Source organism: Theropithecus gelada, chromosome 1, assembly GCF_003255815.1.
Source record: "Theropithecus gelada isolate Dixy chromosome 1, Tgel_1.0, whole genome shotgun sequence".
Classification (NCBI taxonomy): Eukaryota; Metazoa; Chordata; class Mammalia; order Primates; family Cercopithecidae; genus Theropithecus; species Theropithecus gelada.
In genome coordinates, this window is record NC_037668.1 from 158,420,713 (window position 1) to 158,492,801 (window position 72,089).

At 38.1% G+C, this 72,089-nt stretch overlaps 2 protein-coding genes across 3 annotated transcripts in view; both read right to left on the reverse strand.

Moving 5' to 3' along the window:
* Positions 1-24,662: 24,662 nt before the first annotated feature.
* Positions 24,663-57,377, reverse strand: LOC112631192 (C4b-binding protein alpha chain-like). Its single transcript, XM_025395922.1, has 11 exons — positions 57,237-57,377; positions 49,614-49,812; positions 48,492-48,671; positions 41,397-41,426; positions 36,689-36,883; positions 34,968-35,150; positions 33,418-33,621; positions 29,472-29,672; positions 26,787-26,954; positions 25,606-25,781; positions 24,663-25,057 (listed from the first exon to the last, which is right to left on the reverse strand). Exons 1-11 carry the CDS (start codon positions 57,375-57,377, stop codon positions 24,809-24,811), a joined length of 1,926 nt encoding a protein of 641 aa, XP_025251707.1. The 3' UTR covers positions 24,663-24,808.
* Positions 57,378-67,600: 10,223 nt separating this feature from the next.
* Positions 67,601-72,089, reverse strand: part of C4BPA (complement component 4 binding protein alpha) — a 41,070-nt gene continuing 36,581 nt past the window's right edge. For both annotated transcript variants that reach the window (XM_025354944.1, XM_025354983.1), the window contains exons 10-12: positions 71,288-71,458; positions 68,578-68,753; positions 67,601-68,025 (exon numbers count right to left, since the gene is read on the reverse strand). In XM_025354944.1, the coding sequence (XP_025210729.1) occupies positions 67,852-68,025; positions 68,578-68,753; positions 71,288-71,458 (521 nt within the window). In that variant the 3' untranslated portion in view covers positions 67,601-67,851. The remainder of the gene's footprint in view (positions 68,026-68,577; positions 68,754-71,287; positions 71,459-72,089) is intronic.

The following is a 72,089-nucleotide window of genomic DNA, read 5'->3' on the forward strand; positions in this document are numbered from 1 at the left end:
GCTTCTGATGTGAAGAATTATCTTCCAAATACAGTTGCTTCCTTAATAAATCATGCTTTCCTCCTCAATGATCAAAAAAGCATGGCTTCCACCCTTTATACGATCTACCAGCTCTCAGAGGAGCACCCAGCTATTATTTTGGGGTCAAGATTTCCCTCCTAAACCATCCAAATCCTCCATTTTTGATGCCATGATAGCTGTTTCAGGGATTATGTTTATACATATTTTAACGTGTTATAAAAATTAGTTCTCTCAAGATAAGAAACAATGTTGGCTAGTGACAGAGAAAACTACAACTTTGCTAAAAGGACATTCTATTTAAATAATATAACAATCATTAATTTCCGTAACAACAGCTCTTCAACCAGTTCTGGCAAGCTCTCGCAATCTCATACATTTCTCATTCATTTGTGAAAAACTTCCCTATATTTGAATAACAATGTGTTACTGTTGCGGTAAACTGAGGAACGGAGAGACTTTTAGATGCTGCTTGACTTTGGAGAGTTCCCTATTCCCGCCACAACTCTGAGCTGTAGCGCGCTCCTATTAGCCATATGCAGATTGACACTAGTTTTAGTGGGCCCCACACTTTCTTGGAGCACACAGTTCACGCTAGGATCTGTGACTCCCCACTTCGAAACTGTTGAGGCTAATTAGGCCCCTCCATTCACACACTTTCACACACTTTCAGTTCCCATGTTTGTAATTGGGGTGGTGAGCCACTCTCGCCACCTCTGTTTCCTAGTTAGGGTGGTGAGCCACCTCCAGTTTCCTAGAGGACTTAGCGAGCCACGCCCTTGTCCTGTGTTGGCAGGGTGTGAGTTTCATCTGAATTGATGAGCCACTTCCAACGCCCCCAGCCCCTCTGGGTCAGACTATTCGGCACACTCCGGGAGGTGATCAGGCTCCCCTTCCATCCAAAGGAAAGGTCCTGCCTTGGGCCCCCAAAACTTTACCACGGTTCCTGAAGCGTGCTGTTTCAGAAATCGTCCTGTAGCTCCTTTCAGGTTCCGTTGCACTGCTGGGTAGGGGGCACCAGGTCACCGGAGAGCTGATCTCCCCTCCAAGCTGCAGTTCTCCCAGCGGAACCTGGGGTCACCGGTTTCCCAAGTCCCAGGCTCCACCCCCCAGAGGCAAAGGAGACAGTAAGCCTGCCGTCTCCAGTCCCTTTGTGGTTGCCAAAAACATTGTGGTAAAGTGAGGAACGGAGAGACCAATACGGAGTACAGGAGGATTTGTTTATTTTTAGGTACGTACAGGCTCAGAGGATTTATATGCAAAAAGCTGAGCATTGAACAAAGATAGAGCAGTGTTTTTATAAGCGGCCTTACCAAAGCAAAACAGAAGCAGTTAATTATACAGTGACAGGTCACGTAATTTATAGCATAACATAACTTGTGACCTTGCATAGCTTGTGACCTTGTAGCTGCATTGAAAGAAAAATAAAAACTGTCTAAATACAGACATTTGCAAAACATAATGATGCTTAAGAAGCCTGGGAAAAGAGTAACGGTAAAAGAATTTGTCTTTTTTTTTTTTTTCCTTTAACCTTATTCTAAAATGGAGTGGGGGTGTTTGGAGCCTATTCCTTTGGCCTTGGCTATTCAGACAGCATTATCTTATAACTATCCTTAAAATAAGCTGCTAGGCAAAGGAAAACTTTTTTTTTTTAAATCTTTGCCTTGCCACATTTTGGGCCTTAGCTTTCACTTTTTTTAAAGTAAATAAATGCAGTACTGATTATTATTATTATTTAAATTTCTGCCTTATTACATTTGTATAAGGCTTTATAGCTTACAAAGTGCTCTATATTTTACTTCAGCAAATTCACTCAGAATTTGTGATAACAGGCAATATATTGTGCTTTGTGGATGGAAATTTTTTCTGATCAATTAGTAACTGAGATTGTAGATGGTATAACTAACTTAATTGGAAAATAATTGTGTCTTAAGCATTTAGGAACATTTATTTAAATATAAGAAATTGATTTAAAAATTAAAGGTTATTCCTTTCTAAAGCAGCTCTGCAAAGATTTTTGCATATGAACACTTGTTTTAGACCTAATAACAGCCTCTATCTAAATTAGAACAATTTCCTTGACATTTTGAGATTCTTCATTTTTATTAATAACAGTCACTTTATTCTCTCAAAAATCTTGTGAACTACCACCATTTGACAATATTTGATTAATTGTTCATTATGAATTTTTCTCATACCTTGGAGAAACTGTCCTCTTTTACCCATAACCATTGTACTCACCACACAAGCCAGAAGGGCACCACAGTAGAGTCAAGACCCCAAAGAGGCCTAGTGCTGGGAAAATGCTCTGCAACTTGAGAGACATGGCACAGAGTCTCAGAGGGGCCACAGTGGGGCTCGGCCTTCTCCGATACCTTGAATCAAGATGAAGAAAAGTTCTCTAAGTAACAGTTGAAATATGCCTATGCCAAGAAGTTCAGCCTTGGCAAAGTCCCAACAATGGGTCACTGAAAGGGAGGGGCAAGGAGTGTGACTGGTAGACCGGATGCTGAGCACAGTTCCGACAGAGGGGAACTGATATGGCCCTTTCTTGGGGAGAAGATTCTGGGGCACCCTCTGAGATTCTATATGTATCTCCCTAAGACTTTATCACTGTTCAGGCAGAGACAGTGATGAGCCTCTTTCTGGGTATATGCACAATTCTTCTCTGAGGGAACAAGAGTAAAAGGCAAAAGGACTGCAGCTCCTGTCACACAGGGTAAGTGGTGGCTGTCCAGGAAGGAGAGGTCGCAGCATGAGAGAAAGGCCAGGCTGAGAAGCAGTTCCTGTCCACGAAGCGATATCCTCACTGAGGCAGATAAACCGCCCATAGAAGAATGAACTTTTTTTTTAAAGTTTGCAAAGTTAAACGTTTCTAAACAGCCCAGCCAGAACAAGTAAAACAAGTCTCTACATTTAAAAATACTCAAGAATCTAGTTCAAAACAATAATTAGTCTTACAAGAAATATACGTGAGTGGGAACTTCTATTTCCTACTTCCTGGAATTTCTGATGTACCTATGACACCAAAGATTCACTCTGTGAAACTATCTTACTCTGAAAACTAGTTTGTGTCTGCAGCACAGGAAAAGCTTGCCGTGAAATTTAAATACTTGAGGATGATAAATTGGGAAGAAAGGAAGATTTATTGTGACTTACAGAATATCTGAATGGTGCTTGTTCAGAGTGAAACCCAGCATTTTGCTGTAAGCAACAAAAGATATGTTTTTGAAGGGCACATTTGTTATTCTTCGTGGGAAGATAACCATAGGACAAAATTTCTCTTAGCTATCTGGCATTGCCTAGCTATTCACCCAGACCATTTCCTAAATTTAGTCTCCTAAAGTGAGACAGACAAAACCACCAATGTGAGTTGTATCTTTTGCCCACCAGCTGTGGGTTTCTGTTCCTGTAAGAGACAAAGATTGTTGGCTGAACAAGAGAGTAAACTCTGGAATTTGTCCTAAAGTGATCTTCATTACCCGGTTAAGCTGGAATGACTACTACATACCAATAATAGCCAAAATGCTTATCTCTCAAAAATAAATAGAAAGAATTACCAAATATAACTGAGTAAATGTCTTTGGAATATTGATGAAAGCACAGTTAAATCTCAACTTTCTAGAGAGAAAAGAAAACAAATCCACTAAGTGGTTGCTTCCTTTAGAAAGGGGAACACAATAAAGTAGTTTAGCTGGGTGCAGTGGCTCACGCCTGTATCCCAACACTTTGGGAGGCTGAGGCAGGCAGATCACTTGAGGCTAGGAGTCTGACACCAGCCTAGCCAACATGGAAAAACCTGGTCTATACTAAAAATACAAAAATTAGCTCGGCGTGGTGATGAGTCTGTAATTCCAGCTACTTGGGAGCCTGAGACATAAGAATTGCTTAAACCTGGGAGGAAGAGGTTACAGTAAGCTGAGATCACACCGCTGCACTTCAGCCCGGGCAACATAGCGAAACTCTGTCTCAAAAAAAAAAAAAAAAAAAAAAGTAATTTAAATGTTTAACCAGAAGGTTTGTTAACCTGGCTTTAATTTTTGAGCATGAGATGTACCAGAACTTTACATAAATTAACATAATTGATCTCAAACAGCCCTGTGACACAGCTCTAATCTTCCTCATTGCATAGATGAGGAGACAGATTCAGCTAGATTACATAAACTGCCCTAAATCTCTCAGATATTTTAGTGACTAAGCCAAATTCCGCCTAAGAATCATTCCAAAATCCAAGACTTTTCGTTATACCAAAATAATTTTCACTCATTGGCCAAAATGACTACCTGTGAGTTTACTGACTGGGCCACTTGGGAGTAAATGAACACAGTTGGGTTTTACTCAGTGATGCTCACCCTCCAGTTGCTGCTCATGCTGCAGTTAATGGGTTATACCTGTGACATTCTGCAGAGAATGCCTTGCTATAATAGGAGCCATGTAATCCTGATGTACCAAGGAAGTTATGCCCCACCCCCAAGAAGCAACCAATGTCGTACTGGTATTGGGGTACAAGAGCCCTGATCCCTTGACCCAAGTCTGGATGACCCTGTGATGCAATTTGTACTGAAGCCCCTGTTGATTTGGTGTAGGCTATGCGTTTCCTGTGAACATGTTCTTGCTCGGTTCTTTCCCCTCCCTATTTGGCTGCTTCATTTCTTTACAATTTTTTTTTCTTCCTGAAGGGCACAGTCTTAAAAATTCACATGCACCTGGAACTAGGAAACAGACTCTAAGGATGGGATTCTTGAATTGTATCACCCACCAGCCAACTGGCAATCAAGACCCCATCACTTGTAAAAGGTGGAGTACTGATAGCCCCGTTTGCTGTAGCAGGGCAACTATTTACATTTTCACCTGGTGAGCTGTCATGGAACACAGATGGGGAAGATGCACTGGCTCGTGCCATGTCGCTGGCATTTGAGAGGTAGGATGGAAATAGCAATAATAGGGATTGTGAAATTGGGTGGTTGAGAAGCACCCCTTAACTGAAAATGAAGGCACAAGGCAACCAATCACAATGCAAATACAAGGGTGAAAGCCAGAAGGCCTCCTTGTTACTATCTAAAGAAACTCTTACCTCAGGTAGCTGAGGGTTAATTATGCTGAGGACCAGGCTCAGGACCTTACCTAAAAAGAACAGCAGGACTTCAACAAAGGATGAATTCTTAGCCCTTCCAAGTCTCCTACTGAAACTCAGGGCCCTTATACACACTACATTGTTATTTACTATATTCACCAGACTGCAATATATTTCAAATGAAAACCTTATTCCTACTATCTAATTGATGGATAATTGGCCCATTTTCCCTTGTTATAAGATAGTGTCCCTTCCCCATGCTTATACACTATGCAGAGGATCAAATTAAGCAGGTGCCATATAAGGCCATAATTGCCCTCCTCATGATCTGTCCCCCACCTCATCACCAGTCACCAGGCCAATAGCTGGGGTCAAATCTCAGTGTGAACTGACTGAGAAAGTGCTGGCCCTGCTGAAAGAAGAAAGAAATTAAACCCAGAAGCCATGGGATCTAGCTAGCATGTGTTGCCAGGAATTGGGAGATTATCCCTGGGCATGGATCCTGAGGAACTGGGAGAGTATGCCTGGGAGTGGATCCTAAAGCTAAATAAGGCAGAGTTTATCAGCATAGGGACAACCTCCCATAACACAGGATTTAACACCTTGGCAAGTGCCCTGGAAGTCAGTTCTAATATGATGCTTAAGAAAAATGATGGTCAATATTAAATGGGATAGAGATGCCAGAACTGCCATGGCAAACTAAGTCGGAAGAAATCACAGGGTCAGAGAAGTAGATATGTTACAACTATCTATTTTATAAGGCCATAGATCCACCAGCTATTTTCTTCATGAGAACCCTGAGGATGTACCATTTAACAAGCCAACAAGGAATGCACCCATGACAGGGACCAACATCACTGCAAAACTCAGTAGTGACTGGCCCTCTATAGGCTGCGTCTTATGGTAGGATGGGCTATTATCAAATTTGGCTGCCCAATAGCAATGAGGATAACAGATTCCAGAGTAGCAGGGCTTATAGCAGTTAATCTTCAGAAGCAAAAGGTAGGTGAAAAATTCTGTTTTGGAAAACAGAGTCAGGACTGACATGATTCAAGAAATGTGCCTAGGATGCAAAACTTAAGAAGGCACTTGTTCTCAGGGTTGTGCAAGTACTGACTCGGCACTTGTATGACACTGTGAGTGAGTGCCTCCTTAAGAGTGAAGCATTTAGGGCAGCAAGGTGGGATTGCAGCCTGGGAAGGTGAGGATGTCCTGACCTGTAGGAGTCTTTGAAGAAGGCTACAGAGTACAGTGTTCCTAAGGGCAAGGGCCAGCCAGCCTGGTGATTGCTTAATGTAAAAAGAGATCAAGAATGGACAATCCAAAGACTGATGCTTGCCACTCTAGGCTCGTGATCTCTTAGAAGAGAAGATTCTAAGATCTCTTAGAAGAGAAAATCACGATCTCTTGTCTTTTACCTTGCTGATTGCCCTTTTTTTTCTGACGATTTCCTCAGCAGTAAGTGAGAACAGGTCCATATGAGGAAGCACTGTGCAACCCCATAGTAGGTATATATAGTAGTGATTCTCTAGTCCTTCCACAATGGGACCTTCAGTAACTGATTTAAGTAATTGGTCACTGTGCTTTTTAGAAACTTGTTGAATTTGAGCTACCTGTGGTACCTGGGAACAGAAAGTATGATAGTTAAAGTGGAAGCTACAGGGGCCAGGCAATAAAGGATTCATAGTTCATGTCCATCTCACAGTGATCCACTGTGTCTATGGCCCACCTGGTGGTCATTTCCATGGTTCCCAAATGTAGAGCAGTTGGTAGGACACTCACATTAATTCCCTGACCTTTAGAAAAAGAACTATTGAGGTAGGAAACCCTATGCAGAAAATCTACAAATAATATCACTTTATGCTGAAACACAGAATGTTTAAGATTAGGAACAAGGCTAGGATCTCTACTCTTATCATTCTTATTCAGTAATACATTTATTGGAATATATAGCCCATGCAGTAAAGCAGGAAAATAAATAAAAGACATGCAGTTTGGGAAAGTAGAAACAAAACCTTTTATTTGCAAACAACATGATCATTTATGTAGTAAATCCCAAAGAATTTATAGAAAACCTAATAGTACTTATGAGAAAATTTAATAAGGCCACAGATACATGATCGATATACAAAAATCAATTATATTCCTATACACTTGCAATGAACAATTGGAACTTGACATTTAAAAAACACTGCCATCTTAAGGGCAATATGCTGAGTGAAAATAACATTTCAAAAGGTCACATGCTGTGTGATTTCATTTGTAAAACATTGTCAAAAGGACAAAATGATAGAGAGGGAGAAGAGATTACGCATTGCCAGAGTTAGGAATGGTGGGCCAGGGGAGAGGGTCAGGTGTGATTTTAAAGTAGTAGCTCAAGGGGGAATCTCTGTGGTGAAGGAATAATTCTGTACTTTGATTGTTGTGGTAGTTACCTGAGTCTACGCATGTGATAAAATAGCATAGAACCATACGCATATATTAAACCAATGTCAATTTTCTAGTTTTGGTATCATATTATAGTTTCATAACATATAACCAAAGAGAGGAAACTGGGTGAAGGGTACATGGGATTTATCTGTATTTTATTTATATATATATATGTGTGTGTGAATGATTTCTCTATATTATTTTTATAACTTTCTATGAATCTATAATTATTTCAAAATAAGAAGTTTTTAAAAGGACATATATTAAAGCTTTATATGGTGCATGGCAGATGAAAACTCCAAAACATTCATGAAAAAAAATCAAAGAAAACAGAGTAATAAGCCATGTTCATGGATTGATATACAATGTTATTAAGAAGTCACTTCTCCCCAGATTGATCTACAGGTCAAAGCATTCTAATCCAAATCCCAGTAGATATTTATATAGAAACTGACAAGCTATTTCTAAAATGTACATGGATATGCCAAAGACCTAGAAAACCAAAACATTTTGGGAAAAAAAAAAAACCTGAGGAACTCACACTTCTGACTTGAAGGCTTATTATAAAGCCACAATAGTCAAGACATTTTGAAACTGGCATAGGAATGGACGTATAGATCAACGGAAAAAATAGACTAGAGAAATACACCAATAACTAAAAGGTTACTGGTTACAGACAAATTGCAATGGTAAGTCCATAAAAAAGGTAGTCTTTTCAACAAATGATGCCAGAACACTTGGATGTCCATATGAGGGGGAAAAAAGAATCTTGACTTATTTTTCACCACATACAAAAATTAATTCAAAATGGCTCATGGACATAAATGTAAAACTAGACAATTTTGGGACCTCTAGTTTAAGTGAGATACTATTCATTCATTGTTCTGTGTATTCCAGGGTCTATCTTCGTGATAAAATTAGATATCCATTATACATATGCCTGGATCTCAATAGCTGAATGTTTTGCAAAAATATAAATGCTGACAGATGCTTTACTATATCATCTCAGTTTTATGGGGAATTGATATATTTAGCTTTTTGAAGAACTTATCAACTGGAGTTAAAGGCATTATACATCATGTTATTCACTGTCCCTTGTAAAATAACTCATGCAAGAAAATTGCTTTCTATTTTCATAACAAGAAAAAATGTTTCTCCTGTAAGTAGAACTGATATGTTTATTTTTGCCAAACAAGGTGAATATGTGATACATTATATTTCCCATTTTAGTTTGACTCAAAATAAACTCAATTACAATTACTGTATAAATTTAAATTTAGGGAAATTCATCTCTCTTACATGACTTTGATTTTCCATTTTTATTTTAGCACATTTAATTTATACATATTGTTACAAACTAATATATTCTAACCTTTTTGAAATTATTAAGCTTCTACTGGGTACTGAGGTAGACATAAAAAATAGAAAAATAAAATTTGGAAAATGTTTTTTCAGTATAAATATCCATTATGGGTTATATATTAATATTTACAATGAGGAACAATTTATCATATCTTTTAACTTAAAATTATCAGTGTCTAGAAAATTGATAATTTGGTAAAAGTCATGTGAACATAGGACTGGTAGCTATTCACAGGGCTATTTCTGGATTGGAAAGCTTTATCCTTTTTCTGAACCTTAATTTCCCACATTACAAAATGGCAGTTCAACCCATAGTCACCATTCACATATAATTTTTCATCTGAAAGTCTCCAGTTAAGCAGCTTCCTTTTTCCTAGGCTCTTTTTTTAAGCCTGGAGAGAGACTGAATCACATACTTACAGTTTGTTTCCCTATAGTCAGAGAAGAATATTTGGCAGCAGAAATTTGTAATTGACCTTCTGCTGGACTATATTGGTACCAAGTTAGTATTTCACATAATTTCATGTACTGTTTGCCCATGATATAATTATTGAGCACATCCTGTATACACGCCTCTGAAGCAAATACAAGGATAAACTAGTCATAATAGAAGGAAAAACAGGTCACCTAAAACCAGTTGATGAATGCAATGACTCTGCCTTCTAGAAATAGGAACAATTGTTTCAAGAAAGAATGTAAATCCTTCAAGATGACAATACAAAAGTAATGTTGTAGCAGAAACAGCATGATAGGTGGAGGAAGAGGCAGAGTTCCGCAAGAAAATAGAAGCAGTAATCTTTGTTGCACGGTAGAAATTCAAGTTAATAAATAAGCAGGCAGGAGACTGGAGAGTCATTCTCTAGAGAAACTGGACAGCAACAGAAGAGATACAAGTAAACACTGATATTTGGGTATCCCTTTGAGTTTGTTAGGGCATAGGCTAAGCTGCTATAACAAATACACCTCAAACACAATGGCTGACCAGGCAGAAGTTTATCTCCTTTTCATACGACAGTCCAGAGATGGAAGTGCCTTCAGAACAGTCACGAGCTCTGACCCAGGTTGAGAAGGTCATCCAAGGGCCAAATGCTTTCCTTTTCGTTACTCTAGCGTCCCCAGGAGCTGTCCTCAGAATGGCAGAGGCTGCCTCACCAACACTCTTGACAGCACTTCAGCCCACAGCAGGGGGAAAGAGGAAGTGCAAAGTAAGTGACTTCTTTCCTAAGAAAATGACTAGGAAGTTGTGCACACTGGGAGGTTACTCCAAGGCAGCATCTAACAGCAGCAGGTGCCCTGCTGATATTTAAAGGGGTGAGGGTAGTTGTATTACCTAAACAAGTAGGAAAAATGGATACTGGGAAACAATCAGCAGTTTCTGCTACAACTGCCAATAAGAAAAAAATAGTTCACTGCCCAATCTCACAATATACATAGAACTTAAATAATCAGTGACATGGGTCTCACTCTTTGAAACGAATATATAACCTAGACCCATCATCAACAGAAATTTGCAGAGAGCAGAATAGAACTTCCATAGAAACTATTATTAATATCCTCTGAGAAATATAGGTAGGCACTGTATCCATAAAAAACAGAATATTGTTTTTAAATGAAGGGAATGTTTTTGAAAATGGTTAAAATACAAAATTAAGAAATGATCCCCAAAGAATGTGGGGAGGGGATGAGACGGAGATGATGCATGGGAAAAAGAGAGAAAGTTTAAGAAAATTAATAGATTGACAAAAAGGATCAATATCTGACCAGTAAGATTTCTCTAAAAATAAGAGAAAAATATAAAGAAGACAAAAAAATATACCAACAACATTTCTCAGAATAAAATATGAGTTTCCTTACAGAAAAACAAGGATAAAAACATCCTATAAGATCAAGAATTAAAATGGTTTCTGGCTTTTCAACTATAATATTGGAAACTGTAATACAAAAATGATACTGTTTAAAAGTTCTAAAAGATTTTACACTCAGCCAACTTATCAATCAAGTGTGAGAATAAAGACAGCTCCAAATATGTTGGAGCTCAAAATTTTACTTCCTGTGCATCATTTCTTAGGTGGCTCCTAGAGGGTGTGTTCCAGTACAATGAATGAATAAGTCAAGAAAAAGGAGAACTTGAATGCAAGAAGCAAAAACAGGGCAAGGAGGTGAGCCTACAGACTTGGGAACATCCATTGTATATTACAGTGTGTAGCAGACCCTGTAAGTGCCCTGTTAATATCATTAGGGCCCTGCCACTTCAGCACACTCGGGATAACTTCCAACTTCCCCAAATCTGCTGCATTCAGACCAGGCTCTTATCAGAACCATTGACAGTTACTCTGCCTTCTTACAGAGAAGGCCAGAAATGCTAAGATATTAACACCTCCCAGAAGCAGACCTCAAGTTCTGAGTGATGAAAGCTATTATATCAATTCATTTTTACAATTGTATTGGGGCAATGAAAAACATGTTTCAGGGATCTAGCAAAGGGAAGTGAGAGATATGAGTAGGGAGAGAGTGGAAGACTAGAATAACCTGTCAACAGATAGGACCACACAGAAAAGGCAACTGTAGAAGAGACCATCTTTTCCCTGCCTTTGTGCCTTTGGCCTACTCTGGAGGTTGCTATAGACAGCCCATTAGGAGCCACTGGCTACCCGTGTCTCTCTGCCTAACCATGATCCCGTCCTCTGAGCCTGCTCAACCAAACAACAGTGTGGATCCCTCATGTCTGGGAGCCATTGCTACTAGAGCAAGACTTCACCAGTGAGGGAATAGAATAGGTAGATATACACCCAGGTCTTCATCCTGAGGAGAACAACTCAGAGTTGTTAGTTGCTAGTTGCCTAGCAGTTCGATCTCAGACTTCTGTGCTAGCAGTGAGCAAGGCTACGTGGGCATGTGACCCACCAAACCAGGCACGGGAGAGAACCTCCTTGTCTGCCGGTTGCTAAGACCTTGGCAAAAGTGCAATATTTTGGCGGGAGCGTCCAGTTTTTCCAGCTAGTCTGTCATGGCTTCCCTTGGCTAGGAAAGGGAAATCCCCTGACCCCTTGTGCTTCCCGGGTGAGGTGACACCCCACCCTGCTTCAGCTCACCCTCCATGGGCTGCACCCACTGTCCAACCAGTCCCAATGAGATGAACCAGGTACCTCAGTTAGAAATGCAGAAATCACCTGTCTTCTGCATCAATCACGCTGGGAGCTGCAGACCGGAGCTGTTCCTATTCAGCCATCTTTGCCTGTTGCTCTCTTGCAACGTATCTTCATATCTTCATATTTTTTGTAATAAACCTGCCTTTCTTCACCTAAGACTGTCTTGGTAAGTTCGTTTACCACTGACAAGGCTGGCCCCAGCCAGTTGCAACCCACGACAATCTTCATCCCTATTTCAGAGTTCGTTCTCTGGAGTTGAAATGAGGAGGTCAGACAAAAATGAAAATCCCCTTCATGGAAGGCAGCAGTTGAGATGTGGCATGAATGAAAGAGGCAACAGGCATAGGAGTTCAGGGGAAGGTGTGCCTCCTTCAAATAGAAAGATTGGAAGAGGTTTTGAGGGTGTGTTGATGTTTAGTCTGAACATGAAGGACCTGAGCGGTGAGCACACATGGAACTGTGGAGTAAAGGCAGTCCGCAGACACATATTGGTGGAAACCCAAGTATGCACTTCTAAGGTCTACACAGTAAAATAAAAGTATTAACTTATGAAGTGGGTTTTTTAGGACTCTTATTTGCTGGGCTCTTAAATGATCACAAAGATAAAGTATTTCTGATATGTGAATATTAATCACCATGAAATTGGAGCTAAAGGTATGGTAGAGATGCAAAACAGAAGGATCCATATTGAATGAAAGCAACAAGGCCACAAGATGTCTTTTTTTCCTTCTTTTGGGAAAAATTATAGTATTTTTCCAGAATGGATCATCTTCCCTTGTATCTCTAGTTCCAGTAGGTCAATCTCTGGAGACAGCTTATACACCTCCAGCGCCGTTTTCACATTGTCTGGGTTTGGGAGACACTGCATGAGTTTTCTGCCTGGGAGCACTTGCTCAGGGACTCCTAAATGAAATATAGGTGGTGTAAGTCCTTTGTAGTTTTTGCATTGGGTATCATCTCCATATATTAATTATTTAAAATAAATCAAATCAAATGTTTTTGTGCTGCCTCTAGCAGAGAAGAAACTTTGCTCTCAGTGCTCTAATGATAGTTCCACCCACTTAGTCATGGACTGAAAAAGGGAGCTGGAGTTACTTTTACATTGAGGGGCTGGAGATGACCAGCAGGAAGAACAGCAGGTAAGTTTCACCTGTCCGATCACAGTGTAACTTTCATCACATTTATACACAGCCTCATTTTTGAAAGAGTTGTATAAATTACAAAAAAGAAAGTTTTTATTGAAGGAAGAAAAAGAGGCAAACTTGTTTAGGATGCCCATGGGCAAAACTAGGGGGAAAACTGCAATTTGATGGTGAGATACAAACGTGACAGAGCATGAGCTTATAGAATGTACAAAATAGTACATTCCAGAATGCATGTTATTTGTAGGAGGCTTTATTCTGTCCTTCCATCTTCTCTGCCCATAAAATTACTCGGCTAAACCTTCATACTTGTGTTGCCATCCTGTCAGCTTCAGGCTGAGGAACTGTAGAAAGGCTCAAGCTACGGACCTTGCATTTTCCATCTTACTAACAAGCTCACTCAACTTGACATTGTTTAGGAACCATTTTGGCATGAAGGCTGGATTCAGCCTGAAGTCACATTATACTCATGCTACCCTTGGTCCCTTGCAAGCTAAGTGCAGAGATGTGCATCTGGAGAAACTGTGAGAAAGTTACATCATCCACAATCCCTGAGTCATTGCTCCCCAGTCAAAACTGTCCATTCGGGTTATTATTAAAAAGTCAAAAAATAACGGATGCTGGAGAGGTTGCAGAGAAAAGGGAACACTTATATTGTTAGTGGGAATGTAAATTAGTTCAGCCACTGTGAAAGCAGCTTGATGATTTCCAAAAGTACTTAAAACAAAACTATCATTTGACCCAGCAATCCCATTATTGGGTATATATCCAAAGGAATATAAATTGTTCTACCCTAAAGACACATGCATGCGTAGGTTCACTGCGGCATTATTCACAATAGCAAAGATATGAAATCAACCTCAATGCCCATCAACAGTAGACTGGATAAAGAAAATATGGGACATATACACCATGAAATACCATGCAGGCATAAAAAGAATGAGATCATGTCCTTTGCAGCAACATGAGTGGAGATGGAGGCCACTGTCATAAGTGAACTAATGCAGGAATGGAAAACCAAATACTGCATGTTCTCACTTATAAATGGAAGCTAAACATTGAGTACACATGGACACAAAGAAGGAAACAATGGACACCAGATCCTCCTTGAGGGTGAAGGATGGGAGGAGGAGAAGATAAACACTCCGCCTATCAGGTCCTATGCTTATTACCTGGACAATAAAATAATCTGTCCACCAAACCCCCATTAGATGCAATTTACCTATATGACAAACCTGCACATGTACCCCTGAAACTAAAATAAAAATTAGAAAAAATTGTTTATTCATCCTCACCAAGAATATACTTACTGCATTTTAAGATATTTCAAAAAATGACTCAGGAATAATAAAAATGGCGACTTGCAATTGAAATAAATAGAACATGGCACAGAACACTTCATTGAAAAGAAACACCGTCAGAGTCCACAGACACTGCATGAGGAAATTGAACAAAATAGAGCAGCAGGAATGTCAGACAAAGTACCATGCCAAGGTAAGAATTTTATCTTAGGGCTGAAACCAAGTAATAATGCCTTCAAAATTGTTATTTACTCAGAATAAAAATTTAAAACATTTATCTACACATGGGCATTTAGAAAACCCTCTCCTGGCCTTTCTCATAGATCCTTCAACCTTAATCATCACTGTTTTTTAATTTGTCCTCTTTATAGACTAATTCACCTAGCCATTGGTCCCCAAATACATCATACACATTTTCACAAGGGTACCTGTGCTCATATCGTCTCTCCTACCTAGAATGCCACCCTCTCTTTTCTGCTTGCTGCTCTAGTGCCAATTGCTCTGTGTGAAGGCTTCTCTTTACTTCTCCAGCGAACAGTTATCATTTATTTCTCTAAGCTCCTACAGCAGTTATTAGGAAGAAATTATATATCATATCCAACTGCTTACTGAGCTCTTACTATAATCTATACTACACTGCATACATCACACACATATAAATGTATATTATGTATATGACTTATCTTTCATATATACATGTATAGTATGAATACTTTGTATTCCATGACACTGTATATGTCCTACATAGTATATGTATGGTACATATAGCATATATACTATGATACTACAGACATAATATATTCATAACTGAAGCACTTTATATATATTATATCATCCAATGATCACAATACCCCTAACAGATACTCATTATCATCTTCCCTACCTTTCAAAGAAGAAAACATCTCCATGGAGAAGAACGTTGCTCTATGTTAAGCAGCTACTGAGTGACAGAAGCAGAGTTGGAACTGCGGTCTATTTTGCTCAAAAGTTCACATCCTGTATGGCTTCAGTCTATACTGTCTATCTGCTATTTAACAGCTGAGTTATACTCTCCTTATTAATCATTTTTTTCTGTGACAGCAGAGAACATGTCTCAAGTATCTTTGTGTCTTTTTGACATGATAGATTCAAACTAAATGTTCACTGGCCAGGCGCGGTGGCTCAAGCCTGTAATCCCAGCACTTTGGGAGGCCGAGACGGGCGGATCAGGAAGTCAGGAGATCGAGACCATCCTGGCTAACAGGGTGAAACCCCTCTCTACTAAAAAATACAAAAAACTAGCCGGGCGAGGTGGTGGGCGTCTGTAGTCTCACCTACTTAGGAGGCTGAGGCAGGAGAATGGTGTGAACCCGGGAGGTGGAGCTTGCAGTGAGCTGAGATCCAGCCACTGCACTCCAGCCTGGGCAACAGAGCGAGACTGCGTCTCAAAAAATAAATAAATAAATAAATAAATAAATATTCACCTATGCACAAGTGTAGGACTCACAAATGAAATGTCCTAAGCCTCACATCAAACACATTATTAGGAAAAGTATTTTTATGAATGAGTCCAGCAAACACTTATGTGAATTCACCCGCATAAGACTGTTCAGCAGACATCAAGGCACATCCTTGGATACTGTAAGGAAAATAAGTCATAACCACATGAATAGCAAAACCATAATACCAGTCAGCTTACAGTAATATCCAAAGACAAGGAAGCCAATAAGAAGGGTATAATAAGAAAGAAGGAACGAGAGAGAACCAATACGGAAAAGGATAAGATAACATTTCTTGGAGGAGATTGGATATATATATATTTTGAAGTTTCGATTAAAATCTGCTTAAATGGGTGAGATGTGGGTAGGCATTTCATGTTAGAGTAATGGTTTAGGCAAAGGCCTAAAAGCAGCAGAAAGTTTTTATTGAAGGAAGAAAAAGAGGCAAAGTTAGAAACCAGATTGTGAAAGATTTGGGCATAAGTTATACTGCAGGCAAAGTAAGATTTTGAGGGACTGCAAGAAGAGGGGATAAATATAGAGAAACCCCGGCCGGGCGCGGTGGCTCAAGCCTGTAATCCCAGCACTTTGGGAGGCCAAGACGGGTGGATCACGAGGTCAGGAGATCGAGACCATCCTGGCTAACACGGTGAAACCCCGTCTCTACTAAAAAAATACAAAAAACTAGCCAGGCGATGTGGCGGACGCCTGTAATCCCAGCTACTCGGGAGGCTGAGGCAGGAGAATGGCGTGAACCCGGGAGGCGGAGCTTGCAGTGAGCTGAGATCCGGCCACTGCACTCCAGCCTGGGTGACAGAGCGAGACTCCGTCTCAAAAAAAAAAAAAAAAATAGAGAAACCCGGAGGAACAATTCTCTGTGACCTGTTAGACATAGTCTACCCTCACTGCCTCAGAAACAAGAGGAGACCTGGAAGGTCACGGTGATGGTGCTCAGGGAAAAGAGTAAGATGGTTGGAATGGAGTAGTGCTTTGGAAGAATCATAAATTTAGCCATTTCACTTTCCAGGAGAGAAGAATAACCCAGGATAAAGGAATTCATTTAACCTTAGAGTTTCCCTTAAAATATCCATTATTTTGATGTTTAAAAAAAAAAAAAAAAAAAAAGACCTCTTCCAAAGTAAAATATTTTAAAATTCTCCTTAGAAGAAACTCAGAAGTCACCTTGTGATATTAAGAAAATTCAAAGGATGAACAACATGGGATCATTCTGGGGCATTAGAAATTAATCTTGACATAAAAGACTACACATTGGGTACAGTGTACACTGCTCGTGTGATGGGTGCACCAAAATCTCAGAAATCACCACTAAAGAACTTATCCATGTAACCAAACACCTGTTCCCCAAAAACCTATTGAAATTTAAAAAAGAAAAAGAAAAAGAGAAATTAATCTCGACAAATTATCTCAATGCTTTTGCCAGGATGACAGGATGACGTTGTGGGATACCACATTTTATCTGATCAGCATAAAATCTTTCTATCTTCAGAACTGGAAAAATCCCTGACAGCACATGAATATGAAACATGATCACCATAGAGGTGGACATAGCTATTGGTGAAATATTTTCCTCTCTGTTGAGTGATTTTGAAATTCTATGCAAATGCTCTACTTTAAGTGTTCTGATAGATGGCCTAAGGGATGTGTGTATAAATATTTTTAAATCTTTTAGGAAGGTTTTCTTTTAAAAAAGCAATCATATCAGAAGAAGAAAAATTACTTTTTATTAGCATTCTTAATTTATAAATTAAAACAGTTACGTCTGCATGAATAACCAGCACTGGCTAGTGAGACCTACAACCTCTCACAGACTCTTTCAGCGCTCTTAGTAAGGTATAATTATTCTGTAAATTACAATATAATACCTTACACCCTATATAATGTTTTCAGTTTACTCAATGCTTTATAATTTTACTTTAGTAAATGCACTCATTATTTGTAACAACATAAAATTTTCCTTTCTAAATGACAAAAATCTTCTACTCAATTATTAATGCAATAGAAAAAAAATCAGCCCTTTAGAAGAGCTAATTTTAAATTATCTAACAGTATCCATTTAAACATAATTTTATGTAACATATATTAATATAAAAACTAAAGGTTTTTTGTTAAATCAGTTTCTCAAAGATTTATATAATATTTTGCTTTCCAAATAATTAAAGATTATATCAAAAGAACTAAAACTATTTAAATAAGTTTCTTAATAATGTACTTCATTGTATTTCTCCAAAAGTTTGCCGAATTATTGCCATTTGATCATACTGCACTAATTTTTAACCAGGAATTCTTTACCATATCTTGATTTAAACTACCCCTCTTGTTCTCTTCTTCCCCATAACCTCAGTACTCACCACACAGGACAGCTGGACACCACAGAAGAGACAGAATCCCGAGGAGGCAGTGCTGGGAAGATTCCCTGCAACTTGGGAGGCACTGTACAGAATCTCAGACACAGTACTGGGCTCAGCGTTCTCAGACATCCTAAATCAGATGAAAGCTGGTGCTCCAAATCTCTAGCAAATTGATGCCTGAACCAAAAACCTAAGTCTTGGGAAGGCCACAGCTTTGAGTCACTGAAGGGCAGGGGCAGAGTTGAGTAGATCAGGTTCAAGAAAAGACCCAACAGCGGGCAATCCAATAAAGCTCCAGATCTTGGGGGAACACTATGAGCTGAACATGAGAGTTTTGGGATTCGGTGGATGTTTATATTCATTACCACAAGACTTTCTCACTGTCTTTTTTTCCTTTGTTACTAGGGGCACTTGATTGCTTATTGTCTACATATATACATCATTTATTTCCAAGTAATTAAGGTACAGTTTAGACGTGTGTCATGTTCTTCAGGTATCAGGGTGAGATACTGAGACATGTTTTACACAATCTCCTAGACGTGTCAGATCTTCAGTCACTACTGTGATCTCCCAATAGGCAGGTAAAAATTTTTAAAAATCTATAGTTAAGTGTACTTTCTAAACACTCCACAGCCTAATTGGAATAGAGAACGCATGCAAGTTTATAATTGTAAAAAAAAAAATCCAAAAATATAGTTCAAACAATTACTCCCCCAATGTTTATGTTTTCTTGATGTATCTGTGATACCAAATTATTCATCCACACTAGTTGGAAAGTACAGCACAGCACTCAGAGTGCTGTGTACAGCACAGATAAAGCATGTGTGGAAAATTAAATGGTAGAGGATGAAGCATTATAAATATAGAAAGGATCATGAAGACTTTAAGAAATTTTCAGTGGTGCTGGATCCAAGTAGAGGTCCTTCTCTTCCAGTATTACATCTCTGACAAAAGCACAAAAAGATAAGTTGTAAAAGGTTAACAATAAGTTGTGTTTGTTAAACCTAGGGTTTAGTTTGTTAATAACTATCTGGGTTAAGACTGGTCCATTAATAACTTCCTAAGTCAGATGCCTGGATTATTTCTTTTAGTCTCCATGAAGTGAAAAGGTGAAGATAACAGCTTGGATTTCATATTTTGCCCCTTGAAGTAGCTATGGATATTTGTTACTTGAGTATACACAAATATTCATCCAGAGAAGACAATAAACGCTGAAAAAATATCCAAAAATGACGTTCAACACCAAGCTGAGCGGTAATGAGTGTAATAGGCACATAACACCCAAAGTGCTTAACTCTCAAAAATAAAGAGGAACATTTCCCAGAAATAAATGGGTGGAGTCCTCTGTAATATTGCTGACAGCAAAACTGAATTCCAACCTCCCTAGAAAGAAAGGAAAGCGAATAAACCCATCATGTGGTTTGGTTCATTTGATAAACAGGAACTAAAATAAAATCTGACTATGTAGATAAAAAGAGGTCATTTAAATAGTTAAGTAGAATATTGTTTTTAAGAAATAGCTTCTGTTTGTTAAACATGTTCCAAACTTTTACATAAATTATTACATTTAATTTCTTAAAGCAAACCTATAACATGGATATCAGTAGACATATTTTATAGAGGAAACTTATTCAGAAAGACTGGGTATACTTTTCTAAATCTTTCTCATCAGTGGCAAAATCAGATTCTGAACCCAAGTCTGATTCAAATCCCAAGCTCTTTTCACTATGTCAAACTAATTGCATTTAATGAATCAGACCAAGCTTTTTTGTGTGGGACTCTGTGCCTATCACTTAGAAGAGTATGCCTAAGGACTTTCTGCTTTTACTATGGTGGAAAAGACTCTGAACTGCCCATTTTATCAGGAGACCAAATCCTCATGTAACCTACCAAGAATCATGTGGCTTAGTCATGAGACTGTGACCCAGGCCTTCATCTCCACATACGTTTAAAGAAGAATTTGGAATTGGAATGGTCTCTATGATATTTCCAATACAGAAATTTTAAGCTCGTGCAGCAATGGCAAAAAATAAAGTGCAAAAACAGGAATTTATTGTCTTAAATAAAGGACAAGAAAAGCAGAAATTGGATTGACAATGATGAGGTATAAAACCTTACTCTTGTAGCTCAACTAACCATGAAATAATCGTATTAACACCTGTATCAGTCCATTTTCATGGTGCTGATAAATATATACCAGAGATTGGGTAATTTACAAAGAAAAAGAGATTTAATGGACTCCCAGTTCCATGTGGCTGGGGAGGCCTCACAATCATGGCAGAAGGTGAAAGGCACGTCTTACATGGTGGCAGGCAAGAGAGAAATGAAAATCAAACCAAAGGGGTTTCCCCTTATAAAAATATCAGCTCTCGTGAGACTTATTTACTGCCACGAGAACAGTATTGGGGAACCGCTCCTATGATTCAATTATCTCCCACCAGGTCCCTCCCACAACACATGGGAACTATGGGAGCTACAATTCAAGATGAGATTTGGGTGGGGACACAGCCAAACCATATCAACCCCTATTGAATGAACAAAATATGTGAATGCAAAAGAATTTGCCTCAGCCTACCAAGATGCAGTCCTCGAGAAGAACTTTATGAAATTTATGAGATCCTAGAATACACCATTAAAGGGATAAGGATGTAAAAATGGGAGAGAAGAAAATAAATATGTTTACATTGGTGAGCAAGTTGCCTTTGTGGGGAACTGAAGCTAAACCCCTTAAGGAACCTTAGGTAGAGTGTAGAACATGCCTCAGAGATTGCCTACCTGTGGATTAAGAAAGCCGGCATTTATATCTACCAACATCCATCTTGGTACCATATTAGATTGATGTCAGCCAATCATTTGAGTTCTCATTACGGAGGGTACAGTGATTTACCTCTGCTGCAATAGATTATTGAATGGATTTGGATTTATCATCCCTGTGGCAAGGCTTCTTGCAACCATACCATCTGTGGACTTACTAAATGCTTTATTACCTGTTATGGGAGGACATACATTATTGCTTCTGATCAAGGAATTCACTTGATGATGAAATAATATAAGTCAATGAAATGATGCTCCTGAGATTCACTCGTCCTATGTGGTATCCCGTCACAGAAGCAGCTGACATTATGAAAGAGGGCAATGGTCTACTGAATGCCCAAGAAGCTAAGAAAGAATGCCTTATGAATTTGGAATATAGAACTATAGGATGTGGTATATTTTCTTTTCTTTTCTTTTCAGACAGAGTCTTCCTCTGTCACCCAGGCTGGAATGCAGTTGCACAATCTCAGCTCACTGCAACTTCTACCTCCCAAGTTCAAATGAGTCTCATGCCTCAGTCTCCCGAGTAGCTAGGATTACAGGCATGCACCACCATCCCTAGCTAATTTTTGTATTTGTAGTAGAGATGGGGTTTCACCATGTTGGCCAAGTTCGTCTTCAAGTTCCTGGCCTCAAGTGATCCACCCACCTTGGCCTCCCAAAGTGCCGGGATTACAGGCGTGGGATACTGTACCCAACCAGGATACTATATATTTCCTAAAATCATAGTTGATAGTTGGAGCTATTCTAAAGTGGCCAGACTAGTAAACCAAAGGGCAGACATAAAGAGATGTCTGAGGAGTCCCAGCTATTCTAGCCCTCAGTTTGTTAAGTCTTCCCAACTCAGATAGCAAACATGTGAGTAAGCAAATCTTTAGATGATTTCAGCTCCCAGTCTGTGAGACACCTCTAGTGATGCTGAGTAGAGCAAAGTCATCCTCCACAAAGTTCTGCCCAGACTGCAGATTTATGAACAAAGTAAATGTTACCATTTTAAGCCATTAAGTAAGTTTTGGGGTAGTTTATTATGCAGCAACAAATAGCATTACAGCATCCTCTACATTAACAGAAAAAATATTTTTGATAACTTCACTAGATGCAGAAAATGTACTTGATAAAATTCAACAACAATTTATGATAAAAATGGAAACCTCTTAGAAAATTAGGAATGAAAAGAAACTTTCTCAATCAGACCAGACCGAGCATATTCAGGGTGGTATGCAATAGACATACTACATAATAGTGAGCCATTAAAAGTTTTTCTCTTGAGACCAATAAGAAGATGTGAACAATTGCTTCCATAGTACATTGAATTGCAGGTCCCATTCATGGGAATAGAATGTCAGTTGAGTAAATAGATAGGCAGGCAGGCAGATAGAGAGATAGATAGATAGAAAGATAGATAAATAGATAGATAGATAGATAGATAGATAGATAGATAGATAGATAGATGGATAAATGGTAGGAGTTGGAAGGAAGGCAAACTGTTATTTCTCACAGGTGACATAATTAGGAACTTTAAAAAGCCAAAGACATATATGAAAAATTAATTAGAATTGGCTAATTATGAAATAAAATATCAACAATTAAAAACAATTATCTACTATCCAAAAATTATATTAAAAAGATGTTTTTATAAATGTACAATTTAAAATACCAGAGGAAAGTTTAAGATGTTTTTATAAATGTACAATTTAAAATACCAGAGGAAAGTTCAATGAGAGATGTATAAGAGCTCTTCACTGAGAGCTAGAGAGAAATAAGAGATATAAATAAATGTAGGAAAATACCATGTTTATGGATTAGAAGGCACAATGCTGTATAGATATAAATTCCTCCCAAATTCATACATAGATAAAATGCATTCTAATAAAAATTTCAAAAGAATTTTGGTGAAAATTGACAAGCTGATTTTAAAATTCGTTTAAGTGTAAAGGAGCAGAATTGTCAATATAATCTAAAGAGGAGGTGGAGGAGTAATAGGAGAAGGACCCACATTGCCAGATATCAAGGCTCATTATGAAGCTGTAGTAAAGAAGACATTGTGGTGTTGGTGTAAGATAGTCAAATAGACCAAGGGTTAACAACTGTGAGTAAGAACAAATGCCAAATATGCATAGCTAATTGGCTTATGACAAAGTGACACTACAGAGCAGTGGGAGAAAGGATGGGTTTTTTAAAATAAAGTATACCAGATTAATTGTATATCCATATGGAAAAAAATGAATCTTGGTCCTTTACCTGACATCATAGCAGTTATGGGTGGATCATAGTTCTAAGTGTGAAAGTAAAATTTAAAATATCTTAAAAGAAAACATGGGCAAAGATTTGAGGGTAGGCATAGATTTCTCAAATGGGATACAAAATGCTAATCAAAAGGGAAGCACTTGATATACTGTACTACATTAAAATTAGGAATTTATTTTATACAACACACTTTAGGAAAACTTTATGAAAGTAAAAAAAGGCAGGCCATAGATCAGGAAAAAAATATTTGCAATACATATCTCACAAAGGACTTTTGTCCAGAGTATATTAAAAACTCCTACAACTAAATTAGAGCTAGGTAAATCATCCAATAGAAAAATGAGTAAATGACTTGAACTAGCAGTTTGCGGTAAAGGAATATCTAAATGATCAACAAACATATGAAAAGTAATTCAGCCTCACTAATCACTGGGGAACAACAAATTTAAAGCACAATGTGATACCCAACAGAATTTCTCAAAAAAAAAAAAAAAAGAACCATTAACAATAGCAAGCGTTCCATGTTCTGCAGGAGTGTGGTTTGGTATAACAGCTTTGGAAAACTGAACAAACACATACACACACCTTATAAGCCAGCAATCCCATCCTCAGGTTTATGTGGAGAAAAAAATGTCAATGTTCAGCAAAAGACATTTACAAAATTATCCATAGTAGCACTATTCATGATAGCCAAAAAACTAAACATAACCCAACTGTTCATCAAGATAAGTTAATTGTGATATATTCATGCACTGGTGGAGTACTAAATAGAAATGAAAATAAATGAACCTCAACTATGTATAACATGGATGAATCTCACAAATACAATGTTTAAAGGAAAAAAATAACATGTGTGAAAGAATACATAATGGATGATTCCATTTCTATAAAGTTGAGCAACATGCAAGCCCAATCTGTTCAAAGTGCTGTTAAAAGTGAGAAGAGTGGAATTCTGTGCAGGGGTAAAGCGATGAGTTACTAATGGACAGGGGCCATCAAACAGACAATGGTTTTGTCTGTAATGTTGCAGAAAATCCTTTGAGTTTTGTATCCTTTTCTGTAGGTAAAGCGTAGGCACATGCGGGATTCAGAGTAAAGGCATTCAGGTAAAGATTACAGTATGAACATGGTTTGAATTCCCTGGCTTCCATTCTTTCTGAGGTACAAAAAAAGTGAGGCAAAGTTAATTACACAAACTTTAGGCAGTGGATTTGTGTACAGGAGTGTGTCGTATTTATGCGACATATTGACCAAGATGACAACACAAACTGATATTTGATAAATAATTATTTAATTAACCAGCACTTCAAGTCCAGGAAAGTAGACATTTGAGCTACAAAAGGCTAGATTACCGATAATTACACATTTTCTCTAGCAGTAGTAAGAAAGTTCTCCAGCCCAGGCACTTATTAGAGTGATGTTGCTTAAGGAAGAGTAGAATTGATGAATGAAGATTCTGTATGTTGATTTGAAGGGAAAAATAAGTCCTTCATTTCCTCTTTTTCAGAAAATTTCTGATGAGTTTTCATCAATTTGTCTCTCTCTTTTTCAAGTTGTTTAATCTCCAGAGACAGCTTATACACCTCCAGGGCCACTTTCACATCCTCTGGGCTTGGGAGACACTGCATGAGTTTTCTGCCTGTGAGCACTTGCTCACAACCTTCAGGTGCCTCCTAAAAGTGATTTAAAGAAATGAGTAGGGGATGGGAGTACATTTTGAGAGTCATTACTGGCAAAAGGGAGACTGACCTGAGGAACAAAGAGGAAATCAGGAGAGACAGTGCATCCTAGCAAGTGTTCACATGCAAGCCAAGCCCAGATCTGTCCTTGAGCAGCAACCAAGCAGGTTGAAGCTAAAAAGATGCTGGGCTCCAAAACAGATGCAAAGCACATCCACAAGGACAACTGAGGGATGGTTCTGAGGACCAACCAGGAATGGAACAAATGCACAACCTTTATTGTAGATAATGTAGAGCGAGGGGTCAGGACATCTGGATCAACAGACTCTCAAGTCTAGAGATTTCAGCTCTAGACACACAGCAGGAAAATGTGTCTCTCTAGGCTTATCGCCATGCAAGTTTGGAAGCGCTAATTGTGGTAAGTTACTTATGCTTCCCGACAAAAGTCAGATCTCTGCATTGCTAACTGGGACAGAACCTTGGGAGAAGCCACTATTTTTAGGGATTGGTAGCACAGAACTTCCTTGAATTGTGCCACTTACCCAGTCACACCTGGGCACTTCTGGGTACCAGGTTCTCGTCTCTGAGCAAGTGATACTTTTGGGACCGATCACACCATAGCCAGAATCACATTCGATAGTGACATTTTCAGGCTCAACATACTGATCCTTATCCACAGACAGCCTTCCATTCACTATTTCTGGTTTCAGACACAGAGCTGTAATGGAAACATATTTTTGAGCATACTGTTTCTAAAAAAAGTCATCATATCAGTATTGGATAATAAAACAGATAAGACATTGTATTCATAATTATATTCTGGTCCTGCAGGTTGTTCTATGCTTTTATTTTAATGATAATTATAACAGTAATTATTAGCATTTATTGAACAAGTACTATATGTCAGTCTATGTGCTAAATTCTTTACTTATCTCATTTAATCCTCACTACCAATCTATGAGTTAGATACTATTATTATCACAATTTTACCAACAAGGAAACTGAAAAGTTAAATATTTCCTCAGTATCAAATAGCTTGTAAGTGGTAAGAATTGGTGCTCTCAATTGCTCCATCCCACAGCCTTGATTTGTGCGATTCCTGATGTTTTATTTCCATTATTCTTGCTTCATAATCTTCCTGGGTTAGATGGAGCCAGTGGTAATTATTAGCAGAATGATGAAAGCTCCAAGCACAATCAAGAGATAGAGCCTTACTTGATTCGTCTTGTTTCTACAGCAGGTTTACCAACAGCACCACCATCAGGTCATCAAAAGTAGAAATGTGAAGATCATGGGGAAATGGTAACCATCATGAAGTTTTTGTGGAGATTTCCAACACGTCATAATTTGGGAATTAACACTTGAGATTCCTCTTTCTTGAGTAGTTGAAATTAACTCAGGATTCTCATGAAAACTAGAGTCACAAAGGTATTCTCAGGTAAAAGATATTGTCTCAACATATTCTGGAAAGATACATAAGAACCTTGTAGTAGTGGTTCTCTCTGAACATAGGGAAAGCTATGATTTTGGAAGACTGGAATAGGAAGAAAAGTTCATTTTCAATGTACCTGTCAATTAATTGTTAAAATATATCAGGCATAATTTAAATAGTATGAATAAATAAATAAAGACAAAATATATGCTGCCTTTGATTAATAGGAAACATTGCTATTAATATTTTCTAATTCTGTCTTCAATGGATTATGAGTTGAGTTGGAGTTACCTTTACATTGAGGAGGTGCATGTTGCCAGTGAAAAGACTTGCAGTAGATTGTAGCAAATCCAGCCAAAACATATCCTTCATCACATTCGTATGTAGCCTCAGGATAAGGAGTTATTAAAATAACTTCCTTGTAGTGTCCATGGGCAATACTGGGAGGGTAACTGCAAACTTGGATGATGAGAGAGACAGAAGAGCATGAACTCATAGTTTCAAATTAATCTCCCCAAATCTGAGTGATCTGTAGGAGATTCAAATGTTCCCATCCAAATCCTTTTTCCATAAGGTAACTTGACACAACTCAACATTTATACTGCTTTCCACCTGAGAACCTAGAGAAAAACTTGATGTGAATGAAAACAACTCTTGAGTTGAGAGAATCCTCCATTTCACAGGACCTTTCTTGGTTTTTGTTTACATGATCACTAAAATATTTCACTGCTTAGGGAAGTTAAATGAGCTCTGGTATGAAAGCATGAATTCAACCACAGAGAGTCATATTAAATGAAAATCAATCTCAATAGAAGTCAGGCTAAGTAAAGGAAATATTTATCTGTGAATAGTTGTAAAGGCTCTGAATAACTGCAGGATCCCCAAACAATCTTATCCATAACTACAACACCATCAGAACATAATTAGCATATTTTACAATTTAAACAATGATTTCAGTGTTGACATAAGTAATATGAAATGCTGGGGTAGTCACACTAGAAGGGAATGTTCAAGTTTCAGGAACTCTTGTATGAAAAATTGCAACAAATTTAGAGCCCTGAGAATGTCAAAGGAAATCCTGTGTTGAAGGATGATTGCCTCCTAAGATTAAAACTAAGTGTCAGGGATTTTAAAATGCTCTATTTTCTAAAAATAAAATAATCAGCGCCTTTAACAAACCATGGACATTTGAAAAAATAAAAATACCTCTATTAGCCTTTCTTTTTCATAGATCCTTCAAATTCATCTAGCACTTTTTGTTTTTTCTTTTCAGATGGAGTCTCACTCTGCCACCCAGGCTGGAGTGAAGTGGCGTCATCTCAGCTCACTGCAACCTCTGCCTCCTGAGTTAAAGCGGTTCTCGTGCCTCAGACTCCCAAATAGCTGGGATTACCAGTGTGTGCCACCACACCCAGCTAATTTTTGTATTTTTAGTAGAAACGGGGTTTCACCACGTTGGCCAAGCTGGTCTCGAATCCCTCACCTCAGGTGATCCGCACACCTCAGCTTCCCAAAGTGCCGGGATTACAGGCATGAGCATCCACACTCGGCCCTATCTAGCACTTTTTCTGTTTAACCAAACTAGTCAACTCCTCCTTCCCTAAACTTGTCATGTACATTTCCACTTCTATATATTAACATTTCCTCCTGGGACTCCTCCTTATTAGAATTTGCTTACCTTCTCTAATTGTTATCTCAAGTCCTACTTCTCCATGAAGCTGTCTTTGATTGTTTCAATACACAATGTCTGTTCTTTCCTTATATAACACTTGTTAGCAGTAGATTACTTAAGATTAATAGAGTTTAATTAATAGAACATAAACAAATAGAGTGGTGCGAAGGATATATGGTAACAAATGTTTTGTACCCATGCCATGTCCCTTTGGACTTCTGACTACAGTTGCAGATTAAATATATAGTTTTACACAAGCTCAGACTTATGCTGATGATGTTCTACAGAAAGCATTCAATGTGAATCTGTCAGTCTTACTTTGGAGCCTCTTCTGCAGTTGAAAGAGCACAGTTGCAATTGAGGCTCAGTTACTGACTAAATTACTGAAGCAGTTACTGCCCTTTCAACCCTAAACCAACGAGCAACAGAAAGTATTGGATAAATGTCCCAGTCTCCCATCCTTCAGACAGATAATTATGAAAGGCATTCCTTATACTTCTCTGTGGTCCCAAAGAATTGAGCCCCTGCTGCTTATAATAATCACCTTTGCTTATTCCCCTTGTCTCTCTCTCAACCCTTGCTCCTACCTCCTAGAAACACCTCCAAAATAAACTACTGGCTCCCAAGTCATTTTTCTCAAGTTTTGCTTTTAGAGAAACCCAAACTATAGTACCGAGTAATCACCATCATGTTGATGTGAAGAGTCTTTCATAATGAAGATACTTCCATAATAATGACATTTTCAATGTCTTATCCTGATTACAGACAGATGTTTATCACCTAGATGCTTATTTCTTCTCCTTGGTATTTCAACAGAGAGGTGGTTCAGTAGGTCTGAGTCAAAGCAAAGAAAGAAAAGGCTGACACTGTCAGCCACTAGGCTTCAAGGCTCTCCCTAACAGATCACTTCTTCAACCTGGAGCTTCCATTGTTACACAATATGTAAATCATGTTTTCTGCCTTGACTTATAAATATGGAGCTTTGTGAGGTAGTGTCCCTCTTTACTAAAACATCAGCATACATGCAGGAAAAATGACAAAATGAGACTGAATGACTTCATCAATTCTACTTTTTTCTCTTACGAGAAAATTTCTCCTATAAGTTTGTCTTCCAACATATTTTGTTCTATAGCTGCCTTGCCTGGTGCTAGTGGTGTGTATCTGTGATCCTCTTTGCACAATGCTTCTTGGAGGAATAACCTCAAATTCAGTTAGTTTTAAGTACTTTGATCTTTTGTGGAACCAAGTGGAATCATTTGGGGAAACTAGGAAATAATTACGACAAGTTATCTCAATATTCTTACCTGGTTCACATGCTGGCATTTTAGGCTTCCATGTGCCATCTGTGTGGCATGAACTCTCCCCATCAACAGAAACAGGATAATAGCCTTCATCACACATATATGAAATATTGTCTCCATAGGCGTAGACACATCTACCAGTGAAATACCTCCTTTCATTTATGATTCTGATATTCTCTAGATCTGGTGTTGGGCAACATACCCCTGATGGATTAAAAAATGTTCAATGTTACATGTCTGTATCAAAATATCTCAGGTACCCCATAAATAAATACACCTACTATGTACCCACAAACATTTTTTAAAAATTTTTAAATGATGTTCACGTTTAGTAAATCAATCAGGGGGACACACCTTTGGCTGAAGACCTGATTCCACCTTATAGAAGATGTTAATATCTGAAGACAAACTCATAGAAGCGGAGAGTAGAACGGTGGATGCGAGAGGCTGGAGAAGGAAGGGGAAACAACTCTCCACTTGTTCAATAGGTATAAAGTTTCAGTTGTGCAAGATTAATAAATTCTAGAAATCCGCTCTACAAATAGTGCCTATAATTAACAGTACTATATTGTACACTGAAAAACTTGTTGAAAGGGTAGATCTCATGTTAAGTGCTTTTGCCGTAATTTAAAGAGAGAAAGAGAAAGAAAGAAACAAAGAAGTTGAGAGAAGAGTTAGACCAAATATCTTCTCCAAATTCTGCCATTGTTGGGTTGAAATGCTATTACTAGGCCGGGCTCGGTGGCTCAAGCCTGTAATCCTAGCACTTTGGGAGGCCCAGACGGGCGGATCACAAGGTCAGGAGATCGAGACCATCCTGGCGAACACGGTGAAACCCCGTCTCTATTAAGAAATACAAAAAACTAGCCGGGCGAGGTGGCGGGCGCCTGTAGTCCCAGCTACTCGGGAGGCTGAGGCCGGAGAATGGCGTGAACCCGGGAGGCGGAGCTTGCAGTGAGCTGAGATCCGGCCACTGCACTCCAGCCTGGGTGACAGAGTGAGACTCCGTCTCAAAAAAAAAAAAAAAAAAAAGAAATGCTATTACTTAATTTCCCTCCAACTGTGTTTCTTCATTAGAAGTCCTTAAAATGAAGTGTTGATTTTGGCAGTGATGAGCTAAGCAATTTAGATTCACCTCCTCTTTGATAACAAGTAGAAAAACATAGTGGGAAGGGGGCGGTTAATCCGTGAAGAATTCAGGTGCTAAGACCTTAATTGTCTTAGTTCTTTAAATGAGAAAGAAAGATACCCAACGAGGTATGCCAGGAATGTAGATATATATATACACACACACACACACAAACACTATATATATAAAAAATATTCCTTGGTATTTCAACAGAAATACTAATATATAATATTATATCTATATTTCTTTGTTGAAATATATATAATATTACATATATAATATTATATAAATATACACAATAATTCTCCTCCCCCAAAATACAACTGAGTGGCTAAGAAGCTGATGAGAACTCAATGTGTGTGATTGCTGGTGACCCGCAGCTCTTGGGAATCTTTAGAACTATACCTTGAAGTAAGAACAAACCAAAAATAGACCAACTATCTGTAATAAGTACTGAAACCCAGGCTTGTATCATTACATTCCCTGATTGGATTCGGGTCATTCAAAGCCCTTAATGCCTCTTACTACCTGCCACAAGCAAACAGGAGACCAGACAAGGTTATTAAAAGCCAAAGAAAGCAAGAGACAATGCTAACAGATCTGAGAGGATCCAGAAAATGAAGTTCTAAACATTGATTTAAAAGCCACTTTGTTTTGTTATGTAGAAGGAAATAAAATACAACATTGAGAATTTTGGTAGAAAAATCAATATCAATACTACAAATCCACTACAAGTGGGAACCTTGAAACTGAAAAAATAATAAAGTTAAGAATTCAATTAAAAATTAATATCAGATAATACATCAATGAAGGAAGAATTAGTGAACATAATTTATATTCACAATAAAATACTGAGAAACAAAAAGTAAAAACACCAATAAGAGCACAGGAAATATAGAAGATTCAGTATAAGAGCTTAACATAAATGTAGCCAAAGTGTCAGTAGAAGAGTGAAAATAGGGCTAAAATTGTACTCTAAGAAAATACTTATTTGTAATATTGAAGTATTTGAAGTTGAAAATTTTTCCAGAATCAATGAAAGGCCTCAAACCTCATATTCCAGTCAGAAATATTCTAAATGTCAAGCAAGCTAAACACAAAGAAACCAACCCAGGCATATCTGACAAAAACTGCCAAAAAATAAAGACAAGAACATCTTAAAAGCAATCAGAAAAAATAGATAACCTTCACATGATCAACAGTACGACTAATAGCAAAATTCTTGACAGAAACAAATAAAGGCAGAAGACAATGGAATGAAATCTTTCACATGGCCACGGAAAATAATTGCCAATCTAGAATTTTATATCCAGCAAATATATTTTCAAATATTAAGGTGAAATAATGGTGCATTGAGGAAAAACAAAGAGAGAAATTTATTATCAACAGGTTCTCACTAAAGGAAACTAAAGAGTATTTATGAGGCAAAAGAAAGGGACAATAGATATGACTGAAGAATCAGAAGAGAATAAAATAGTAATTACGTGAACAAATCTAAACTAATTGGATTTACTAAAATAATAATAGCAATAGTAATAATGATAATAATGCAGAGTTTAAGACACATTTATAATTGAAATACACAAAAATAAAATCATATTAAGTCAGGCAGGGTAAATCAAGTTAAAGGTTTCTACGGCTTTTCATTGCCTGGGAAGAGGCAAAAGTAGGAAATTATGTGTAAACATCATAAAAAGAGCTAAAAGTAAATAAATGCCAAGTAAATACCAGGTAAAAAAATGGAAAAAAAAATTTAAATCAATTCAAAGAATGGAAAACAGAATGTAAAACAAAAAAGTATGTAGCAGATAGATACTAGATATAAATTCAAATATATTCATAATTACACTAACTGTAAACTGACGAGTGCTCTAATTAAATAATGAAAATTGTCAAGTAGGATTAAAATATCCAACTCTATCTTGCTTCCAAGATACACTTAAAAATACATATAATTACAGAAATTGTAAAAACAATAGACTAAAAGAAGATAAACCGTGTAAACACTAACTCAAAGTTGTCAGAATTATATTAATGTAAAAGTAGAATTTTAAAGATAAAATAGTTATGGTAAAGGAGTCATTTTATGATGATAAAAAGTGAAATTTATCAGGCAAATATATCACTCTAAATTTGTATGCATCTAGCAATGTAGTCTCAAAATACACAAAGCAAAAAATGATTTGAAAAAACAAAAAAGATGGCCAGGTGTGGTGGCTCACACCAGTAATCTCAGCACTTTGGGAGGCCGAGGTGAGTGAATTTCTTGAGTCCAGGAGTTTGAGAGCAGTCTGGACAACACGGGAAAGCCCCATCTTTACAAAAAATACAAAAATGAGCCAGGTGTGGTAGTGTACACTTGTAGACCCAGCTACTGAGTCAGGAGGATGGCATGAGCCCGGAAAGTTGAGGCTGCATCGAGCCGAGATCGTGCCACTGCATTCCAGCCTAGGTGACAGAGCAAGACCCTGTCTCAAAACAAGCAAACAAGCAAACAAATAAATAAAAACTCTGAAAAGACAAAAGACAAACAAAACTTTCTTAGTAACCGAGAGAACAAGCAGACAAGAAATAAATATAGATACGGGAATAGATTTGAACAAAACCATTAAAATTAGATCTAATTGATGTATATATAACATTGCACCCAACAACTGCAAAATATGCATCTTTTCAAGTGCACACAGAACAGTTATAAAAATTAACTATATGCTATGGAGTGAAGCAAGTCTCAGCAAATTTCAAGGACTGTGCTCAACATTTTCAATAGCAAAGAAGATACACACACATACACACCACACAAAGTTCAAGTCTACTTACTCTCACACTCGTTGGAAGATGTCCATGTCAAATTTTCCTGACAAGTCACAGTCAGAGGCTCATCTAAAACAGGTCTATAGCCAGGTTTGCATAGATATTTCAACTCAGTTCCAATTTCAAATATTTCGTGATCACTTAGGTTGTAGTCATTTCTCTCCCAGGAAGCATAGGAAATATCCGGTAGGTCGGTACAAGCATCCACTCATAAAGAAAGCACAAGGGTGAAAGAAACGTGTTACTGGGAATGGCAGAGTGACTCAGGAGCCTGTCACAAAATAGTGATATCATATACTCATTCAGCAAAAAATGAGACGGTAAAGATTAAATGAGAATTTCAGAAAAAGACTCGGCAGCACCGTTGCCCGATAGACTAGCGTCTATTAAGTGCATGTGTCTACTAAATGCATGTGCCACTGGAGAGGTTGTACGGAGAAGCATGCCATGGTGCAGGAAGGGGACAGTTTCTAGGTGCTGGGCCAACTCTGTAGGAGCTTAGTTTTCCTTTCACGTCACTGCACTTTAGAATGGTTGGTCTTCAGGGGAAGCATTAGGATCACTAGAAAGACACAGCAAAAATTTGCTCCAGGGTGAGACTGACTTTCTAATCTCGTTGCCTAATGGGGAATTACAATAAGAGGGATTCTTCTTGACCTCATGACCCTATCATCTGCAACTTCATGCTTTGGCTTCAAACCAAGCCCCATGTAACTTTTGCAGCTGGGCCTTTCATCTTGTATTTTTTTTTTTTTTCTATTCAACAATATACTAAAGGTCCGTGTGGATCAAGGAGAGGATATGTGTCTGTCAAACTGTATATTTATTGAATTTCATCACTACACATTTTGAATGGCACCTAAGTTCATGTGGTAGCAGAAGAGACTAGATAAACCACAATGTAGTGGTGGCTTCCACCTCCAATTAGCTATGTGAGCTAGTGCCAGTTACTTAATCTTTCTTTTTCAGTTTTCTCATCATTAAAATTGGATAAAAAATAGCAACTTCTTAGAATAGTTGCAAATATTGAATGAGCTAATTGATGTAAAGCACTTAGAACAGTGTTTGTCACATAGAAAATGCTCAATAAATGTTAGCAATAAATCATTAATGTTATAAATGATCTGTATGTATTTACAACATCAGGGTCTCAAGACCAATATTGGCCCATAGAGCATTTCTATGCAAATTATAAAAAAGAACTGCCTTAAAGGAATCTTACTTCCATTGTTCAAAAAATTATCTTAATATGTTGATTTTGTTAGACTGAAACACTTTACTATTGTCTCCTGGAAAATTTTTACAGCAAATATATAAGTCTACAATATCTATGAAGTCGTTGGTCTCATGACTATATGATATATATGAAATTCTTCCAATAGCACTAAGATATCATTAACAAAAAAAAAAAATCTTCCTTTTAACAAGAAAAGTATTAATTTATCTTAAAATGATTATTGGGAGTTGAGTTGGCTTGTGCCCATGAGCATGCCACACCTATATGTCAGGATAATTTTAGATCCAAATATTGGAACTCCATCGTAGTCCATACTCACTGGATACGCAAGAGGGAACAGAAGGATACCACTCATTATTCGCTTCACAATAGATTAAACTGCTGCCTCGGAGGCTATAACCTTCCTCACAGTTAACCACAATAGAGTCTTTGTAAGTATAGAGGGGTCCAAATCCAGAAACAAAGATTGCCTTTGGAATCTGTGGTTGATGACAGACAATTTCTAAAGAAGCACACAAAAAGACATCTGAGTTATCAGAGAGAAATGGCAGTAAAGATGTGACTGTAACTGTTGGCATTGCTTCAAGGAGGGTCTAACACAAGCATATATTTAATAGGTACCGAACAAAGAAAACATTTTGGAGATTTGTATACTTCAAGTTGCCAGAAACCTCAGCAAAATGAGGTCCCATCATGTTGGTCATGTAAAGTCCTCCAGCTTTCTCATTGATAACAATGAGCAATATCTAAACCCTGAAGTCCAAATCTCAATGTCTCCAAATCCTTCCATTAAATGGCCTTATTTCCTGGATGATTTTGGTTGGGGGTCAGTGACCCATGGTAATGATATGGTGTCATGCAGAGGCAGCTAGGGCATCAGGAAATCTGTGGTGCGCCTCCATAAGCAGAGAACCAGTTGCCTTCACCCCACATGTTAGTCATCACGTCCTGTCAATCCTGCCACCTTAATTCCTCTATACTTCCTCAACTTCCCTCCAGGGTTACTGCTATGGCTACAGTTGAAGCCACCTTCATTTCCTGGCTGAAAGGTTGCAACAGGTGCCTATCAGTTATGTTTTGTCTCACTTCACATTGTCCTTTTAATGTCTTCCCTTTTCCTTCATTCCAAACTCCTGAAAGTGACACACAAGGCTTTCATAACCTGGCCCCTACTAACTTATCCAGCCTCAGCTCCTGCCTTTTCCACTTCTTGCAGTCTTTTCACTATTACGTTCTCTCTCGCCCCAGCATTGGCTGTGTCCTGTACTGAGTCAAAACAATATGTGATACTATGGTTTTAGGCACTTTAATTGCAATAAAGAATAATGTCCTAAACCAGCAAGCTGAATCATTACTGATATTGACAAAACATCACTTCTGGCTTCCATAGAGAGGCCAAGGGAAAGTACTTTCTTTCATTGTCTTGTATTACCTTTATTACCTGCTGGTGTTGGTGTTGTTTTGTTTGCTCCCTAGGCATGCATGGTTGACATTATTAGTGTCCACCCATATTTCCAGTTATTGTAAGATAAACAAAAGACAATGTTTCGCAGTTACTCTGCATTATGCAGAACCAAGGAACTAGTTCTGGCCAAAAGGCTGTAATGACAAGTGATACGTGTCACTTGCAGGTCAAAGAACTGAAGAGCCTGAGACTGACTTTCCTTTTTCTCTTCTCCCGCTGAACTAATTGTGGAAGTTTTGACATGGAGGTGTCAAAGATCTAAACAATCTGGATTACCATATAAGTGACAGCTGCCCTAGGGAGTTTCCCAGGCTAGCAGTGCACTAAGAAGAAACTTGAAAAAAACATTTACTATATAAAGGCCTTGAGATTTAGGTGTTGATTACTACTGCAGCACACCCTATGCTATTCTGACTGATACAGCATGCGACAAGATTAGTTGAATAAATGAATGACTCCATCATTGCAATGATTAGTTTCTCTTTTAATCATTCCATCTTCCCTAATAAATACACCTTCCTTTTGCTTTTAAACAAATAAAAGAGATCAAAGCAGAATTTATCATTCTGACTTACTTTCACAGATAGGAGGGTTTGGGCTCCAGACACCTATTGTTTTATTCTCCACCGTGCAGGAGATGGAGGCATTGCCTATGAGTGAGAAGTAGGGGTTGCAGGTGTAAGTGACAGAGGAGGCATATGTGTAGAATTCTCGATCTCCACCGCTGTGTTTCCCATTCCTGATGTCTGGAGGGGGCTCGCACTTGGCAACTGAGGTGAGTGAGTGAAAAGAAAGAAATACTCAGGGTAGGCATTGTGTTAAATCCAAAATTCATGCAAATTATAATGGAGGATAAAAGAAGCAGTGAAATTTCACAGTAGTGTTATTCCCTAAAGTAGTTTAGGTTTGTAGTCAGGTCAGAAAAAAAAGTTTTACTTACTTACACATTCTGGGAGAGGATCACTCCAGTCAACTCCTTTACCTTGGATCTGACAACGACTGGTGGTTGAGCCAATTAAGAAAAACCTAAATAAGGTAGGTCAAAGATTTTAGTGGAATTCATTTACTCTAGACATAAATTATCTATGAGGTTTTGGACAAATCAGAAAAAAATAAATATTGAGTACTATGCTTAGTACATGTGTGATGTAATAACCTGCACGCCAAATCCCCACGACATGAGTTTGCCTATATAACAAACCTGCAGATGTACCCCGAACCTAAAATAAAAATTGTAAAAATACATATTTTTGCGAACTTTCTTATCTCCTGTTTGTTCTCCTGAAAATGTATTTATCTTTCTAAAGAGTCATTTGCTTCCCATAAGTGCCTTTCTCCCATCACCTACTAAAATGGTATATAAGCCCCAAATTCGAATCACCCCCTTTGAGTTACTCATCACCAAGCTCTCCCACATGTATGTTGCACCAATAAACACTGTAATTTCCTCCTGTTAAAGAAAAAAAGAAACAAATTTTTATTAAATATTTTGAAATGAAAAAATAATGCTTTCTTGATTACTAATGACCATTTAGGCCAGCTTGCAGTTACATTTTCTCATATCAAGCAAAGGGTTTATTTGTTCAATTTTAAAATGCTCTAGCTTGTCTAAGCAACTTAAGTTTTTTCTTTGTATCACATGGTACCCATCCGCAATGAATAAAAATAGAACAGAACAAGCTTTACACCTAAAATCTGAGGACTTGGCTTAAATCTTACACTCTCCCTAACAAGCTATAAATCAGGCAGCTCAAAACAAGTAAGTGGTTCACTCGAGTTTGTTATGTAGTTTACTTTAAATAAAGGAGCAAGACACATTACTGATGTGTACTAGTACTCTGACCTCTAATTTGAATCTTTCTTCTGGCTTCTAGAGCTTGGTTTACTCTCATAAACCTGAGAGTTCCTTAGGAACTCTTAGGTTCCTAACTTCCTGATTATCATCTCATTGTTCTTGTTCTTGACAAGTCCCAGTCTTTCTTCTAGGGCTTTTTGCCTTTTAAAAAAAAAATTTACTCTGAATATCAATAATAAGCTCCTGAATAAAATATTATCAAACACAGTCCAGGAACACTTTAAAAGAAAATTATACAATGACCAAATAGTACAGTTTTATTTCAAGAATAAAAGGATTCTTCAAAATTAGGAAATATATTAATATAGAATACCTTGTTATAGACTGAATGTACCTACTCAAAAAATGTATGTGGAAGCCCTAATCCCTTTGTGTGGCTATATTTGCATAAGGAAGTAATTAATGTTCAGAAGGGTGGGGCCCTGATCCAATAAGATTAAAGTCCTTATAAGAAAAAACACCACAAATGTCTCCCACTTGCAGTCCCTGTGCCCTCATGCTGACACCAGGGAAAGGTCATGTGTGGACACAGTGAGAGGACAACCAGTCATCTGCAACCCAGGCGGGGAGCCCTCAGCAGGAACCAAACCCTGCGGGACCTTGTTCTGAGACTTCTAGACTCCAGAACTGTCCCAGTCCATGGGATTTTGGTATTTTGTTATGACAGCCTGAGCAGACTAATATATACATGATATTAATAAATCTATTAAGAAAAATAAATCATCATCTTAATAGTCACTAAAATGGCATTTGAAAAATAATCAACAATTAGTTTTGGCCAAAAATGTTCAATGTAATGGGAATCAGTGGAGATACAGCTCCACTAAATTTAGGAAGAAAATGCTTGCTAGTCATTTCTGCTAGAGTCAAGAATAAGAGAACAATAACTGGTATCAATTTTTTATTTGAGGTAATTGCTAGCATAAGTACATAAGAAAAAGGAATTAGAAATACAAAAATTGGAAAAGAGAAAATAACAGAATCATTATTTTCAGATTACATAATTACATATCTGGAAATCCCAAGAAAATCCAACTGTATTAGTCCGTTTTCACACTGCTGATAAAGACATACCTGAGCCTGGGTAGTTTATAAAGAAAAAGAGGTTTAATGGACTGACAATTCCACATGGCTGAGGAAGCCTCAAAATCTTGGTGGAAGGGAAAAGGCATGTCTTACATGGCAACAGGCAAGAAAGAATGAGTGCTAAGTGAAAGGGGAAACCCCTTATAAAATAATCAGATTTCGTGAGACTTAATCATCACCATGAGAACAATATGGGGGAAACCGCCCCCACTCCATGATTCAGTTATCTCCCATGGGGTCCCTTCTACCACATGTGGGAATTATGGGAGCCACAATTCAAAATGAGATTTGGGTGGGGACAAATCCAAGTCATATCACCAACTGATAGACTATTATAAGTAATAAGGAAATTCAAGGTATTAGCTGAGATAGGAGATTAATATATAGAAATAAGTAGTTTCCATATATATGAATAAAAATTGTTAGGAGATATAATGGAATAAAAGACACCATTTGCAATCTCAAAAATAAGACAAAAATAAAATAAAATAGCAAAGACTAAACATAAGAATTGAAAAATGTAAATGGGGATATATAAACAAGCAAACATAGGAAAACTATAAAAATAGAACAGTCAGGCAGACACCTCTAAGTGATATTGCACACTAAAAATTCAAGAGAAAGGACCTGGTTGTGTGAATATATAGAAAGACTAAAAGCTTTGAATAGAACATCTAAAAAAGACTAACATACACTGAAGAATTAAATACGTATTTTTAAAAGATGTTCTCTCACATGGATTAGGTGTAGATCTATTAATAAACGATGCCAAGACAATGTAAAGGTCATTAGAGAAAGATATGGATTCTTTCTGTATTTTTTTTAACATTTGCATGTGAACCTACACTTATCTCAAAATAAAAAGTTTTTCATCCCTGAGAGGTCTGAAAAAATAAAAAACTTTAAAAATACTATACAGAAATTTTTTTCTCTTTTTAATAGGCAAAAATTCAAAAGTTTGATAAAATAGTGAATCACGGAGGTAAAGACATAGGCATTTGTTTATATTACAAAATATTACAGTTTATAAAGAGCAATTTGGCAATATTTAGCAAAATTTCAAAGCATCTTCTCTTTAATCCAACAATCCCACTTCTGGGAATTTGTCCTACAAACATCTCTCTATATTAATATATATAACATAACATATATACAAAGTATGCATCAGGACATTGTATGTAACAGGAAAAGATTGGAAACACACAAAAGTCCATCAGTAGGAATCATTAAATAGACTATGATAAGCTACGATACATGCGTTAGAAAACTATACAGCTGTAAACACACATATACACACAGACAGAGAGAATGAGGAAACACTTGGTGCATGAATGTCAAAGATCTCTAGTACATATTTGTCTTGGATGTTTCTGGTTGCTTTAACAAAATACCATAGACTGGATGGCTTAAACAACAGGAATTTATTTCTCACAGTGCTGGAAGCCAGGAAGTCTGAGATCAGGGTACCAACATAGTTAGGTTCTGGTGAGGGCCCACTTCCTGATTTGCAGATGGTTTGACTTCCTGCTGTGTCCTCACATGGCAGAGAAAGAGAGAGAGAGAGAGAGAGAGAGCTCTCTCATGTCTTTTTATGAGGACACTAATCCCCACATGAGGACTCCGTTTCCATGACCTAATTATCTCCCAAAGGCCCCATCTCCAAATACCATCACACTGGGGATTCAGATATGGATTTTGAGGGAATACCAAAAAAATTCAGTCCATAGCAATGTTGTAAGTGAAAAAAACAAAAGCAAGGTTCAAAACAATGTCCGCAGTCAGATATCTTCTGTTATAATAAAGGGGGGGAAATGTTGATAAAAATACTTGTACTCACTTGTATTTATAGAAGTAAACACTAAAGGGATAAATCTGAAACTAATCAATGTCATTTTCTGTCAGAGGGTAGAGAGAAGTGGGATGAATGAGGATGGGGTGGAAGTGAGAATTATTGATGTATATCTTTTTATGCCACTTTTATTTTTGAAACATATAAGTGCGTTAACTCCTTATAAAAATTAAACACTGGGGCCTATCATGGGGAGGGGGGAGGGGGGAGGGATTGCATTGGGAGTTATACCTGATGTAAATGACGAGTTGATGGGTGCAGCAGACCAACATGGCACAAATATATATATGTAACAAACCTGCATGTTATGCACATGTACCCTACAACTTAAAGTATAATAATAATAAATAAATTTTAAAAAAATAAAAAAAAGAAAAAAAAAAAAAAGAAAAGGAAATTATTGCTTCTAGGTTGCCTTATACTCACCCCTCTGAGCAGCTGAATTCTATGGTTGAACCAAGGAGAAGATCTTTCTTAACTTCCACTATCCCATTGATTAATTCTGGATTTCTGCATCGTTTCTCTAGGAGGAAAATTAAAATAATGACTCATGATTCCAATTACTCACAAAATAGAACATTAGGGAAAAAAAAGTCTGGTTCACTAACTTTAACTCCTGCTTCCAGATAGACCTAGAGATATTTTTCAATGCTTATTTCTTATTCTGACTCATTTTTTCTCTTTCTATGGAAAGAGGGCGCTTTATGAAGTGGGCCCTATTTCTCTTATCCTTTCGTAGAGGGAGAAATATAGAATAGATAGAAACCGACCTGGATTGCTCCGGTCTGAACTCAGATCTCGTAGGACTTTAACCACTGAACAAACGAACCCTTGATAGCTGCTGCACCATTAGGATGTTCTGATCCAACATCGAGGTCATAAACCCTATTGTCAATATGGACTCTAAAATAGGATTGCACTGTTATCCCTAGGGTAACTTGTTCCCTTGGTCAAGTTATTGGATCAATTGTGGGCATTGATTTGCTTTGGCTGGTGTAGCCTTAGCATAGGTTGTTCGGAGGCTGAGTTATGCTCCGAGGTCACCCCAACCAAAATTTTGAATGCAGGTGTAGTGAGTTAAAGTCCACAGATTTGTATGGTTTAGATTGCATTAGTAAATTAAAGCTCCATAGGGTCTTCTTATCATATTATCTTATGTCCGCCTCTTCACGGGCAGGTCAATTTCACTGGTTAAAAGTAAGAGACAGTTGAACCCTCGTGGTGCCATTCATGCAAGTCCCTATTTAAGGAACAAGTGATTATGCTACCTTTGCACGGTCAGGGTACCGCGGCCGTTAAACACGTGTCACTTGGCAAGCGGTGCCTCTAATACTGGTAACGCTAGAGGTGATGTTTTGGTAAACAGGCGGGGTTAAGTTTGCCGAGTTCCTTTTACTTTTTTTTAACCTTTCCTTGGAAGCATGCCTGTGTTGGGTTAACAGTGTGAGTAGTATTAGTTTTGTTTGTGTTTGTAAATATTGGACTGTTAAGTATCGGTGAAATTCTTGTCTGATGTAGGCTTATGCGGTGGAGAAAATTTTCATGTTACTTATACTAACATTGTTGCTTCTGTGAAATAATAGATTAATCCAATGTGACGCGAAGAGTTCAGTAGTATGTTTGGGATTTTTTAGGTGTTTGATGTTGAGCTTGAACGCTTTCTTAATTGATGGCTGCTTTGGGGCCAACTATGAAAATTGAATTTTTTTACTCTCTATACAAGGTTTTATTCTAGTGTCTAAAGAGCTGTCCCTCTTTAGACTAACAGTTAAGTTTACAAGGGGATTAAGTGATTCTGTAGGTAAACTTAAGGTTGAACCAAGATTCTATCTTGGATAACCAGCTATCACCAGGCTCGGTAGGCTTGTCACCTCTACCCAGAAATCTTCCCACTATTTTACCACATAGACGGGTGTGCTCTTTTAGCTGTTTTTGGGTAGCTTGTCTGGTTTCGAGGAACTTGGCTCTAGTTCTCTTTGCGAAGTTGTCTCTGGTTAATTCATTATGCAGAAGGTATAGGGGTGTATCCTTACTGTTTTGTGCTTGGTTGGTCTTTTTTCATCTTTCCCTTACGGCACTGTGTCTATAGCACCAGGATAAAATTTCTATCGCCTTACTTTTGTACGAGTGAATGGTTTAGTAGAAGTTATTTGGTATTAGTATTGATTCGGTTTGCGGCTAGCATTAGCTCAAGGCAATCAAATTATATTGAGGTCTTCAGGGTGTAAGCCGGATGCTTTATATTAAGCTATGCCTTGGTTTATCCAAGTGCACTTTCCAGTACACTTACCGTGTTACGACTTATCTCCTCTATATAGATATGAGAGGTGTTTAGTTAAGTTGATCCTTAAATATATCTGAGGAGGGTGACGGGCAGTGTGTGCATGCTTTATGGCCTTATTCAATTAAGCACTCTGCTCTTAATCCTCCTTGGGCTCTTAGATTTCATAAGAGCTATTGTGGGGTTTTCTGGGGTAGAAAATGTAGCCCATTTCTTACCACCTCATAAGCTACACCTTGACCTAACTTTTTGCGGGGGCACTTATGCTTACTTTATAACCTTTATTAGGGTTTGCTGAGGATGGCGGCATATAAACTAGGCCAGAGGTGGTGAGGTGAATCGGAGTTTATCCATTATAGAACAGGCTCCTCTAGAGGGATGTGAAGCACTGCCAAGTCCTTTGAGTTTCAAGCTGTTGCTTATAGTATTCTGGCAAGTAGTTTTGTTGTTCTAACTATTGAGGTTTAGGGCTAAGCATAGTAGGGTATCTAATCCCAGTTTGGATCTTAGCTATTGTATATTCAGAAGCTTTAAAGCCACTTTCGTAGTTTATTTTACGTCAGCTGGTGTTTTTTACAACTTAGATGGAGTTTAGCTTTATTAAAATAGATCTAAAACACTCTTTAGGCCAGTTTCTATCAGCTTGGGTTAATAGTATGGCCGCAGTGTCTGGCACGAAATTAACCAACCGTGGGTGCAGCATAGCTTAGTTAAACTTTCATTTATTGCTAAAGGTTTGTCACTGCTGTTTCCCGTGGGGGTGTGGCTGAGCAAAGTGTTTTGAGCTGCGTTATACGTGCTTGATACTTATTCCTTTTGATTGTGGTGATTTAGAGGGTGTTTTCACTGGGGCGGGGATACTTGCATGTGTAATCTTGCTAAGAGTTAATAGAAAGGCCAGAACCAAACCTGTCTGTTTATGGGATGTATGAATCCGTCTAGGCATTTTCAGGTTGCTTTAGGTTGATTAGGTTGATTAGTCTTGCTTTAGGTTGATTAAGCTACATAAACGGGTTTTGTTAAATTTGGGGGGATTATATATGGTTGTGAGGTCCTGTCTTTGAGGGTTGTGATAATAAGGGTGTGGGTCTGGTAGTGGGTAGGTATGTAGGTGGGGTAAAATAGAGAGGGAGTTAAAGTTGAAAGTAGTGGGATGAGATGGAGATTGTGTTAGTTGAGGGGTAGCAGTTAAAATTGTGCATAGCTAAAAGATGAGAACGCAGGCTCTGGCTAGGTGAATTGAGGCTTTTGGTTTTGGGGTTTGGCAAAGGTATATTTATAGGGGAAAAGCAAGAGATGGGGAGGGGGGATTTGAGAACAAAGGTAAAAATTTGTTGTGGTTTTATAGTTTAGGATGAATATACTATAGGATTGGTTATTGTTATGTCCAACAAGCATGAATTAAATTAACACCTTATTGGTAGTTATGCGAGGCTGGAATATTGAACGTAGGTGTGATCAATAATGGTATGTACTAGGAATCAAAGACAGATCCTGCGACATACGGTGTGGCGGGGCCAGCTTTCTGCGATGGGGTCATGCGCGCACCGGAGATAAAAGATACCAAATGCATGGAGAGCTCCCGTGACTGGTTAATAGGGTGATAGACCCGTGATCCATCGAGATGTCTTATTTAAGGGGAACGTGTGGGCGATCTTAGTCTTATGGCCCTGAGGTAAGAACCAGATGCCGGATACAGCTCACTGTAGCTACCCCCACGTGTTATGGGTCCGGAGCGAGGAGAGTAGCACTCTTGTGCAGGATATTGATTTCACGGAGGATGGTAAACAAGAAACCACTAACTGAGGGGGGTATCCGTGGTGACGAGAATATATTTGACTTATATGTGCTATGTTCAATGAACGGTGTAATGTGCTATGTACGATAACTGAGTTTTGGTATTAGTTGGTATCCTTGGGGGAAAACTTGATCTTTGGTAGTTGATGTTATGTTCTACAGTTGGTTAAGTCATGAGGATTCTTGCTTGTAAGCATGTTTGCAAGGACAGTTTATAAGTGTGCATAAATATGTATGATGTACAGTTAAGCATTTGTAGTACTATGTAATATTCGTGTTGGCTAGCAGTAATGCACGAATTACATAAGAGGTTGTAAAATAAGTTAGTACTTAAGTCGAACTTAAAACGTGCACCCCATAGAATACAGAGAGTAGTTTAAATTAGAATATTAGCTTTGGGTGCTGATGGTGAAGTTAAGTGCTTTCTCTCTGAGTTGTCCTGGGGAAAAGTCTCCGTATCCGGTTTACAAGACCGGCGTATTAGCTTATATTATAAGGGCAGGTTCATTTGAGTAGATTGTTTTCGGTTAAGGCAGCAAGTGGTATAAAGGTTCAGATTGTGATAAAGTATATTATGGATGCTATTTGTCCGATAATAATGAAGGGGTGGTTTACTGGTTGGCCTCCAATTCAAGTAAGGGTCAGTAGAATTGTGATTAGGAATCAATATAGGAATTGGCTGAGTAGGCGGAATGTTATGCTTTGTTGTTTGGATTTGTGAAGTATGGGGATAAATGCAAAGATGAGGATTGATAGTAGAAGTGCTAATACACCTCCTAGTTTGTTAGGGATGGACCCTAGAATTGCGTATGCAAATAGGAAGTATCATTGTAGTTTGATGTCGGGGGGAGTGTTTAGGGGATTAGCTGGAGTATAGTTGTCTGGGTCACTTAGTAGGTCGGGTGAAAATAGTACTAATATTATTAGGGCGAGGAGGAGGAGGATTAAGCCTAGGCTATCTTTGATTGTATAATAAGGGTGAAAGGTAATTTTGTCGGAGTGAGAGGAAATCGCGGAGGGATTGTTTGATCCTGTTTCGTGAAGGAATAGTAGATGTAAGGTTGTAAGGGCTGTAATAAAGAAGGATAAGATAAAATGAAGGGTAAAGAATCGTGTGAGGGTGGGATTATCAATTGGATATCCGCCTCAGACCCATTGGACAAGGTCAGTTCCAATGTATGGGATGGCTGACAGGAGGTTTGTGATTACCGTGGCACCTCAGAATGATATTTGGCCCCATGGGAGTACGTAACCTATGACGGCTGTTGCTAGAGTTATAAGTAGGAGTATAATGCCGATATTTCAGGTTTCTAGGAGGAGGAATGAGCCGTAGTATAGGCCTCAACCGATATGTGGGAAGAGGCAGATAAAGAATATAGAGGCATCGTTAGCGTGGAGATAACGGAGGGTTCGGCCGTAGTTTACGTCTCGGGTAATGTGTGCAACTGAGGAGAAGGCGGAGGAGGTGTCTGGCGAGTAATGTATTGCCAGGAATAAGCCTGTGATGATTTGTAGGATTAGACAGGTAGCAAGGAGTGAGCCGAAGTTTCATCATGCGGAAATATTGGACGGAGTGGGTAGGTCAATGAGGGAATGATTAATTATTTTCATAAGGAGTTGGATTTGCGTGTTGCGGTCATCAGTGTTTTTATAGTTGAAATACAACGACGGTTTTTCATATCATTAGTCATGGTTAGAGTCCATGTGGAAGCAATGACATATATTTTATTCTTGTTCAGTGTGCTATTGGTTATGTGGTTTGTAGGATTTTCTTCTAAGCCTTCTCCTATTTATGGGGGCTTGGCGTTAATTGTTAGTGGTGTGGTTGGCTGTGTTATTATCCTGAATTATGGGGGGACTTATATGGGCTTAATAGTGTTTTTGATTTATTTGGGGGATATAATGGTTGTTTTTGGCTACACTACGGCAATGGCTATTGAAGAGTATCCTGAGGCATGGAGTTCAGGGTTTGAGGTTTTAGGGAGTGTTTTAGTAGGGTTGGCGATGGAGGTGGGGTTGGTATTATGAGTTTTAGATTTTGATGGGTTGGTGGTGGTGATAAATTTTAATAATATAGGGAGTTGAGTGGTTTTTGAGGGAGAAGGGCCGGAGTTAATTCGGGAGGATTCTATTGGTGCAGGTGCTTTATATGACTATGGGCGCTGATTGGTAGTAGTTACTGGTTGAACACTCTTTGTTGGTGTATATATTGTAATTGAGATTGCTCGGGGTAATAGACTATGTGATTAAAAATAAGGTTAGGGTAAGGGGAATGAGGAAAGAGAGATAATAGGATTTGATTATACCTTTTTGAGTGGCGGTGAGGATTGAAGTAGTAATATGGTATGTGAAGTTGTTTTGGGTATAGATTTTTCTAATCAGATTGAATCTAGTAAGAGGAAGGCTAGGTTTTGACTTATAAGTAGGTTTTGGTAGGGAAGTGTTCGGTGAATTGTAATGGGGTAGAATCCTAATATATTGGAGAATCTGAATGTGTGGAGTGGAATATTTATTTTAAGCTTATTGGTTATAAGAGTGAGGTCTAGGGCTACTAGGAATCCTAGAGCAGTTACGTGTAGGGCTGAGAGTTTTAGGTTGGGTGATATTGTTATTTGGGGGAGTGAAGTGGGAGAGATGCTATTGGTGATGAGGAATCCTGAGAGCAGGCTGCCGGTTGTGAGGCGTTTGATTGGGTTTAGTAGGGTGGGAATGTTTTCGTTGATATTAATTAGGGTCGAGAAGCGGGGTTGTCCTGTTAGGGTGAGGAGGATGGTTCGAGTGCTGTAGGCGCTTCTTAGGGAGGTGGCAATCTGAGTGATAGATAGGGCTCAGGCGTTGGTATACGACGTGTTTGCGGTTTCGATAATAAGGTCTTTGGAGTAGAAGCCTGTAAGAAAAGGCATGCCTGTGAATGCCAGACTACCGATGGTTAGGGAAGTTGAGGTAAGGGGTATTATTTTAAATAATCTTCCTATTTTCCGATTGTCTTGTTCATTATTAAGGCTGTGGATGATAGATCCAGAGCATATAAATAATATGGCTTTAAAGAAGGCGTGGGTGCAAAAATGTAGGAATGCTAGGTGTAGTTGGTTAATGCCGATAGTGACTATGCTTTGAGAAAAAAATAAATGTAAACATATATCTCATTTTTCTGACACATTTTAAGAAGAGGAAAAAAAAATTCACTTGGTTTCATTTGCTCAGTTAGACCACTGTGATAATACTAGATATGTTTATTGACCAGTTGTCCATAAAAATGTATGCTCTCAAAAATATATGACCTTCATCACAGGGAAACAGAAGGAAAAGGGAAGCAGATGCTATATTTTAACTGTTAGAAAAGTATGTCCAAGTGTATTCCCAACTGACTCCTTCCAAATACTATAGGTGATGTTAATTTTGAACTGTTTTGATCAAAGATTTTCATATGAATTAAGTAATTCATTAAGTTCCTAAAAGAACTTTCTGGGAAAAAAAGTAAAGGTGAGAAAAATAAATGTTGATACTTACTTGCACAAAAGATACTATAGTTCCATGAGCCTTTGGCATCACAAATCAGTCGACTTGAATTAATTTTACCATATCCAGGGTGGCAGGTGTATTTCAGAGTAGTTCCAGTTTTGAATTCAGTATCATACAACGGATTTATTGGAGAAGCAAATGGTAACTTGGGTGGAGGACCACAGTCACCTGCACACACAAAAAAAATGGCAAGGAACATCAACAGCTATATCTTGGGACACAATGTCTTGATATCTGAGTACTAAGTTTTCTAGAGCAGAGACCATGATTTTCTCTTTCATCGTAACTCCTATTATGCCATTGTTCAATGAGTGCAGTAAGTGATCAATAATACACGCTTGTTGAGTAATGAAAATGACAACGATAATGAGTAAAGGCAGAAAAATTTCATCCGTCTTTGACTGTATAAGTGCGAATTTATTAGAAAGTGAATGAATAGACTTGATTTTCATCATTCTATCAGATTGCCCACATCTGTCTGCTCAGAATATAGGCAGCTATGCTATGCCATGTGACTCTACCTCCTGCCTTAGCAGAAATGTATTTTCTACTAATAATAGCATTATGCAAGATTAGTTGCCTCAGTCAAGGATGAGGAGGCATTTCATTTGTGTCCTTTTGGACCTTTTAGGTTTAGAATAAATGGCCCGTTAAAACATAAAAATATTTTTCAAAAGCATCACAAGGTGGAGAATCATTAAACCCTTGAAAAATAAAATCTTAATTCTACTTCCCTGGCAAGAATTAAACAAAGTACTGAGTGACCTTCCAAATGCCCCAGAAGAATTATACCGACCTCCCCTACATTCTAAATAACCACACAGGCAGTGAGAGTTCATGGCCAGCCTGGCAGATGATACGAATTTATTACAAGTCATGATTGCTTCAATGTTAAGTTGTTCAGAGTTTCCTGGAGAGAAAAATCCTAAAAGGGAGCATCAGGAGCATCTATAAAACAAGATTTTCTTTTTAGTTTATAGTATGCTTCCCAAATTCCAGGTGGTCAAATATATCCCATAATGTGAAAGATCTCTTAGACACCTCTTAAAATAGAGTGTGTGATGAACTCAGTTGTAGACTGGTTGTCTGGCCTGTCTCTCCACTACTTACCAAGAACGGTAGCCAACAAAACAGTGACCAGCATCATTTGGAACAGAGTTGAATTGGAGACTTTCCACAGCCTAGAGAAGAGCAAAGCTGCCATTTCTCCTTTTCTATCCAAGGTGGAGCCCTCAAGGAGTGCAAGTGGAGCTTTCTGGGAGTGCATGATCTGGTGCCTCTTCAGTGTTTTTCTGCTGAAAGAACTCAACTTAATAAACAGTCATTGAATTCTTACCTGTCATAAAGTACTACGAAGAATAAAATGGGAACTGTTTTCAAGGAGATTATAATCAAATGTAGAAGAGAAGGCATTAAATGTTTGTAATAAAAGATAGCTTGTATTTTCTGACAGGAACATATTCAGGAGACCAATAAATTCCAGAGGCCTGGGGTGGACTGTACAGAGGTAGTAGATATTGCTGTGAAATTTGGAGTGTTAAATGTGGGATATTTTATGACAATAGTAAAAATTGAGTAAAGGCACAGCAATGAGAAGGTAAAGGTTATTTCTTGAAAATAGTAATTAGTACTTCAGTTTGTTTAGAAGATAAGGAATTCCTGATAGGAGATGATAGTTAAAGATAGAGAAGGAGGTTAGAACTGGGTTTGATCAGGTTTTCAATACCAAAATTGGGAGCTTGAAACTAGGAAATATATATACACTTTGTTTAAGTAACATGATTACTCTGTTTTTGAAAGACTATTATGGCAGATTTATACAAGGTAGATTGAAAGAGTCAGAGAGAAGAGACAGGGAGATTGATTAAGAAGACTATAGCAATTGGCCAAGCGAGCCAAGGAAATTATCTGAAAAGGAAATGGCAGAAGAGTTATAGAAGAAAGAGCAAGCTTAAGAGAAGCAAGAAAATGATGACAGAGGAAAAGACTTGGAGATGTCTCTATCTATTAATCATATATCTTTCTACCCATCCATCTATATGATTTTCTTATGGCAACTATTAACAAAAACAAAAATCCATTGGGTCATTTAGAATTTTTTAAGTATGGTTTTTACCAACAACCACCAACAATAAGTAGTATCACTGTTATGTTTCTTGGTTCCAGTCATTCATTAATCAGAGACTTCTTCAAAGCAAGATTTCTATAAAGTCATTCTTACCCCCGAATGAGAAAAACCCTCACATATCCTAAGTTTACTTCAGAAACAAGTTACTTAAGAAGTATTACCCAAAGTGATATATAAAATTAATTTTCAGTGAAATATAGGATTTCACCTTTTGTTCTGAAACCTTAGGTAGGTTGAGATGGTTTCATATCACCATCTGTCCTTAATTACATGAATTGCCAACTCATGTCGATTTAACTCAATAGGCCAATGTTATGGGGCATTTCCCCTATGTTTTCTTCTAGTAGTTTTGTAGTTTGGGGTTTCATACATAAGTCTCTAATCCATTTTGAGTTGATTTTGTGTATAGTGAGAGGTAGGGATCTAGTCTCATTCTTCTGTATGCGAATATCCAATTTTCCCAGCACCATTTATTGAACACTGTCTTTTCTCCTATATGTGTTCTCACCTGTGCCAAAAACCAGTTGGCTTTTGGTGAGTACGTTTATTTCCAGACTCTCTCTTCCGTTCCATTGGTCCATTTGTATATGAAGACTTTCCCCATTCAGTATGATGTTAGCTATGAGTTTTTTATATATGGCCTTTATTGTCTTGAGGTGCATATCTTCTATACTAATTTGTTGAGAGTTTTTGTCATGAAGGAATGTGAAATTTTGTCACATTCTTTTTCTGCACCTATTGAAATGATTGTATCATGTTTCTCTTTCTTTCTTTCTGTTAATGTAGTGTGGTCACATTTATTAACCTGAGTCTGATAAACCATCCGTGGATCCCTGGGCTGAATTCCACTTCATCATAATGAATAATCTTTTTAATGTGCCCTTGGATTTGGTTTGCTGGTATCTTGTTATGAATCTGTGCATCAATGCTCATCAGGGATATCAGCTTATAGTTTTCTTTTTTCATTGTGTACTTGTCTAGTTTTAGAATCAAAGTAATGCTAGCCTTGTAAAATGAGTTTGTAAGTATTCCCTCCTCTTCAATTTTTCTGGAACAGTTTGAGAGGAATTGGTATTAGTTCTTTATTAAATGTTTGGTAGAATTCAGCAAAGAAGACATAAGGTCCTAGGCTTTTATTTGATGGAAAACTTCTGATTACTGATTCAATTTTCTCTTCAATTCAACTTTTAATTGGTCTGTTCAGATGTTCTGTTTCTTCATAACTTGATCTTGGTAGGTTGTATGCGTCCAGGAATTAAACCATTTCTTCTATCTTATGAAATTTGTTGGCATATAGTTGTTTATAATAGTGTCTTATAATACTTTCTATTTCTGTGGTATTAGTAGTAATGTCTCCTTAAGATAAAAAAAATCTCTATTTTATTTATTTCAGTATTCTCTCTTTTTTTTCTTAGTCTAGCTAAATGTTTGTCATTTTTGTTTATATTTTCAAAAACCCAACTTCATTTTATGGCTTTTTTTTCTTTTTTTTTTGAGACAGAGTCTCACTCTGTCACCCAGGCTAGAGTGTAGTGGTGCAATCTCGGCTCACCACAAGCTCTGCCTCCTGGGTTCACACCATTCTCCTGCCTCAGCCTCCCTAGTAGCTGGGACTACAGGTGCCCACCACCACATTCAGCTAATTTTTTGTATTTTTAGTAGAGACAGGGTTCCACCACGTTAGCTAGAATGGTCTCGATCTCCTGACCTCGTGATCTGCCTGACTCAGCCTCCCAAAGTGCTGGGATCACAGCCGTGAGCCACTGTGCCCAGCCTCTTTTTAAATTTTTTCATATCTTTTTCATTTATTTCTGCTCTGAACTTTATTATTTTCTTCCTTATACCAATTTTAGGTTTAGTTAGTTCTTGTTTGTCTAGTTCCTTGGGGTGATTATTAGAAATATCTCTTGTTTTTTATGTAGGTGTTTATTACTATAAGCTTCCCAATTAGAACTCGTTTTGTTGTGTCCTATAGGTTTGGGTATAATGTGTTGTCATTCTCATTTATCTCAAAAAATCTTTGAGTTTTCCTTTTGATTTCTTTTTGACCAATTGGTTGTTTAGGGACATGTCGTTTAACTTTCATGTATCTGTAAAGTTTCCACAGTTTTTCTTGTTGTTAATTTCAAGTTTCACATTATTGTGATCAGAAAAGCTATTTGATATGATCTCTACCTTCCTAAATTTTTCAAGACTTGTTCTGTGACCTAACATCTGATCTATCCTGGAGAATGTTCCACGTGCAGTTGAAAATGTGTATTCTGTAGATGTTGTATGGAATATTCTGTAAAGATCAGTTAGACCCATTTGGTCTATGGTGTACTTTAAGTCTGATGTTTCTGAGTTGATTTTTTTTTTCTAAATAATGTGTCCATTGCTGAAAGTGAGATGTTGATGTTCCCTAGTATTATTGTATTGCAGTCCATCTCTCTTTAGGTCTAACAATATTTGCTTTATATATATGGGTGCTCTAGGATTGGGTGCATATGTATTTATAATTATTATTTACTCTTGTTGAATTGATCTTTTTATCATTATATAATGACCTTTTTACCTTTTTTTTTTTTTTTTTTTAGCTTCAAGTCTATCATATATAAGCATGGCTACTCCTGTTTGCTTTAGGTTTTTGTTTGCTTGGAATATCTTTTTCCATCCTTTCAATTTCAGTCTATATTTGACTTTACCATGAAATGAGTCTCTTATAGGTAGCACATCATTGGATCTTGTAGTTTTATTCATTTAGCCACTATGTATCTTTCAATTTAAAAAATTAACTTATTTACATTCAAGGTTACTGTTGATAGGTAAGGACTGACTCTTGCCATTTTATTAATTGCTTTGGCTGTTATGTAGATTCTTTGTTTCTTTCTTAATTTTTTGTTGCTTCCTCTCTGTTGGTGGTTTTCTGTGGTGTTTAACTTTGTTCCCTTTTTCTTATCTGTGTGTCTGCTGTAATTTCTTTCTTTGTAATTCACCACGCAGCAAATATAAAGAGTCCCATAGTTGTATTGACTACTTTTAGCTGAATATCAACTTAACTTTGGTCGCATAAAAATACTCTAGACTTTTTCTGCTTTTCTCCCAATTTATATTTTTCTTGCCCTAATTTACTTCTTTATCTATTCTGTATTCCTTAGCCACTAATTGTAGCTGTTGTCATTTTGACTATTTTGACTTTAAACATTTATACTAGAGGATTGAGAGATTTACATAGCACCATAACATCATTGGAGTATTCTAAGTGTGATTTGTAAATTTACCTCTACTCGTGAGTTTAATACTTTCATGAAAACACATGTAGACTTTCTTCATTCTTTTTTACTATTATTTCTTTATTTTCCCCTTGACAGGATTATTTCAAAAGATCTGAATTGTATTTTACCTGTCATATAGCTTTTAAGCAGCATAGCCAGGATATAAACCTTGATTTTGGAAATTTGTCTATGAAAGTTGAATACATACATTGTACAATCAGCATGTACCATACACCAAAAGACATGTATTGGAATATTCATAGTTATGTAATAGCCAAAGAACTAAAACCATCTAAATTGTATCCTTAATAAAGTGGATAAATAAATTATAATACAACCATAGAATGGTATAATATATAGCAATGAAAATGAATAAATGACAACTAGACTCAACATAAATAAATCTCACAAATGTAAGCAAAAGAAATCAGACAAAATATAATACATACTGCACGATCTCATATATAAAAAGAAGTAACAAACACTCAGCTAGAGTATTTAGGGATGCATGCTTATTTTATAAAACTATAAATAACAGAAAAATGATGACTGCTACAAATCAAAAGAATAATGGCATTAGAAAAGGAGGAATAGGGCAAGATGAGGTTAGGCATGAGGAAACAGGTTCTCTAAGAACAAGTGGTGACAGACTCAGAGGACTGGCATGTTAAGTAAAATCTTTCTGGATTAAATTAGGGATATATCTTGGAGGAATATAGAAACTGAGTAGCTGGATAAAATAGGAAATACTGTACAGTATTGGACCATAGTTTTCTACAGGCTGGATCATAACATGTCTCTTCGTACTGTTTTCGTGTTCAAACACTGTTGAAAGATTTGGATTCAGAAGTAGGACTTGGTTAAAACTAAGCACATACCATATCAGACCCTCTCACAGTTTCACAATTGAGAAGTGAGGGTAGTTAAACATTTGCTGATAACATTTTTCTGTATTTTCTTTTCAACTAAAAAACAAACTTGGGAAGTAGGGGTAAGAATCCCCAGTCTGCACTGATTCTCATTTTGTCCCTGTTCTATCTTCTGGTACTTCTTCCTCATAGAACTAACTCTGGAAAATCCTTGAGGATTTGCTTTTAACTATTGATTTTCTGTTTTTAAATAAGTCCATTGGGAGCACTAAATGTCCATAAAGAGTCGTATACTTTTTGGTTGTAATGTCTTTTGTTTTTGTTTTGTTTTTTGTTTGTTTGGAGAGACAGAGTCTGGCTCTGTTGCCCAGGCTGGAGTGCAGTGGTGATCTCAACTCACTGCAAGCTCCGCCTCCCAGGTTCAGGTGATTCTCCTGCCTCAGCCTCCCGAGTAGCTGGGACTACAGGTGCATGCCACCACGCCTGGTTAATTTTCTGTATTTTAGTAGAGACAGGGTTTCTCTGTGTTGCCCAGGCTAGTCTCGAACTCCTGAGCTCAGGCAATCCATCTGCCTCAGCCTCCCAATGGACGTAACGTTTTTAAGCGTTAGAGTGAGGGTGGAAATAATTTAAATGGAACAATATTTAATTTGAATACAAGTTTTTTAAATCTTTAATATATCAAACACTATTAAGTAAATGAAACGATAACAAAATGTTAAGGCCAGGCACAGTGGCTCATGCCTATAATCTCAACCCTTTGGGAAGCCCAGGAGGGTGAATCACGTGAGCCCAGGAGTTCGAGACCAGCCTGGGCAACACAGGGAGACCCTGATCCTGTCTCTAAAAAAATGAAAATAAAAAATATTAGCTGGGCATGGTTGTGCATGCCTGTGGTCTCAGCTACTCAGAAGCCTGAGACAGGAAGATCCCTTGGGCCCAGGAGGTTGTGGCTGCAGTGAGCCATGATAACACCACCACACTCCAGCCTGGAAGACAGAGCAAGACCCTGTCTCAAAAATAAATAAATAAATAATTACAGCAGATATAACAATTAAAATTTCATGTCTTAAATATAAAATCCTTCTTTACAAATCATTCAAAAATAAAATTGTCAAATAAACACATGAGGAAAGAACACAAACAAGTAAATCAGTAAAGAAGAAATACAAATATGCATGCAGAGTGGCTTATTGAGGAGTTTTTACTGGAACATTGTCTGTAAAAGAAGAATGAGAGGGAAGACAGAAAAGCAAAACTTTGAAGCAGTTGCATCAGAGACTTCAGAGCATCCTCTAAAGCTGGACTGGCCTTTCAAAGGTGTCCAGGATTAAGTAAAGCTGGGCTTTTGTACCACTGCATCAACCAATCAATAAATGTGGGCTGTCCCAGAGAAAGATTGCCATCTTGAGTGAGGCAGCTCCCCAAAACATTCGTGCTTGCTAAAATGCAGATTCCCAATCCCCTAATCAAATATATCTAATGAGGCTTCAGTGTCTGAATTATTTTTTAAATGCCTCAAGTGATTCTCATGTGCAGCAAATGCAGGAATCACTAATCTAACAGAGACAAAATCCATTCATTTTTCTATATATTCCAGGTTCTATCTTTGATTCAAAACAGAGCTTTAGTAGCTGTACCTGGATATCAGTAGCTTGCTTAACTTCTTATAAAAGTATCAGTCTTAAGTTACGTTTTAATAGATCAACTCAATTCTCATAAAAGGCTAGTATATTTGGCTATTTGAAAAACTTTGCAATTGCCTGTGTTATTGGCATTGTCCTAATTATGTTATTCACTGTTTCTTATTAAATAGCCCATGAGATAAATTTTAATTTTCTATTTTAAGTTTTTCTATTTTAATTAGTGAAAATAAGTTCCTCTTTCAAAACTCTTTCTTTTTACCAACTAGTAGGAAATATATAATCATTTTTCCTTGACTGAAAATAAACTCAACGAAATTACTTATAAGTCTAAATTTTAGTGAAATTGCTGCTACTCTTCCAGTACTTCCTCCTCCACAGGTGGCACTCTAAGCAATCCTTGAGTGGTTTGACTTTGCATTTTTATTTTATCATCATTAAGTTATACGTGTCATGCCAGTTATCAATGCATTTTCTCTCCCATACAAACTCACCATTTATTACAGCTCTGTGATAATGGATGAAATTCCCTTAAGTATTAATCCTTTACAGCGAGAAAGATGTTTAATATTCTCATTAGAGGATGCTCGAGGGACATTGCAGGAAGCAAAGATTCTCCTGCTGTTTCCTGCTGCTACATGATAGGTTAGTAAGATATACGGGGGTGGTCTGCCCCAGGCCCTCTTCCCAGAATGCACTATCCCCTGGCAATCTTGTGGTCCCAGACCAGACTGGCTGTCACCTTCCCATGGTTCTTCTGATGGATACTTCTCCAAGACTCTTACCACAACAGCACCCCTACTCCCTCTTCATGCCGGCACACCTGGCCACCTACTTGCCTGTGTGCTTTCTCTGCCTTGAAGGCTTGCTACTGGGGTCACTTTTCCTTCTGCACACCTCCTCATCTGGCCACTATCTATGGTCCCCCTCACAGATAGCTCATGTTCCAGGGACCCCAGCCCTATCTGCGGCCTATGCATGTAGCCACCAGGTGGAGCACACCTATAGTCTGCCTCTATTCTAGATATTTGGTTTCTACTTGCCCAATGACTGCAGACCAGCTTTTGTCCAGGCAACTAGTGAACTTCTCTGGCATCCAGTGGATTGCAACAATACCATTTTAATGAAGTCTAAACCCCAGCCTTGGGAAAGGGCACCTCATTGCAGTTTGTCTCCCTTGAGTGCCTTGCCTCAGCCCTCGAATACCATAGAGAGTTTTCTTAAATTTTATAATTAGTTTTTTTATCAGAGTTTAGTAATTCTGTATATTAAATTTCCCCTATTTAAATCACTGTATGGTTTCTGTCTCCTGATTGGACCCAGGCTGACACTCAGACATTTTGGGATAATCTAAAACTTGTAATAAGCTTCTACTTGTTGTTGAAATAGATGGCATAAAAATTTCTGAGGGAAAATAATTTTGTGGAAATAATTTTTAATTACATAATCTATTCAATGTATTTACATTTTGAATAAAGAAGTATTATTTTTTAAATAAAGGAGAATTCACTATATCCCTAAATATGCAAACAGACTCGGTATCAGAAGGTCACTTATTGGTTAAAATTGGCAGAAACAGTACTAGGAAGGGTTATTCCTGAATTCAGAGAAATATTAGAAAATAGCATCCCTCTTTTTTAGTGCCCAAAATATAAAATGGTAATGTAATCAAAATAGTCTCTCTTTAGTTATAACTTTTTATAACTAAAATTGGTGGCCTCTAGCCCACCAATTGCTTTCTCCCCACAGTTATTAAACCTGGACTAGAAAGAATTCACTTCGTTTTAATTTATTTTCTTGTGGTCAAAGAACGATATTTGGCAGCAGGGGCTTCGTAGTTTACTTTTCTCAGGCTCAACTAAACTTTAGCACCAGATTCACATTCCAAATAACCTATACATGTTTTATTCCTGGTATAATTATTCAGCACCACTGTGACTGAACTTCTGAAGGAAATAGATGAACTAGTTAGTCATAGTGTAAAGAAAAACATTTAACTTAGAGCAAGCAGACAAACGCAACTGCTGTGCCTTTTAGGGACAGGAGCAATCATTTCAGGAAAGTTCTCTCAATGTTGATAGTGCAAAAGTAATGTGGTGATGGAAATAGCCTGAAGAATAGAGGGAGAAACAGAATTTTAAACAGTACAGAAAAACAAGAAATGGGGAAAGGATTCCCTATTTAATAAATGGTGCTGGGAAAATTGGCTAGCCATAAGTAGAAAGCTGAAACTGGATCCTTTCCTTACTCCTTATACGAAAATTAATTCAAGATGGATTAGAGACTTAAATGTTAGACCTAATACCATAAAAACCCTAGAAGAAAACCTAGGTAATACCATTCGGGACATAGGCATGGGCAAGGACTTCATGTCTAAAACACCAAAAGCAACAGCAACAAAAGCCAAAATTGACAAATGGGATCTAATTAAACTAAAGATCTTCTGCACAGCAAAAGAAACTACCATCAGAGTGAACAGGCAACCTACAGAATGGGAGAAAATTTTTGCAATCTACTCATCTGACAAAGGGCTAGTATCCAGAACCTACAAAGAACTTACACAAATTTACAAGAAAAAAACAAACAACCCCATCAAAAAGTGGGCAAAGGATATGAACAGACATTTCTCAAAAGAAGACATGCATACAGCCAACAGACACATGAAAAAATGCTCGTCATCACTGGCCATCAGAGAAATGCAAATCAAAACCACAATGAGATACCATCTCACACCAGTTAGAATGGCAAACATTAAAAAGTCAGGAAACAACAGGTGCTGGAGAGGATGTGGAGAAATAGGAACACTTTTACGCTCTGGGTGGGATTGTAAACTAGTTCAATCATTATGGAAAACAGTATGGCGATTCCTCAAAGATATAGAACTAGAAGTACCATATGACCCAGCCATCCCATTACTGGGTATATACCCAAAGGACTATAAATCATGCTGCTATAAAGACACATGTACACGTATGTTCATTGCGGCACTGTTCACAATAGCAAAGACTTGGAATCAACCCAAATGTCCATCAGTGACAGACTGGATTAAGAAAATGTCACACATATACACCATGGAATACTACGCAGCCATAAAAAAGGATGGGTTTGTGTGCTTTGTAGGGACATGGATGCAGCTGGAAACCATCATTCTCAGCAAACTATTGCAAGAACAGAAAACCAAACACCGCATGTTCTCAGTCATAGGTGGGAACTGAACAATGAGATCACTTGGACTCGGGAAGGGGAACATCACACACCGGGGCCTATTATTGGGGGTGGGGGGAGAGATGGCATTCGGAGTTATAACTGATGTAAATGACGAGTTGTTGGGTGCTGACGAGTTGATGGGTGCAGCACACCAACAAGGCACAAGTATACATATGTAACAAACCTGCACGTTATGCGCATGTACCCTAGAGCTTAAAGTATTTAAAAAAAAAAAAAGTACAGAAGCAGTAATTGCCTCATCTTGCATGGGAGAAATTTAAATTGTAAATTCAAGTTGTAAACAGGCAAAAAACAGAAGTTCCCTCTCTGGAGCAACTGGGCAGCAACAGAGAAGACACCTATAAACATCAGTATTTGGATATTCATTGCCCTATACTTGTCATTAGATAGGACAACCAACAACTCAGTGACTCAGAGCAGGTAAAACTTTATTTTTCTTTCAAAAACAGTTCATAGGCAAAAACCCATTCAGGATGGAAGGCAGTACTGCTCCACATGGTCAACTAGGGACTAGGGCCTTTTCTCCTTGTTGCTTTAATATCCCCTAGGATGCTGTCCTTCTCAACAAGGCAGAAGCTAGCTCTCAGGCACCCTATCAGCATTTCAGCCCTCAAGAGTATGAAAGAGGAAGGGGAGAGAAAGAAGCTTCCTTTTTAAGAAGGTGAAAAGCAAGTCACATTTATTGGGAGGTTGCTCCAAGGGAGGGACTAGTTGAGAAACCCTGTGCCCTGCTGATACTTAAAATGGTAGAAGTGGTTCTATTACTTAAAGTAAAAATAGAGGTTAATACAGGCAAACAATTAACACTCTCTGTTATAGCCACAAGTTAATTTAAAATGCCTCACTGTCCATCATGCTGCAAGTTAGCCTGCTGCCAGCAAAATTTGTTCACATACACAGAACTTTAAATGAGATTATTTAGGCCTTGCTCTTAAGGAACAACTGCTGACCAATGATCATTAACAGAGGTTTGCAGGGAGCAAAATCATACTTCCCTATTCCAAAATAGCTCCATAGAGACAATAATGAATTTAGATGGAAAGAACAGGATTACTATTTTTAAAAAAACAGAAAACAATTTTTAAAAATCCTTTGGAAAATGTTAGAAAGTGTTCTTAAAAGAAATTGAAAAAGTCAGCGAAAAAACAATGAAGTCAAGGAAATCTCCAAAAAAGTGCTTGGAGAATTGAAGGTAAGAATGAAGACAGAAAACATAACTAAATCCAATAATTAACAAGGAGGTCCAATACCAAATGATTCTGGTTTCAATGAAAAGAGACAACAGTGAAGAAATGTTACTGAAAACATTTTATAAGAAAATTTCTCAGAATAAAAGAATATAAGTTTACAGAGTGAAAGAGCTCATCAAGAATTAGCATAATAAATGAAAATAAATCATACAGTAAAGTATACCAACGTGGTATTTTAGAACACCATGAATAAAGATTGTATCCTAAAAGCTTCCAGAGTTGAGGAAAAATCAGGTCATAAATCAGGATGTCTTCTGACTTCTCAATAGCTATATGGAATATATTAAAACAGTAGATAAATTCCTTTAAAACGAGAGGAAAAATAACACTTTACCCAGCCTGCTATGCCCAGCCAAACTATCAATCAAGTGTGAAAATAGTTTCAATCAAGTGTGAAAATAGTATCAATCAAGTGTGAAAACAGACGGTTTCAAGAATACAGGAGTTCACTCAATAGTTTCCTTCCTATACATCATTTCTTAGGCAGTTCCTGGAGGATGTGCTCCAACAAAATGAGGAAATAAGAAAGAGAACATGAGTCAACGAAGTAAAGACAGGGCAGGAAGGCGAGTCTACAGATTTGAGAGCATCCATTGCTTGTTGTAGTGGGTAGCAGGCCCTGTCAATGTCCTGTCAGTATCACGAGGGCCCTGCCACTTTAGCACACTCTGAACAACTTCCAACTGCCTTATATCTGTTTCCTTTTACCCAGGCTTTTTCCACAACCATCGAAGGTTACTCTGATTTGTAATTAGCAGGATAAACTGAAGATAACACCTTACAGAAGCAGACCTCAATTAACAACTGATGGAAGTATGTATAAATATCCCAGCTCCCTACCCTTAGCTATGATTACTCTGAGGTGCAAGTTCACCATCTTTGCCAGTTTCCCTTGGGATGAGACTTCAGTCATCTTAACTAGCTTGCTAACATATCCTTTTTGGTTGCCTTTGTTTTCATATCTCACTGCCTTTCTCTCCTTGCGTTTCCTGCACCTCCTAAACAAATTACCTACGCTTTAATTCTTGTTTCAAGGTCTGTTTCTAGGGCTTTGGGAGAAAGGTACATGAGAATAAGAAAGGAATTAATAAAGCATATGATATCTCAAGATTGGGAATACATTTGGTAGACTGAAAAATCTCTTGGAGCATTTAGGAGAAAATGTAAATAGAAATATAGAAAACAAAACAAGCAAGCAAACAAACATTACTGGAAAAGGACATTATAGACAACATATTAAAACAAAAGAAAGGAAACATGCTCACAAAATACTATTTGGCATACTGCATAGTCATAACCTGTAAAAGTTATTACTGATGTAACCAAAATTATGCAATAATTATATTGAAAGAAAAAGGAAAAGCACATGGTATATTAGAAGATGATTAAATATCTGTAATCAATAGATAGCAGCTAAAATGAATAATCTAAGAAAAACAGAAAAAAACATATTATCTTAAAATATGAAGGTAAATATCAGAAAAAAAATGTTGCATGATATGACAGTGGTTCTCTGGGAGTAGGGAAAGGGAATTGTGTGCACCAGATAATATGCTAATTTGTTAAACATGAATATATCTTAATTTTAAAAATAAATAAAGTTGATAGGTCAAGAAATAGATGCATTTCTAACATGGTTTACAATTTATAGAATTATGCACAAAGTTAAAATCTTAAATGTGAAATTTAAATTTAAAATGGAAAGAGAAAAATGGATAATATAATGGAAGTAAGCTCTCTATACTTACCTTTATTGTTTTAATATTTGTTAGAATATATATATATGTATTTATTTTAAATAATTTTTAAAGGGATTTAAATGAAAGGATAAATTAAAGAATAGAAGGATAATTTAAATCTATGTGAAAATAAGTCAACACTACTCCTTTATATTAGTAAAGAATGGTAAGAAAGGAGAAATAAAGGGCAAAGGGCTAGTATTTAAAAACCTCAACTGTTTCTTCTGTACTCTTAAAGACTGAGACTTGGGGTGGATAACTCTTTGTTTAAGCATGTTAATAACATGAAAATATAAGCATACATAATTACCCATCTTATTCACTCATAAAATGGTGTGGAAGGTGACTTTCTGGATAGTGGAAATTTTAATTTTATTTATGAAATTAGTTCATTTACAGTTGGTGGAACAGAAAATCCTCAGCACCACTCCTCCCCACAAAAGTACAACTTGCAACTATTCAAAGATAAGAACACCACCTTGAATTCACCAGAATCTGAGAGAGAAGAGGAGAAAGCTCCTACAACAAAACCACAACTGGTAAAATGGCCATTTTAGACTGTGCCACCCTCTCCCCTAAGCTGGCATAACCACCACTCACGGAGAACTTCCCTGGACCCACAGTTTCCAAGGTGGGAGGAGGGAACTGGAAGTGGACATTCTACCTTCCCACTGGTCTGGGAATTTTCATGGGAAGCCCACTGCAGTCTTGTCCCACAGGAAGCACTGGGAATGCCAGGAGGGCTGAACCACCCGGGGGGAATTGAAGACAAGTGGGGGGAAGGGGTGCTTATCACAGGAACTAGCATGAGGATCTTGGTGGCTACTCTGCATATAAATCAGCTGGGCATCACACGAAGGAGACTGGACAGTGCCATAGTGCTTCATGAGATACAATCCATGGCAAGGCCTGAGTCCCTGGTCAGATTTCCCACACAGCCCGGATGCTTACATGGAACTTTCCCCTGACCTGGAAGCAACTGAAAAGTCAGTGATGAAATTCTGGTGCTCTCTTAAGTCTTCCCCAGACCTGGAAACCACTGCAGGTCTGTGTTTAAGTTCCTGTGCAAGCTATAAGTTCTGGTACTCACAATAAGTCTTCCCCAGACTGGGAAACAGTGAAAGGGCAGTGATTTAGTTCCAGGGAAGTGTTTAAGTTCTGCTGCTCAATATAAATCCTTCCCAGAATGGGAAGCAACTACAGGCCAGCAAATAAAGATCTAATGTTAAGTAATAAAAGTCGAACACCAAAGAACACCTGCAAAAATTGGAAGAGGTGGCCATTTCTTCGAATGCACAGGCATCAGTGTAAAGACACAGGATTGAAAAAAAAATCAGGGAAAAAAACCAACAATGCTCTGGTAATAGACCCTAAAGAATTTAAGATCTGTGAACTGTCTGACAAATAATTAATAATAACCCTCTTTTAAAAGTTCAGGGAATCACAAAAAAAAGAACAGAAAATTAAATAAAATTTATAAAACAATCCAGAAACAAAATAAGAAATCTGACAAAGAAATAAGAACAATTTTTATTTGATGTCTGTTTTTTAGAGATGGGGGTCTCACTTTTTCACCCAACTTGGAAGTAGTATGATCATAGCTCAACGTCATCTCGAATTTCTGGTCTCAAGCGATCCTTCAGCCTCAGTCTCCCAAGTGACTGCTACAGGCACATGCCAGAATGCCTGGCTAATTTTTAAATTTTTTTGTGGAGACAGGGTCTCCCTATATTGCTCAGGCTGGTCTCAAACACCTGGTGTCAAGTGATCTTCTCCCTTTGGCCTCTCAAAGCACTGGGATTACAGGCATGAGCCAACATGCCCAGCCTAGGAACAACTTTTAAAAACCAAATCAAAATTCTAGAAATAAATAATGCAATAACTGAACTGAAAAACTCAACAGAAAAATTCAGCAGCAGACCTGATCAAACAAAGGAAAGAATCAGCAAGCCTGGGCCCTAACACAGTGCCTTGCGCCTATAATCCCAGCACTTTGGGAGGCCAACGTAAGAGTATTGCTTGAGACCAGGAGTTTGAGACCAGCCTGGGCAACATAATAAGATTCCTTGTCTCTTAAAAAAAGCCAGTCATTGTAGTGCATGCCTGTAGTCCTAGCTCTTCAGGAGGCTGAGATGGGAGAGTCATTTAAGCTCCAGGGTTCAAGGTTACTGTGACCTATGGTTGCACCACTGCACTCTAGCCTGAGTGACAGAAAAAAAAAAAAAAGATTCCGCAAGCTCAAAGACAAAACACCCACCCCACTTTCAGCAATAAACAGACAATCCAGACAGTAAATCAACAAACAAACTTTGGAGTTAAACTACACACTATACCAAATGGAACAAATTGATATTTACAGAAAATGTCATCTAACAGCTGCAGAAACACATTTTCTCATTACCACATGAAATATTCTCCAGGATAGAGTCTATGTTAGGCCATAACATACACAAGTCACAACAAATTTTTAGAAATCAAAATTATACCATGTACCTAAAAACAAAAAAGTCCATAAGTCACAAACCCATAGCTAATACCATACTGGATGGGGAAAAGCTGAAAGCCTTTCTTCTAAGATCTAGAACAAAACAAAGATGCCAAGTTTCACCACTTCTATTCAACGTAGTACTGGAAATCCTAGTCTAAGCAATTAGACAAGCAAAAGGGGAAGAAAAAACATTCCGATTGGAAAGGAAAAAGTCAAAATGTCCCTGTTTGTAGATGACATTATCTTATATTTAGAAAAACATGAAGACTCCATCAAAAAAACTGTTAGAATTGATAAATAAATTCTGTAAAGTTGCAAGATTCAGCATTAATACAAAAAAGTTAGTGATATTTCTGTAAGCCGACAGAGACTGGCTGATGCCATAGTTCTTAGTCAATAGATAGGACCATACAGAAAAGGCAATTGTAGAAGAGACCATCTGTACCCTGGCCATATGCCCTTGACCTACTCTAGAGATTACTGCAAATGGTCCCATAGGTGCCATTGGTTACCCATGTCTTTCTGCCTAATGGTGATCCCCAACCTTGGAGCCTGCTCAGCCAGCCAACAGTGTAGATCCCTTGGGTCTGGAAGCCATTGCTACTGGGGCAAAACTTCACCGGTGAGAGAAGAGAATAGGCGGAAAAATACCCAGGTGTTCATCCTGAGGAAGACAACTCAGAGTTGGATTCTACATGCTCTCAGATGATTCTAGCATGATTGAGTCCCAGTTGGCAATGAAATAATCCCCTCAACAATGTTCCTTCATGGGTTTTCTTCCCTTCCCCATCTTACTGCTCACTCACTCACAGTGTTTTCTGGAACCACCTTTCAGGGAAACTAGTTGCTCACAAATTCTTGGATCAGGAGAAATTCAAAAATAAACATTAAACCAAGAAATTCCTAGTAGCTTAGTAGGTAATGGCTTTTAAGATCATAGATAGATATGTTTGATGCTAAGTGGGTGTCTTAATCTATTTTCTGTTGCTTATAACAGAACATCTGAAACTGGGCAATTTGTAAACAAAAAGAAGTATTTTGTACAATTCTCAAGGCTGGGAAATCCAAGTCCATGGCTCGGCATCTGGTGAAGGCCTTCTTGATGGGGACTTTGCAGGGTCCCAAGGTGGCACAGGGCATTACATGGCAAGGGGGCTGAGCATACTAACTCAGGTATCTCTTCCTCTTCTTATAAAGCCACCAGTCCCACTTCTGTGATAACAGCTGTGGAAACACATTCTTCTCATTAGCACGTGAAATATTCATCTATTAATGGTTTAATCCATTCATCAGGACAGAATCCTCATGAACCAGCCACCTCTTAAAAACCCCGCCTTTCAATAGTTCCACACTGGGGATTTACTTTCAATGCGAGTTTGGAGGGGACAAACATTCAAACTATAGCAGTGGGTTTCTCCAACAGCTCCACCTCCTCTGTTACGTCTAAAGTTCAGTGAAAGCCTGCCATAATGCCATTTCCTTCACAGAATTTTGGGAAAATTAAGCCAAAAAGGCCAGTGTCCAAAAGGCCAGATTTCTGTGTGCAGGGAGAGAAAAGACAGCCAGGAAGCTGGGATAAGAGTGAGAAAGAGACTGCACAGGAAGCAAGAGTCAGAATAAGTGATGACTTAAAGGAATAAAAGTCTCTAGAGTATCCAGAGATATAAGGAAGTTTGATATGGGGTATCTTTTCCTGTGTGAGGCAGTTGCTCAACCTGTTTTAATTTAATATTAAGGAAAGTGGTGACCAAATCAGATAGAAGACTTGAGAATATGCAGAGGGCTGACATGCGGGCTTGATCTTCATCTGTCTCTCGAAGTTCCTTCTCTGGGGTTGGAATGAGGAGTTCAGACACAAAAGTAAACTTCCTTCATGGAAGGCAATAGTGGAGATGTGGCATGAGTGAAAGAGACAACATGCACAGGGGCTCAGGGGAAAGCCTGACTCCCCCAGAGGGGGAGAAAGGATGAGGCTTTGGGGGTGTGTTGACATTTAACTTCACCAGGGAGGACGTGAGTACAGTGCACACATGAAACTGTGGAGTAAAGGCAGTCTGTCCAGGATGAGAACCCAAGTATGGCCAGGCATGGTGGCTCACACCTGTAATCCCAGCACTTTGGGAGGCCAAGGTGGGCAGATCACTTGAGATCAGGAGTTTAAGACCAGCCTGGCCAAAGTGGTGAAACCCCATCTCCACTAAAAATACAAAAATTAGCCAGGCATGGTGGTATGCACCTGTAATCCCAGCTACTCAGGAGGCTGAGGTGGGAGAATCACGTGAACCTGGGAGGTGGAGGTTACAGTGAGCCAAGATCACTGCACTCCAGCCTGAGCAACAGAGTGAGACTCCATCTCAAAAAACAAACAAACAAACAAAAAATCCAAGTACCTATTTTTTGTGGCCCAAACAGTAAAACAAATGTATTAACTTTATATTATGGATTTTTTAAGGACGCTTATTTCACAGAGTCCTAAATGACCACAAAGACAAAATAGTTTTTTATAATGTACATTTTTAATTGAGAAAAAAATTGCGCTTTGTGTCTTGAAAAGCAAAAATATAAGCCACACACAGGATGATTAATAATTTCACAATCTCAAAGCACCAAACTTAACAAATTATCATTTCTAGATATTTATTATGATGAATATCACTGCCAAATTGACAGTAGATTTGCTAAACTGATCTGTATTGATTTGCAAGAGGCAAGCTAGCAAGGCACCTTTTCCTCCTTCTTTTGAGAAAAATTATAGTTCTTTATCCAAAGTGGATTGTCTTGCCCTGTCTCTCTGTAGTTCCAGTTGTTCAATTTCCAGAGACAGCTTATACACCTCCAGGGCCATTTTCACATCCTCTGGGTTTGGAAGACACTGCATGAGTCTTTTGCCTGCGAGCACTTGTTCACAGCCTTCAGGGGTCTCCTAAAAGAGATATAAGTGGTGGGTGAGATTGAGAAGCTTCTCTCCTAATCATGAAGGAGAGTGGATCCTGACAGTGGAAGGACTACAGGATTGAACCAAGACCAACCTCAGACTGGTGGTGGAGGCTGGGAAAACAAGAAATCACTTGGGTCCCACCACAGTCTTCCCCAGGGGAACATGGATCTGTTCTGAAACAGCTGTCCAGAAGGCCCCCATGGTAACAGAGGCTGTTTTTGCTGACCATCCAGAAATGGAACAACAATATATTATATAGCTTAGCAAAAGTTAAGTTAGGAATCGGTACTACCGGGTCTATGAAACCCTGCTCTGTAAGGGCTCAGTTTTTGCTGTTCTCAAGTGAGAACAGGAGAACTTGCCACCCCTAACTTACCAGAACGCTTCAAGTCAAAAAGAGTTTCTTTGAGTGGGAGTGAGTCAGAAATGAATCCTGACAAGTCAGATTTCACCATTGTTGAGTGGTACAGAGCTCTAGGGGATGCCGCCATTTTTAGGGGTTGACAGCACAGACCTTCCTTGAATTGTGCCACTTACCCACTCACACCTGGGCACCTCTGGGTACCAGGTTCTGTTCTCAGAGCAAGTGATGCTTTTCGGACCAACCATACCATAGCCAGAATCACATTGGATGGTGACAGTTTCAGGCTCAACATACTGATTCTTATCCACAGACAACCTTCCATTCACTAATTCTGGTTTCAGACACAGAGCTGTAACGGAAACATATTTTTAAAAAATCTGTAAATCTATGAAGAAGGACATGACAACAGTCTCAGATAATAAGAATGAACTGTATCTAGTTCTGCTAATTGCTCTATCTTTCTCTTCATTTGAAAGCAATCATATTAGCATTTTATTGAGTATGACTACCTATCAGACTTCTGCTAAGCCCTTTATGTTGCTATCATTTAAGTCTCCTGGCAGCCCTATGAAATGAGCACTGTTTTATTCCTATTTTATCTAAGAGACAGTTGAGATATGTTAACACACTTGCTCAAGATGGTAACATTTTCATATAATATGACAGCATATTTCTTTTTTTATTATACTTTAAGTTCTGGGATACATGTGCAGAATCTGCAGGTTTGTTACATAGGCATACACGTGCCATGGTGGTTTACTGCACCCATCAACCCGTCATCTACATTAGGAATTTCTCCTAATGCTATCCCTCCCCTTGTGCCCCACCCCCTGACAGGCCCTAGTGTGTGATGTTTCCCTCCCTGTGTCTGTGTGTTCTCACTGTTCAACTCCCATTTACGAGTGAGAATATGTGGTGTTTGGTTTCTGTTCCTGTGTTAGTTTGCTGAAAATAATGGTTTCCAGCTTCATCCATGTCCCTGCAAAGGACATAAACTCATTCTTTTTTATGGCTGCATAGTATTCCATGGTGTATATGTGCCATATTTTCTTTATTCAGTCTATCATTGATGCGCATTTGGGTTGGTCCCAAGTCTTTGTTATTGTGAATAGTGTTGCAGTAAACATACATGTGCATGTGTCATTATAGTAGAATGATTAATAATCCTTTGAGTATATACCCAGTAATGGGAGTGCTGGGTCAAATGGTATTTTAGTTCTAGATCCTTGAGGAATTGCCACACTGTCTTCCACAATGTTTGAACTGATTTACACTTCCACCAACGGTGTAAAGTGTTCCTATTTCTCCACATCCTCTCCAGCATCTATTGTTTCCATGACAGGATATTTCCAAAAGAAGGTATGTGACCCCAGAATCCCAACAAGGTAACTCTCACTCACAGTCTTGATTGCTGCAAGATTCTATGTATAAAAATTTCCTTCTTGCAGACATTTATGCAGCCAACAGACATATGAAAAAATACTCATCATCACTGGTCATTAGAGAAATGCAAACCAAAACCACGATGAGATGCCATCTCACGCCAGTTAGAACGGTGATCATTAAAAAGTCAGGAAACAACAGATGCTGGAGAGGTTGTGGAAAAATAGAAATGCTTTTACACTGTTGGTGGAGTGTAAATTAGTTCAACGATGATGGAAGACAGGTGTGGCAATTCCTCAAGGATCTATAACTAGAAATACCATTTGACCCAGCAATCCCACTACCGGGCATACACCCAAAGGATTAGAAATCATTCTATGAGAAAGAAACATGCACACATATGCTTACTGCAGCATTATTCACAATAGCAAAGACTTGGAACCAACCCAAATGTCCATCAATGGTAGACTGGATGAAGAAACTGTGGCACATATACACCGTGGAATACTACACAGCCATAAAAAGGATGAGTTCATGTCCTTTGCAGGGACATAGATGAAGCTGGAAACCATCATTCTTAGCAAGCTATCACAAGATCAGAAAACCAAACATTGCAAGTTCTCATTCATAAGTGGGAGTTGAACAATGAGAACACATGGACACAAGGAGGAGAACATCACACGCTGGGGCCTGTAGGGGGTGGGGGCTAGGGGAGAGATAACATTAGGAGAAATACCTAATGTAGGTGACGGGTTGATGGGTGCAGCAAACCACCAGGGTATATGTGTACCTATGTAACAAAACTGCATGTTCTGTACATGTAATCCAGAACTTAAAGTATAATAAAAAAAAATTTCCTTCTTGCCTATTATTCTCCTGTGTACAAAAGAGAAAATGGTGGCAAATAAATATTGAAGTTTTTGACAGCAAAGTCATGCATGTTGACAGCAAACTTCTATGCATGTAAAGATCAGACCTGATCTCAACTCCTCCTGTCCCCACAATTGCTGCAAACTACGAGTCCCCCTTCACCCTCCTTGGCCCCTCCCACCAACACACACCATCTATATCATAGCAGGTGGTGCCTGCCCTGCACGAGACTCTAATGGAAATAACTGTCACTCACGATGTTTATAATTCACTCAGTGGAGCCTATATTCATACTAGAGCAAGTTTCCATGGAAACTTTGCCACAGGACACAGGTACACTAAGATAAAATGTGATGCTTTTAGAATATTTCTGGAAATATACAAGAAACCAGGTATGGGCTGCCTCAAGAAGGCTGAATTTTGTGATTGGGAGAAAGAAATGGAGGAGATTAATGCTTGTGTATGCCCTATGTATTTTTGCATTGGGTACCATTTGCATATATTGGTTATTTAATATAAATCAAATCAAATGTCTTCATGCTGCCTCTGACAGGGAAGAAATTTAGCTCTCAGTGCTCTCAGGACAGGTCCACCCACTTAGTCTTGAGCTGAAAAGCAAGCTGGAGTTACCTTTACATCGAGGGGCTGGAGCTGACCAGCGTGAATTACTGCAGGAGAGTGTTGCCTGTCCAACCAGAACGTAGCCTTTATCACATTCATATATAATCTCTTCTTTGAAAAAAGTGTATACACTAGCTTGTTTATAATGCCCATGGGCAATTTTAGGAGGAAAATTGCAATCTTGAGGGAGAGACAGAAAAGTGAGAGAGCGTTAGCTTGTAAAGTGTATCAAGTAGCACATTGCAGACTATGTGTAGTTTGTAGGAGGCTTCATTCTGTCCTTCCATCCTCGCTGCCCATAAGAGCATGTAGCCAAACCCAGACATTTGTGCTGCCCTCCTGTACGCCTCAGACTGAGCAACCATAGAAAGACTTGAGTTATAGCCCTTAGGTTTTCCTTCATCTTATTGACAAGTTCACTCAGCTTTCCATTGTTTAGGAACCATTTTGGCATGCAGCCTTAGGTCATATCATACTCATAGTACACTTAGTCACTTTCAGGCTAAATGCAGAGATGTGCATCCGTGAGAAACTGTAAGGATGTTATATCATCCACCATCTCTGAGTCATTGCTTCCCAGTCGATACTGTCCATCCATGCCCCGGCAAAAAATTCTGTGTTTTAAAACGTTATAGAAAAGAGCTCATAGGATAAATGAAAATGGTGACTTGAACATTGAAATAGTCAAGAGGACATGGCAGGTGCAGAGCACCTCTCTGAAAGGGAATACTATCAGGTCCACAAACACTGCATGAGAAAATTTAAAAAAAAAAAAAAAGCAGAGCAGCAGGAATGTTGGACAAAGTACTAT

Excerpts from the sequence above, each read along its gene's own strand:
- LOC112631192 (XM_025395922.1), bottom strand. The coding sequence starts at position 57,377 with ATGCATAGGCCGCAGATAGGGCTGGGGTCCCTGGAACATGAGCTATCT. Across the intron at positions 36,884-41,396 it reads CAGAAATCCAGAATTAATCA|TTGCCAAGTGCGAGCCCCCT; the intron begins ATGGGATAGTGG and ends CACTCACCTCAG. Across the intron at positions 35,151-36,688 it reads AAACCCTCCTATCTGTGAAA|AAATTGTCTGTCATCAACCA; the intron begins GTAAGTCAGAAT and ends GTGCTTCTTTAG.